We start from the raw sequence: 72089 nt of genomic DNA on the forward strand, positions 1-72089 counted from the left end.
GCTGGTCTACTCATGGGTAGTGGTGGCGTAGCGTGGTAGCAAACAGGGATCCCTCCTCTTGACAGTGACACAGGGAGATGAGAGTTTCGACTCCCCTATTTAGTTAGGGTAGGAGGATAGGTATACTTCGACGACATCCTGTCCACTCTGTCACTTAGGAGTAGTGATGGCACAGTGCATAGTTGTCATAGCCCTACCCACTCGAGCTCACCATCGCATGTGAGGTGGTTGACTGGCGTCAGAGGTGACCATGTCATTTGCATCATAAGCACGGATTGCATTTATTGCTTGTGATTGCTGCATTTTGGATGCTGCATTTTGGTAGTTGCATATGATTGACATGCATATAGGAGACATTATGTATTTGGTCTGACGACCCTGCACCTGTTGGTATAGTTCACACCCTTATGTTCGAATAGGGGGTCCTGGTGAGTATAGTTCCTTCTGTTGTTCAGTTTTGCATTACCTGTTATTGTTTAGGAGACTGTACTGCATGATTATTACTAATAGTTATATCTTACTATGCATGTCTGATCGATACCCACTGAGTTCTTGAACTCACTCAGTTGATTTATTCATATTTCAGGTTGAAGCCGTCAGGAGATTCTAGTTGCTAGTCCCCACTCCATGTCGAGATGATTTTCTATTTTCGGACTTTGGTTCCTTGTTATGTGATCTACCGGCTTGTGATGTGTAGTTCTTGCACTCGTGCATTTTATATCAAGTTTTTGATATGCTGCCCATGTTTTTCCGCTGCGATGGTTTTCTATTGTGGGTTGTGTTTACCTCTTTGTAGTGGAGTAGGTTTTATATTAAACTGCGTTGAATGTTTACTTATTTTATCATATATGTTCCGGTCGTGTTGGCCGAGGATTGAGAAGCCCTGAGGGCTATATATTTCAAGATTCAGATGGTCACTAGTACAGGGGAGATGCTGCCAGATTTTCGTCTGGTAGGGACTCCTTTGGAGGTGACAATTGAAAACCCAAAGCTTGGCTTTATATATATATATATATATATATATATATATATATATATATATATAGAGAGAGAGAGAGAGAGAGAGAGAGAGATTTGATATGCTGGGCGACGCTTTGTGCGCGACCGTGAGCGACGCGCAGACGTGGCATTGCCAGTTCGATTTCTCTATAAATAAAATATTCCTACTATTCTCTCTCTCCGGTGGGCATCTTGTCACTCCCCGATCTCTCTCTCCCCCTCGCTTCTGCTGTCTCCCTCCCCGCTCTCCCTCGCTCCCTAAATAAAATATAATATATATATATTCACATGCTCGACTAAGTGTGTGGGGCGTTCGAAAGTGATCCGAGCTCTCAGATATATATGAGAGTCGCGGACGTGAGTCAAACACCATATCATTACTATATATATATAGTTTTAATATGTTGCTCACCTTACATTGCGCACCCAGTGTGTACCTCAAAAAAATTTTTAGTTTGCAAATTTACTCAATACTATAACTCAACCCCTAAAACTTAAAGGCAAAATTTTATTGCCATAACCGAGAGCTTCAAAAAATCATCAAAAAAAATACATTGCACATAGTCGAGCGTAAGGTGCGCAGGGTAATTTTATTTTATATATATAGAGAGAAAGGATATCCTACACTCTCTTATGTAAGCGAGCGTGAGTGACATTCGATGTGGGCACCTGATATGGCCAAAATCTATTTTTTTAATCTCTCTCTCATCTACATGCAATAATATTTTGTTGGGACCTTGATGCCCAGCTAAAGGGGGGTGAATAGCCGATCACCCACGTCGTTCGCTTCCTACACTGGATAGCGCAGCGGAAATACAAAATAGCAAATATGAAAGCTAAAGACTATGAAGAAATACAAACAAACTGTTGACACGTTCGTTTACGTAGTTCGTAGATTAGAGCTCCTACTCCACGACTGCCCATAAGGTGGATGATCATGATCCATCGATGGATGACTCCCCAAAAAATCTCGGCTAGCTCAAGCAGCTCCTTATGGGTGGAGAAACCTCACCGCAACCTTGCACAAGGACGCTTGATCACACGAGAGCTTGGAAGACTCTAATATACTTTACCAAGTCTATTTTGTCAACCATGGTCGCCCACTCGATCTCTATTTAATAGAGCTCGGGAGAAAACATAAGTTGTGTTTCCCACCACCAATCGACTGATCAAGACACCAATTGACTGGTCGTATGTGGAATTCGACCATTACAGGCTACCGGCTCGATACCAGTCGACTGCTCCACATGGGTTGAGCGAACAAAGACATTCTATTCACTCCCCAATCGACTGACTAGTCAACTGAGCCCGTACCAGTCAATTGGTCAAACCCTAACCATAGGATTTTGACCTTCGAGTATATTCACTCAGCACTCGTCCTTGTCCGACCAACCTAGACCTAGCCTTCTAGGCTCCTCCATCAGCCTCGCATCCCTTAAATGTCTCTTCATCCATCAACTCCACCTTGGTGTTGGTCTTTAAAAATCAACATCAAATTAAAAATCAACACCACTTGGCGCTAATGTTGGTCTTTAAAGACCAGCACTAAGGTATTAAAGACCAATGTCAAGGTAGTGTTGGTCATTAAAGACCAGCACCAGGTTAAAAACTAGTACCACCTGGTGCTGGTCTTTAAAAACTAGCATAAAGATCAACACCCTTAACCAGCACTAGCACTAAGGTGTTAAAGACCAATACCAAGGTAGTCTTGGTCTTTAAAGATCAACACCAGATTAAAAACCAGCAACAAGTAGCCCCAAGGTGCTAGTCTTTAAAGACCAGCACTAGGTAGCACCAAGATGTTGATCTTTAAAAATCAGTACCGTAGCGGTGGCTAGTGTATTTAATCTATGATGCTAGTTTTTAAAAACTAGCACTATAGTGATTGTTGTCTTCAATCAAAGGAGAGAGAAGAGGAAATTTTATTTTAATTTAAGATGAAAGATAGAAAAATTATTACATGCAGATGAGAGAAGAAGCCAAGTCAGATCACCCAAGTCGGATGTTGCCCATGGTCACTCACCTAAGGGTGTGCAAGCTAACATTTTCGTGCGCGTGTGCGTGTGTGTGTAGAGAGAGAGAGACAGAGATGATAGTCTGCACACCTTTATGTGAGTGGTTGTGGCGACATCCGATGTGGGCGATATGACATGGCCAAAATCAATTTTTTTTAATCTCTCTCTCATCTTCATATAACTCTCTTCTCTTTTCTGCATTCAAGGTGGTGTTGATGTTGGATAGATTCACCATTGCTGGAGAAGGAGCCAAGCTACTTGCCGTAGAGGTAACGAAATCTATAGGTTATGGATTTTAAATGCTAGATTCTGTTTAGGGTTCTAATTCATGTAAGAATATGAAATATGGAAGGGAAAGTGGTGACGAATGGGTTTGATTAATTTCGAATAGCTTGGTAGATCCATTTGCATGTTAGATGAATTGTTTCAGTTCAAGGGTTCCCTAGATTGTTAGTTCATTGGAGCTTGTGAAATATGAAGGAAGAATTAGATCTGGCTAGGTTGAATTGAAGGATGTGCTCATGATCAGTCTATATTTAGTTTTTGGATTTTAGCTATAATATGTATCCCGTGATGCAGGACACGAATACGAGACTAGTACTTCAACATGGGATTGTCTAGCACAATCGATAGATAAAGACGGGTACTTCTTACCTTCTTCTTTAGTACTTTGACCTTAGTACATGAGCTAGATATTCAGATAGTTGTTGTATTTACCTTAACTTCACTCATACTTTTCCTGAGCTTGATACTTACCTGTTTGATCTTTAAGTTGATCGGATCCATATCTATACAGTATTTCATTGTCATCCATAATATTTAGCAAATATTAGATACCATATTTACTCGCTTGGATTGTTATGTACCTTATTGAGTATGCTGGTTTTATTGTAACATAACTAATTTCTATGTTATATGTGATGATTGTTGCATCTTGCTCATCATATCATTGCATGCATACCAACGACTATGTCTCTCTTGTGGTTGAGTGAGTTGTTGGTCAGCGTCGCACACTCGACCACTCATGGATAGTGGTAGCTGGAGCAGATACCGCTTATTCTTATTGGAACACTTCGGAGCTAGAGGGGAGGGGGGTGAATACCTTCTCGCATTTCGTCGATGATAATGTGCAGTGGATAAAACTCGACGCAAAAGCTCCCCAATGCTAATAAGAGGATTTACTTAGTATCCACCTCAAGAAGAGGTGACTAATCCAAGGATCCAACCCTCACTCACACATCCACTAAGAATATACTCCTTCTCGGAAACACTCCGGTGGTGGAGAAAACTCGTACAAGACTCTCAATACAACAAAAGAAAGAAGCAAATACAAGAAAAATCTTACAGGATTTACACAAATGAAATCCTAGCTAGCTTCTTCTCTTGTAATTGGGAACGTCTTTTGACCTTGGAAGTGCAACAACACTTGTCTCCAAGAAGCTTCAAGAACTGGTGAGCTCGATGAAGAGAGTGGAGAAGAAAACTTGTGAGTGATCTCTTGGAACAGTGCACGCGAAAGCCTTTTATCAGACACACAATCACTAGTTTTTCAATCGTAATCGATTAGCCTAATCGATTATGCATGTTTCTGAATCGCTTACCAAACTCTCTCTCCATTCGCGAAATTCGGGCTTAATCGATTGCCATAATTGATTAAGCATTCGTAATCGATTGACCTAATCGATTACGAACCTCTCTGTGCACTTCACAAAACCTTTTTAATCGATTACCTTAATTGATTCAGCTTCATTAATCGACTAACCTAGTCGACTGCCAAGCCCTAACTTCTAAATCTAAGTCTAAGGATCCTTTATCCAACATCTGGTCAACCGTGACCTATTAGAACTCCTCATTACCTAGCATCCGGTCAACCTTGACCTGTTGGACTTCTTCACCAAGTGTCCAGTCAAACCTTTAACTTACTTGGACTTCCAATTTTCATGTGTCTGGTTAACCTTGACCCACCTGGATTATCACTGTCTAGCTTCACTCATCAGGACTTACTCACTGTCTAGTTTCACTCACTAGGGCTTTTCACCTGACTTCACTCACCAAGATTTTTCTTCTGTCTAGCTTCACTCACTAGGGCTTTCCATCTGGCTTCACTCACCAGTATTTCCTTCTACCTAGCTTCACTCACTAGGATTTTCCACCTTGCTTCACTCATCAGGATTTTCCTCATTGCTATGTAGCTAGTTAACTACTACATAAACTGCCCACTCGGTCACTCGAGGTAGTGGCAGCTGGAGTGTTGTACAGCTATCATTGTCCCAACCTCTCGACCATACAGGAGTCATGGTGGGTGGGAGTGACCATGTTGTGCATACGTTTATGTTATTTTTATTGTATCCATATGACTGTGATATGCTTATATATGAGTTATATACCTCATGCATGTGCTTTGACACTAGCTTACTTATTGGTAGTATGTATATACCTCACATGTTACCCTTGTAGTTATGTGCAATACTATTGTAGATCCTCACTACTCTTGACTTTCTATTACTTAGTATATGGGTTCAAGTATGGACATCTAGTATAATATCACTGTAGTTCATGTTATATTCCCTATGAGGGCATCCATAATGCTAAATCGTTATAACATCCACCACCTCATCAAAAAACATGGGGTCCACTGCCTCATACTCATTATAACAACATCGTTCTTTCAGTCACATTCCTTTTAACATTAATACTCATTATTTATGGGTCTTACAATTCACTCAATTATCTTAAAATTATATCATATTAAATAAATACATTTTAAAATATTTATTTATTATTATTTTTAATAATAATCTTACTTTTAAAAATATAATTTTATTATTTTTCAAAAATAATATTATTTTTTAAATATATTTATTAAATAAAATAGATGTTTGTGAGAAAATAAAATTACAAAGTTGGGAAAACGAAATTACAACTAAGCGGCTAAAATTACAAAGTTGAGAAAATGAAATTATAACTGAACGACTAAAATTACAAAGTTGGAAAAATAAAATTTATTTTAAATTACCATGTAATTATGAAATTGAAATGCAACAATAACTTAAATAAACTACACTATAATGAAATTAAAAATAATATATGAAATACTAATTCACTTATTGCTGTTGTATTGCCCCCAAATATACTCAACTAAGTCGGTGCGAAGTTGGTGATGAACTTAAGTGTCACGTAGCTCAGAATTTATTCAAAGATAATCCTGAGATCCTTGGTTTGAGCCATGAACAGGTTGTGCGAATATATTATTTTTCTTATGCAATGGCTAATTTGTAACACCTAGTTTACAACGCCTAGTTTGCAACAACTTGTTTCCAATGACTAGTTTACAACAACTATTTTTAAAATTATAATAATTAAAAATCACATTAATCGAAATGAGAAATACAATAATTAAAAATTATAATCACTCGAAAATACAATAATACTAGAAAATGAACGTTGAGTAAACAATTTAGATATTCCATCTCGACCTAATATCTTGGCATAGACATTCATATATGATAAACTGCTCCTTTGTCATATGTGAGATGTCTTTGCTCAATATTTCGTACTCCTTCAACTTCAAGTGATGATTCTTAGATTCAGATTTGGACAAGGCAGCTTTTGCCTTAATCTCCTCTACTTCGAGTTGTTTTTGTTTCAGATCGACTTCGGACTTCTTCACGCTTGTGTACTCAGTGAACTTTGAGAAAATATTGTTGTAGTTTAGTGTTAGATCCTCCATGGTCGATTTTATTTTATCTTTTCCCTTTCTTTTTACTGCTTTCTGTGTGTATCTTTATCATCCAGGTCTATACTCACATCTTGGTTGGAGGAGGTGTTACTTGCTCCCGACTCTGAGGCCCTCATCTTCTTTGTGGCCATAAAGTGATCAGGGGAATGTGGAGTAAACATTGGACGGTCTTTGACAATTCTCCACACATGCTCAAGATTGAATGCAACGCCATTGTTTTCGGATCAATATTTTTCGTACGCAAACCTCAATATATCTTCGTCACTGTGACCACTTCAATATGAACTGTAAACACTATTGTAATTTGTGTTGAATCGATATACCTTCTTTTGGATTGTATTATGCCAATGTGATCGTATAATATTTGCACTTCTGGTGTTTGAACCTCGGGGATGATTCTCATTGTAGTAGCTTGCAACACATCCCCAAAAAGTATCCACCTTTTGATCATTGCCGATTATTGGATCATCACTAATAGTGACAAAACTTCTCGCTAAGACCTCGTCTTCAACCTTTGTTCAACTTGAACGCTTTCTTGTACCCTCTGTATTTGAAACTGTGTTTTCAAAATTGATCGCCTCAATTGGGGATTCACGGTCGAAAAGTTGAGTCTTCGAGACAAAAGTCAAAGTTGCAGGTTCATTCAACATCGGAGGAGTACAAAACATACCAGTTGTGTGTGGGGTACTATATCCATGAACAACCAGGGACATGAAATACGGATGACTCATGTTTTGCCAATATTCAACTGGAAGCGGTTGATATGGACTTCAAGGGGCATAATTCGGATGATTTATAGAATTTCCAAGACCTTAGAAATTTTGAAGATTTTGTGGAAAAAATGATATATTTGGAAATGGATTGGGTATTGATAATTTGGTGGAATTTGTGGATTTTGGGAAGATGAATATTCTTGCGGGTTGTTTGTAGAATTTAAGAAATTTGTTAAAAAAAACTCTATTATTTTCATCCATTTTGGGTAGAAAATAAGATTGTAGGAACTTAAAAAATGGATGGAGAGAATACTAGATAGTGGAATTGGAGGGTCTAGTAAGTTGGAATGAAAATATGTATACACATTGGTGGATATTTATAGATGAAATTTCAAACTAGCCGTTAAAAAATAACAGTTAAAAACTAATAGTTTTATTCAATTTTTTATTTTAAAATTTATAATTTTTATTCATTTTTTTAATAAATAAAATTTAAAAACTAAAAAAATATACACATGGGTTGGCAAACCCCACGTTTGCTTGAATGCGTTCAAGATAACACCCCCTTCCCAATGCTTTTAATAGCAAGGGGGTTGTTATAACACCCTTTAACATCTACATTGCAGATGCTCTGAGATTCTATACCTTTAAATCTCTAGATATATTATTTTCATGTACTATTTGTCTATTACCCGCTGAGTCACCAACACTCACCACTCATTGAACTAGTTTTTCTTTCGCTAGGGAGCAGGTAGAGAATTTATGAAGTCGCTTGGAGATCGTATCTGTCAGTCCCATGTCACATCGAGCGACTTTTTTCATTATGGCTTCCACTCGCATTATTGGTTTTGTACTTATACTTGTAATATGTATCTTCTATGTGGATTTTGAACTTGTGGTGTCTTTTTATTTAGTTATGTATTTGTTATGTTAAGTCAAGTCGGCTCGGAGTCAGTTAATTGTTTTGTAGTTTTACATTCGTTATTTTGTAACTTCCACTGTGTTTTGTTTCAGCTGTGTGAGTTGTTTATCAATTGCGTGGTTGTATTTACTTCCATCTGTGTGGCTGTTTATCAACTGCGTTGTTGTATTTACATCTAGCTGTGTGAGTTGTTAATAGCTTGTGAGTAGCTTTGTGACATTGTATACAGGTTTCATTTGTCACTGCTACAGGGGAGGTGATGTCCAATTTGTGTTGGACAACCTTACCCTCGAAGCGTGACAGTTGATTTTTACAAATCAGTACCAAGGTAGGGCTGATCTTTAAAGACTAGCTCCAACATGATGGCATTACCAAATCAGCACCATCTACTTTGGTGCTGATTTGTAGAAACTAGCACCAACTTGTTAGCGTTGGTTTGTGCAAACCAACACCACCTTAATGTTGGTTTTTACATACCAGCACTAACACGTTGGTGCTGGTCTTTAAATACTAGCATCAATACATTGGTGTCGGTCTTTAAAGACAAACACATTGGAGCTGGTCTTTAAAGACCACACCACCTTGGTGCTGGTTTGTAAAATTAGCACCATCTTGGTGTTGATTTATACAAACCAGCACCACCTTTGATGGTGCTAATTTGGTGATGTCAGCACCAGTATGTTGAAGTTGATTTTTAAATGCAACTTTATCTTGATATTGATTTATAGAAATTAGCACCACCTTGATATTGATTTTTATAAACCAACACCTAGTCTTTAAAAATCAACGTTGCAGTTGGTTTTAACAAACCAACACCAACATTGGAATTGGTTTGATGTACTAGTGCTGATCTTCAAAGATCAGCACATTAGAGATGGTCTTTAAAAACCACCACCTTATATGCAGAAAAGAGAGAGTTACATGTAGATAAAAAGATTAAAATTTTTTAATTTTAACCGTGTCAGATCATCCATACCAGATATCACCCATAGTCATTTCCGCAAGCTATCATTCTTTTATATTATTGACATGTGAAATAAATGCTCCAAATTAACTTATCCAACTGTAGAAAATTTTATTTTTGATATCTCTGTAATTTGTTGGATCGAGACGCGCTAGAGGGGGGGGGGGGGTGAATAGCGCTCGTGGCTAAAATCGTTCTATTATCGGAATCGTAAAAACTATCGGAGAAGTAACGCAGCGGAAAGTAAACAAACACACAGAAAGACAAGAGAATTTACTTCGTTCGGAGCCTGTGACGACTCCTACTCGAAGGCCCGCGATTCTTGATCGCTTTCCGTGGGCAACAACTATAAGCTCGACAAGAGTACAAGTATTACAGTTAAGTATAATGAAAAAGTACAGTTATACCGACGACAATATCGTAATCTGAAGATTTCGGAGCTCCGGGTCGTCGGTGTCTCGTAGCAGCACTTCGGGATCGTCTCGTGAGCAGCTTGTAGCAGAAAGATCGCTTGGGAGTAGTTATTTAGAGCTGCTAGTCGAAACCCCTTATAAAGGGTGTTCAAGGCGCCTTCTACTGTTCACCAAGGCGCCTTGAACAGCCGAGTCAGCCGCGGAGATGAGGAGCGAACTGGTCGAATCTTATCGCAGACTCAAGGCGCCTTCCACTGTTCATCAAGGCGCCTTGAACAGCTTCTCGCAGCCAGCTCCAGCCTTGCATCCGAGGCGCCTCCAAGCTCCATGGAGGCGCCTTGGACACTGTTCATCCGAGGCTTTAAGTTGCTCCTTTGCACCTGCAAGATACGTTAGTCCCAAAACACTACCCTGCAGCACAAAGTTAGCACATAATACAATAACTATTATGAATGAAGTATTTAACAGTCTCCGGACTGTCCGAGTCTGACTTCAGGTTTCCTACCGGAAACCCTAGGTCGACCCGACGCCTACTGTTCCCTCTACGGGGAACGCGTCCTCACCTACTCCACTCAGGAGATTTACCTGTTGCCAGTACGATCCTCCAGATCGACTGGACTTTTGCTCGGCGCTCGACGCTTCCGGACTTTCTGCTGGACATCCGCTTCCCGGCTAGTCCAGACTTTCACCTGGTTCGCGACACCAGGACTTTTCACCTAGGGTTACCACCCCCTAGGACTTTTGCATGAAGCCATCGACCTACCAAGACTTTTCCGCATAGGGTTACCACCCCCTATGACCTAGGGTTACCACCCCCTAGGGTTTTCACCTGCCTAACCGCAGCTAGGACTTTTGCCTAAGTAACACTTAGGACTTTCCTGCAAGCTCCATGAACTTTGTTAGATAACACCACCACTTAACTTTGAGCCCTTTGCCATAATCAAAACTCAGGTTCGATCATCTGGTGCTCACTGCACCAACAATCTCCCCCTTTTTGATTATAGCAATCTTGGTTCAAAGTTAAGTAAAACATAACATTTAAATAAAGGAATAAATAATGAAAGTTAACCAGAAGCATCAATGCATAAATAAAATTTAAAGTTTATGCTCCCCCTTTCATTCTTGATTTCTTAACTTTGACTTTTCTCTCCCCCTTTGACATAAATAAAAAAGAATTAAGAAGAGAGAAATAGTCTAGTTAATTTAAGCTCCCCCTAAAGGGTAGCATAGTTAAGTACTCAGACTTAAAAAAATTAGGTGACGTACTTAGCTCAATTCATAAGGTGTTTGAAACGAATTGTTGCATAGATAATTTAAATTTTAAATTAATGCCTTAATAAATTCTTTGAGTTTAGGTGTCCAAGCATGAGTTAAATTAAATTATTTAACTTGATTGGGTATCAGAGTCCTAAAGGAATTTGTTTAGCCTTAAAGTACTAGCATGACTCTGTTCATTCCCCCTTAATTAATGCCAAATTAAATTCTTAGGGTCTTAGAGTACAAGCATAAGAAGAACTTTATATTATCCTCATTCCAGCTCATCCATTCTAGATTATCAAACATGTGCAGCTTATGAATAAGTTTGAGACATATTTGAAAATATTGAAAATTTAAGTTCCAAATGAGAAAATGCTAAACTTTTGAGAATTTATTGAAAATTAATTAGAGTTAACTTTAGCAATCAGAATTTGAGAATTAAATATTTTTAAATCCTTTTAAATTAATATTTTGACAGTAATTGAATTAATTTTAAAAGATTTTGAAAAGAATTTTCAAAGGAATTTTGAAATGAATTTTCAAAGGATTTTTAAATAAGTTTTTCAAAGATTTTTCAAATAATTTTTAAATAAGTTTTTCAAAGATTTTTCAAAGGATTTTGAAATTAAGTTTAAAATTTTCAAATAATTTTTAAATAATTTTGAAATGATTTTTAAATGAATAAAAGAATTTTACAAACAATTTTGAAATGAATTTTCAAATGACTTTTAAAAGATTTTCAAACAATTTTTAAAGGATTTTCAAATGACTTTTAAAAGAAATTTTCAAATAATTTTTAAAGGATTTTCAAATGACTTTTAAAAGAAATTTTCAAATAATTTTTAAATAATTTTGAAATGATTTTGAAATGAATAAAAGAATTTTACAAACAATTTTGAAATGAATTTTCAAATGACTTTTAAAAGATTTTCAAACAATTTTTAAAGAATTTTCAAATGACTTTTAAAAGAAAAATAATTTTTAAAGGATTTTCGAATGACTTTTAAAAGAAATTTTCAAATAATTTTTAAAGGATTTTCAAATGACTTTTAAAAGAAATTTTTAAATAATTTTTAAATAATTTTTAAATAATTTTGAAATAGATTTTTGAAATGATTTTTAAATAATTTTGAAATTGATTTTCAAATTATTTTTAAAAGATTTTCAAAATAATTTTGAAATTGAGTTTCTAAAATAATTTTGAAATTGATTTTCAAAAAGATTTTTGAAATGATTTTTAAATAATTTTGAAAAGATTTTTGAAATGATTTTTAAATAATTTTGAAATTGATTTTCAAATAGATTTTTGAAATGATTTTTAAATAATTTTTTCAAATAGATTTTTGAAATGATTTTTAAATAATTTTTTCAAATAGATTTTTGAAATGATTTTTAAATAATTTTGAAATTGATTTTCAAATAGATTTTTGAAATGATTTTTAAATAATTTTGAAAATGTTTTATAATTTTGAAATTGATTTTCAAATTATTTTTAAATTGATTTTTAAAATAATTTTTAAAAGATTTTCAAATAATTTTTAAAAGATTTTCAAAATAATTTTGAAATTGAGTTTCTAAAATAATTTTGAAATTAAGTTTTAAAATAGTTTTGAAATTATGTTTTTTTTTTTTTTTTGAAGTAACTTGATTTAAGTTAGTTTTAATTTCTTAGTCATCTCACCCGATCTAAATTTTCAATCAGGTAATCCTATAATTGTTGTGAGATGAATTGTGGTTCAGTTTAAGGGGTTGGTTTAACTTTGTGTTAGATTCAGGTTTAGCTTTGGGTTCAACAAGTAAGCATTCTTTGGATAAACTTCTGGGCTATGGTGAGTCACAAGGTACTCATTAAAGTAACCATGCCTTCGAGGTTTTCCAAATAGTCCTACCCATTGAACTTAATACTAAAACTTGGTCTAACTAGTTAGGATCCATTTAAGGGTAGCTTCGGTCAGTTCCACTTGGCCAAATGCACCAGGTCGAAGCCATATCTTCCTAGACATGCGATGCCCAAGCTTCCCTAACGTACTATCATCCAAAAACTTCACCAGTACTGTTAGTAAAGTTAAACCTAGCCCATTTTATCTAACCTTAATTACCCTGCCGGGTAGTCTACTCTTATTTACCCATTTCGGGTAGATTAAGTTCGGTTACCCAGTCGGGTAATTTAGTTGGGGGTGCCAGCTATTCTGGATCCTCCTTCTATTGAATTTTAAATTTCAAATTTTGAATTTAATTTTGAATTTGAATTTGTAATTTGAATTTTGAATTTTTTAATTTTAATTTAATTTCGAATTTTGAATTTGTAATTTGAATTTTGAATTTTAATTTAATTTTGAATTTTAATTTAATTGTGAATTTTAGATTTATGAATTTTGAATTTAATTTATTAAAATTGTTTTCCTTCTTGCTCCCCCTGGATCGTAGCCTCGATATGGTCTATCGAGGTAGTGGACCTGATCCTTGGGGACCCAATATTGTCCAAGTCCAACTTGATTAACGAGGTTGGACTTGGGGACCCATGCTTGAATTATGTTCCTTTTATTTCTATTTACCAACGACAGATATGATCTATATTTAGTTTTGGGCTTGAATCCAAGTCCGGATTTGTTGTAAACGGCACGCTGTTTTCCAAGAATCAGATCCAAATTCTTGGAACCCAACGTGAAACGTTCTAACGTATCCTTGAGTTCTTTAATTTGAGTTTTCAAATTGGAATTTTCTTCCTCAAGTTGTTGGACTTGAGTTGAACTTCCAACTTGAACTGACTCAGTTAAAGAACTCGAGTCAGTCGCTTCCTTAAGGGCTATTACTTCCTTTTGGAGCGACTTAACCCGGATGTTGGATTTAGCCAATTTTTTAAGCAAATAAGGAACTAAATTTCTTAAGTCATCTATTTGAGTTTCGGCGAGAAAAGAACTTACAGTGGGGATCGGGCCTTCGGAAACGGATGCGGATCCGTGGCTTCGCGACTCGTTCTCGGCTGCGGACTCGAGTTCGGACTCGACTTCGTCAATTATGTTAGCCTGCGCCGGTAACGCGAGAAAGCTCGTTGGTTCTTCTTCCTTGTCAGTCTCGGATTCGTCTGACGACTCGGACCAGGTTGCTTTCAATGCCTTTCTTCTTTTCTTCTTGTTTGGGCAATCTGGCTTGTAGTGACCTTTTTGGTTACAGCCGTAGCAGGTGACATCTGATCTGTCCTTTGTGTTCATTTGAGTTGCCTTCTTTGACTTGCACATCTTCCGTACGAGTTTTATCAACTTGGAAATAACTTCGTCTTCGTCTTCTGCGTCTGATTCATCGTCTTCGTCCTCTGTTATTTTGGATTTGCGCCTTGACGTCGGTTCACGCGTTCTGCTAGTACCTGCAACCAAAGCAACACCTTTCTCGACCGGGCGTGCATTAGTCTGCTCATGCAATTCTAATTCAGAAAACAATTCATCTAGTTTTATTGAGGATAAATCCTTGGAAACTTTGTAAGCATCAACCATGGATGCCCACAAAGTGTTCCTCGGAAAAGCACTTAGCGCGTACCTTATTACGTCGCGGTTTTCCACCTTTTGGCCGATCGCATGAAGCCCGTTGAGTAGGTCCCGGATGCGTGCGTGAAGCTGGTTCGCCGTCTCACCTTCCTGCATTTTAATATTATATAATTTATTTAAAATTAAATCACGCTTACTTACTTTAGCGTCTGACGTGCCCTCGTGCAGCTCGATTAGTTTGTTCAACAGCTCCTTCGCACTTGAAAATGGTCCGACTCTATTCAGTTCTTCTTTTGTCAACCCGCATTGCAGCATACAGGTTGCTTTGGCATCAGCTTCGACCTTCTTTCTTATGCTGGTATCCCAGTTAGTGCATGAAACGAGTTCTCCAGCGTCGTCAAGTGGTAGCTCGAGACCGGTCTGGATGATGATCCACATCTCGACTTGCGTCTTGAGATGGTAGATCATCCGGTTCTTCCAATAGACAAAGTCTTCGCCGGAGAAGAGCGGGGGGCGAGAAGTGCTAAAGCCTTCTTGGAGGGCCATTCAAAAGAACCTTGCCCACAAAAATAGCAAAAAAAAAATATACCAGGACTTGATCCTGGATTAGCAGTGCGGTATGGAAAGATAGAAATAGAAGTTCACCAGTTTCGAAAAAAAATAATAAAATATTATTAAAAAAATATTTTAAAAAAATATTATTTCAAATTTTGCCAAATTCAATATTTTATCAATACTAATAAACCGTGAAAGGATGAAAATGAATTTTTTCAAAAATAATTTTGGAGGGAAAAAAATGAAAGGCGTAAGGTTTTATTTTTACCCTATACAAACGACAAAGCCACGAAAAATGCTTGAATGGTGGTTGCACCAGTTCAAAGCGACCCCGCTCTGATACCAATTGTTGGATCGAGACGCGCTAGAGGGGGGGGGTGAATAGCGCTCGTGGCTAAAATCGTTCTATTATCGGAATCGTAAAAACTATCGGAGAAGTAACGCAGCGGAAAGTAAACAAACACACAGAAAGACAAGAGAATTTACTTCGTTCGGAGCCTGTGACGACTCCTACTCGAAGGCCCGCGATCCTTGATCGCTTTCCGTGGGCAACAACTATAAGCTCGACAAGAGTACAAGTATTACAGTTAAGTATAATGAAAAAGTACAGTTATACCGACGACAATATCGTAATCTGAAGATTTCGGAGCTCCGGGTCGTCGGTGTCTCGTAGCAGCACTTCGGGATCGTCTCGTGAGCAGCTTGTAGCAGAAAGATCGCTTGGGAGTAGTTATTTAGAGCTGCTAGTCGAAACCCCTTATAAAGGGTGTTCAAGGCGCCTTCTACTGTTCACCAAGGCGCCTTGAACAGCCGAGTCAGCCGCGGAGATGAGGAGCGAACTGGTCGAATCTTATCGCAGACTCAAGGCGCCTTCCACTGTTCACAGGGCGCCTTCATCTGTTCAAGGCGCCTTCCACTTATAACAGCTTCTCGCAGCCAGCTCCAGCCTTGCATCCGAGGCGCCTCCAAGCTCCATGGAGGCGCCTTGGACACTGTTCATCCGAGGCTTTAAGTTGCTCCTTTGCACCTGCAAGATACGTTAGTCCCAAAACACTACCCTGCAGCACAAAGTTAGCACATAATACAATAACTATTATGAATGAAGTATTTAACAGTCTCCGGACTGTCCGAGTCTGACTTCAGGTTTCCTACCGGAAACCCTAGGTCGACCCGACGCCTACTGTTCCCTCTACGAGGAACGCGTTCTCACCTACTCCACTCAGGAGATTTACCTGTTGCCAGTACGATCCTCCAGATCGACTGGACTTTTGCTCGGCGCTCGACGCTTCCGGACTTTCTGCTGGACATCCGCTTCCCGGCTAGTCCAGACTTTCACCTGGTTCGCGACACCAGGACTTTTCACCTAGGGTTACCACCCCCTAGGACTTTTGTCTGAAGCCATCGACCTGCCAAGACTTTTCCGCATAGGGTTACCACCCCCTATGACCTAGGGTTACCACCCCCTAGGGTTTTCACCTGCCTAACCGCAGTTAGGACTTTTACCTAAGTAACACTTAGGACTTTCCTGCAAGCTCCATGAACTTTGTTAGATAACACCACCACTTAACTTTGAACCCTTTGCCATAATCAAAACTCAGATTCGATCATCTGATACTCACTGCACCAACATAATTATGTCTTCTAATTCTATTCAACTATAAGTATACTACTTGGGGATTGTACTACTGTCTTCTTCTATCTAACCTCAAGTTGTCTTGTTCAACCTCGAATTAATTATTTCTTTTTTCACTTATTGTTGAATCTTTTCCTCCATCAAGACGAAACCTTTGGTTGTTCTTCATGTCAACAACCAATAAAATTAGTAGTTTATCGTTATTGATTTCGATACTTTTTTCTTCCCTTTCTCACCTGTCTTATACTTTATACTACTCCATGCACCCACTGTGGCACAAACATCAGCTCTTTGGGTTGCAGTTTCTCATTGATCTGAGCTCCCTAGATGGCTCAACGAAATAATAATTTAAAACCTTCACGAAGAGGAGATGAAAGAGAAACAAATAGCAGTAGTTATTATGCCCATTACACATATTTTACTCCAGGATCAACATAAAGTATCAAAAAGAAATCCTCCTCTTCTATAGGCATACTACATATGAGTTTCTTCTACCAAATCAAAAATGAAAGAACTGATTTTATTTTTCTAGAAAAGACTCTTGAACACAAGTTAATCATAGCCTTTTCACATGGACAGGATTTCCTTGTTTCATGCTTGATTCAAGCATGGCTTCCAGCACAGCAACATCGCGTGCCCCTTCGATATATGAACTACGAGCTTCGGGGTTATGGCCAGATGAACCCTCCTGAGAAAGAATGAGAGGTGATAAAACTAACCGGCAATACTGAAAAAAAAAATGACAGACTTGAAGCACAAGAGCACATTTGCAAGTAATTTAAGGTTGCACTGATGCTATGAGTTTGGTAGCAAGGTAAAATTGATAGCAAGATAAAATAGGAAAAGAAAACGTTTCTCAATCAGAACTAATGAACTTCAAAAAGCATAAAGTGTAAAAAGTTTACTAAGTCGACCTTCAGATGGTATTCAATTGCACTAGTTCTGCCTTGAGATTGAAGCAATCATTTTAGGCACAAACTTTTGCAGCGTATAAGATTTATGAGTAATAAATGCAGGGAAACAGCCAAAAAAGGATATGGAAGTTCCTAAATAGTTCTTATAGATCAACTTGGAATATGAGGGAGGAAAAGCTACATTTCTTAAGTGATAAATAAAAAAAGGACCCCCTACTTTGTTATTGGTTTGTAAAACATCCGAAATAAATGCCTTCAATTCCTCATTTACGCCAGAGAAAGGATAAAAAGTACTTTGGCAATGGCCACCTGCTGTGTAAAAGCGTACCTGCAGATGACAGTTAGTAATTAATATTAGTTGACATTATGTAGAACTTACCAAATTCAGTTCTTTTTCACAATAAAAATGGGCATGCGAAGGGAAAATATCTAAGTTGATTCAAGATGAGAATGTTGGAGCAAAGACCCAACATCTATAAATAGCAAGCATAGGGAGAGGGCACGAAACTAAGAAACAGTTTAAGACATGGATGTCTCTTCCAAAATTGAGAGTAGAGCAAGTAATCGAAGTAGAAAACAAGAAATTCCATGGGAGCATTTGCTAGGCTACATTTGGGAGCATATGGACTCTTAATCCAATTAACTGTATGCTCCATGCTTTCTACTCTTTTTTACAGGAATAATAAAATTTCCTTTTACAGGACTAACAAAGGAATACACTTGACTGCCTAAACCTTGCAGACAAGTTGAGGTCTAAAATAAAACTCCTAAAGTTGCAAATATAATAAAATAAATTTGCATGCTAAAAAAACAATAAAATAAGAATAATAATAGAAAGAAAAAAAATAAGCAAGAACTACTATGAATTACCACCTAAAATAGAGAGTTCTTCTAAGTATATCACGTGTCAAGAAGCATAAGCATTTTACATCCTCAATGAATTGGTAAGAGATACAAATGAGTCTTATTTCCATTGTTATACCATATAGCCATGACGACCATTGTCAATATCACGCTCAATTTGCAATGCTCCTTTAGAACCATCAATACGCCAATATATCTATGAACACAGAAAACAGGGCAGTTAGATGAGTTTAAAATAAAAGTTGTCCCTTAAGAACATAAGATAACGTGCATTATGCAGTATTTCTGCAACATTGTTACACAAGCACTTCTACCTCATGATACATATTTGTCAAGAAATTTAGAAGTGATTGCTCTACTTACCTTTGGAGAGCTTGAGTTCACTGCCATTACAAATACCCCCGCACACCCATTTTCCAATTGGCTACATGCGCAAATATTAAGAATAAAGACGGTGACTATATTTTTGAAACTTAATTGAAATTTGAAGCAGCATAAACTCACAAGAGAGAGCATATATTATCAGGTGGAGGCAGAGTCACATCCACATGACGAGTAATGGCAGATACCATGTTGATCTCACACCCAACAATCTATAAAGCAAAATGCTGAAATGATTCTTAGAATTACAAGACTTATCATTTATTTAACAGAAGTTACCCATCATAAATATAATAAAGGGCAGCCCAGTGCACGAAGCTCCCGCTATGCAGGGTCCCGGGGAAGGATCCATTGTACACAGTCTTACCCTGCTTTTTGCAAGAGGCTGTTTCCAGGATTCGAACCCGTGACCTTTTGGTCACAAAACAACAACTTTACCGTTGCGCCAAGGCTCCCCTTCTCCCATCATAAATACAATAATAAAAAAAAATTAAAACTGCATCATAGAACAACTTAGCAATCTCAAAGTGAGTTTCAGAGAAAATTTCTATTAGGTTGGTCAATCCACAAGCAAACACCAATTCTGATAATGGATTGGATGGTATCTAATAGTAAACCAAATGCGACTGAGTTGTACTAAATGGTATGCCTAGAAAATATTTAGATTTTTTTTTGTTTTTCTCAACTGTATTGTACTAGTATGTTATCACCGATAGATTGGGTTTGGTGTGGTATCCGAATCAATATTCAAAGGCCAGGCAACAGCTGTCTTGGCTTGTAAGTTGCAGTAAAATTGAGTCCAAACATAAAATTGTCAAAATTTATTATAACAGAATTGACCTCACCATTCTCAATCCTGCAATAAAGTGTACGCCCATATCCAGAATGAAGCCTCCCTGTAAGTGTGAGAAAAGTAAAAGATGAAGCTATGACATTCCAATATCTATGATTTTTATCATCACTTAACCTTCCGAGTACACATGGCTTGGTTTAACTAAAACATAGTTTAAGAGATACAAAACACAGAAATGAGTAACTTGTTTCTGATGTATGACTATTGTACCATCCTGTCATAAGCCATAACTCGATTTATCATACCAAGTTCCCATTCAAACCAAAAAAAAAAGGATTCAGATTATCGTACCTTCATTGACTTATCCTACTTTTTTAGTTATGTAGTCTGACTAGTACCGTACCATTTTGCAATGCTCCAACTACCCACTTCTGGAACTAGTAGGATCAAAATGAGTCTTGTTTTGTGGTATTTATAACAAAAATAAATAGCAGAAACACAATATTGAGTGTAATCAGTAGGACCAAAATCACATTGCTAGTGAGTGTCAGCAGGATGCTTTAAACCATGTGTTTACAGTCCAGTTTCATGGCTATCCCAGTTAACTCCACTTACAGTAAAATTTCGCCGCCAGGAACTTGAGAAGTATGGATTTTTACTGTTCATTGATCCTTCAATGCTGACTTGGACGTGCATCATATCACCAATGCTATTCAACAATTTTCTGGACTGTACAACTAAGGTTAGAATGTGTTTAATTAGGCCTTATAAAGAAGGCAGTAATTTCAAAAAGTGGGTACCTCAACAAATGCAGGTTCAAAGCGATAATTCTCAGCCAGAGCCCAAACAGGTTGGCGAGGGAGGTCATTGCAAAAAGAATTGTAGGATGATAGTGCTGCCTCTGCCTCACTAACAGCTGAAGATTCAAATAATTGTTTAAATGACAAATGAATGTCGTCTCTAAAGAAGCTAAGAGAGTATGGCAGAACAGGAGACTGAAAAGAACATTCTTGCCAAAACATCAAGGTTCTTTCATAATGTATGAAATGTTTTGGCAGGTCTATAACTTTTCATGTGAAGTGAATAATGAGTTGCGATAGAAGCACGAAATAAATTGATTCTGCTATATCGTAACTTATTACTGCAGGTGCTGGCCACTTTCTATGAGATATCATATGCTATATTGGTTAGAAATTATTCTTTCTTGGTGATTGCTAGACATAGGTAAAAAAGAGAGGGAAAAGAGAATAAATAAAGTCCACATTAACTGAAAAATAAAATGAAATGTATTAGGATCACATTAACTGAAAAATAAAATAAAATGTATTACTGGAATGTGCAAAATAAAATGCCTTAAATTTACAAGCACTAAGATTTAAACTTTATTTTATTGCTTTATAATTCAGAAAAAGGTATGATTTATCCTGAACAAGGACAAGTTGGAACACTAAAGAGGAGAATAACTTCTTAGACATTCAGAAGCAGGATGAAGTAAAAAACTTATTTAGTCTAAAACAGGATGAAGTAACTAATTTATCATAACTACAATTTGATGGAAACACATATCGTAAGAGAATACAGGATTGTTAGTCAAGGGAGTATAGTGCAACATTGGTACTTGTAGACTTAACATTGGAAATACAAATTTGGATACATGATACAGGATTGAGGATACCAGGTACTTACATCCAGCAGCAGGTTTCTCTTTGCCCACCAAGTTGTAAGCCACAGAACACAGGAGAAATTGAAAAGTATTAGGTAAAAACTAGTCTCAAATACTAAAGAAGAAAAGTGAAAGTTGATGGATACCGAGCACATATAAGTTGAAATGTTCTTAAATTGAGCCTTTCAAGTAAGAGGCTTTGGGTTTTCTTTTTAATTGGCAAGATAAAGCAAACTTTTAGTACCTTGAATAACATGCTTTCCTGCTCTCAACATCTTTAGGGAAACTTCAATCTGCAAGTTTTGTTATCATAACTTTACTATAAGTGATTATTTTTGGATGATAAATAATCCACTAATATAAATAAGCTTCAAGTTAATTGTATAGAATACAGAAAGATAGATCTAAAGAGGGAATTGAAGAGCATTAACCATCCATGATGAGAACAATAATGGAATTGACACATCATATAAGAATGCACAATATATATAAAGGGTTAATTATGTAAGTTGTTCTATTGTTGCTGTAGATCAGATTGCCATTCTTTATAGATTCAAGGCTAAGAAATGTTTTACCAATTAGTAGTTTCAGTTTGGTCCCTGGAGTTCCAAGTCTGACAATTTAGCACCTGCTTTAATCAACCAAAACATTCTATATTACAAAAATTCTAGATGATGGTTTAGGATGCTTTGGAAGAAAAATGTGAAATGATGCACTGAAGTCTAACTCTAAATTGATATATTTGAAACTTTGAGGGGCAAAACTAGATAAAATAATCTTCAGTAACAAACTGAAATTAATCCTAAAATGTTCAAGAGCCGTTCATTTTAGGCTTAGTCAATAGAACCATATATTCTTTCACTATTTAGGAAATATTTCCAACTTTATGTGGCCTCTGGTCAATCATTTGATGATAACTATATGTATTTGCATGATCATTGAATGATTTCTTCAGGTCTACAGTGTATTGGATTCTCTTGCAACTTTGCATCATGCTATTACTATGCAAACACAGGTCCACTATAATCCTGGTATTTAGAATATAAATAGATAATAAGGAACATTTTTTTGACATTACTGAAGCTTAATCAAATCATTAACATGATATAGCACATGTCATGTGTTCTAGATCCCTTGGTAAAATCTCCTTGCTATTTCCTTATTTATTTTCCCTTGATGCCTTGCCCCAGCCTAGCCATTAAACCAATTATCTTATCTTTGTTGCTCCATTTGAAGTAAACTCGTGGATTAGTTCTAGACTATAGTTCATAGGCAATTAAGCAGAATGAAGCTTAATATGGCTTAATTGTTTAGGAAGTTTATACTACTACAGCACCCAAAGCAAACCTACAATAAAGAAATTTCAAATACCATAACCATGATATTCTGTTTCGAATCCCAATGCAGATTCTTAAAATAGTGAATCCTGTTGAACGGCTGTGAACAATGACAGCTGTGAGCACGTAGTAGGAAATCAAGGGATGTAGTTAGAAAGATATTAATTTCCTATGTACAAAATAATTAGTTTCCTATTCGCTATTAGTTTCCTATTCTCTCTTCTATTGTAATTGTGTATATAATGGGTATTCCCATTCTGAATGTAATACAATTGGAGACATTAATTCTTTCCACATGGTATCAGAACATTATGCTTTCATTGCTAATTCTCTACTTCTGCATTTATCATCATGGCCGATTCTGCATTTTTGCATTTCCTAAGCGGATTCAACAATATAGAATTGAGAAACTTTGAGGATTGTTGGGTTCTCTTGATAAATCGCCTGGTGCGTGCTCTTTGAGGTATCTCCTCACTCCCTTTTTGTATGAATACCTCAAACAGTTTTTTTGATAACTCATGAATAATAGACTCTGGTGCCACATACCGCATGACTCCCAATTCTCAAAATTTCCACACTTATAACCCTATAGACCAAGTAACAAAAAAATTGTTGTTTTTTGATAACTCATGGATAATAAACTCCGGTGCCACATACCACATGACTCTCAATTCTCAAAATTTCCACACTTATAACCCTAGTCCAAGTAAAAAAAAAAATTGTAGTAGCCAATGGATCCTTAGCTATTTTGCTAGTTTTAGAAATGTTCACCTTACCCCTAGCCTTATCCTTAAAAACATCCTCCATGTACCAAAATTGTCTTCCAACCTGGCTTCTGTTCAAAAATTAATTATTGAACTTCACTATCATGCCATTGTTTCCCCTTCTTATTGTGCTTTCCAAGATCAGAACTCGAGGAGAAGGATTGGACTTGCTAAGGAACATAGTGACCTTTACTACCTTGAATTAATTTGTCTTTGTCCTTTCACAGTTCTTCTAATAAAGATAACATTTGGTTATATCACAAACGTCTTGGTCATCACACTTTTAGAATTTTAAAGGTCATGTTTCCTCATCTTTATTAAGGATTGGATGTTTTTGAATTTCAGTGTGATGTTTGCGAATTGGCAAAGCATTCTAAAAAAGAAGTTCTACTCCCTTTCGTTTAATTCATAGTGACATATGGGGTTCTAATATTCCCAATGTTTATGGGATTTGATGGTTTGTCTTCTTAATTGATAATTACGCTCAGATTACATGGTTGTTTCTCCTTAAACAAAAAACTAATGTCAACATTATTATTCCTAATTTCCACTCAATAATTCAAAATCAATTTGGCATGAAAATCAAAAGTTTTAGGACCGATAACGCAAAAGATTACTTCAACCAAACATTGTCCTCCTACTTCCAAGGGATTATTCATGGATTATTCATGATTCGTCTAATGTTCATACACCCTAACAGAATGAAATAACATGAAGGAAAATGAGCATTTACTCAACACTACTCGTGCAATTCTTTTTCACAACAATATCCCTAAATCCTATTGGGGAGAGGCTATCCTTAATGCCACATATATAATAAATAGACTTCTCTCACGTGTCTTAGATAACAAGAGTCTCATAAAACTCCTCAACGATTTTTATCCTCATTTCCAAACCACAAATGGACTTACTCCTAGGATTTTTAGGTGCACTACTTTTGTCCATATCCATGGTTCACTACGAGGTAAAATAGGCCCTCGTGCCATCAAATATGTCTTCCTTAGATACTCATCCACTCAAAAAGAGTACAAGTGTTACCACCCTTCATCTCAAAAGTATTATATCTCTGTTGATATTACCTTCTTTGAATATACTATAAGGAACTAGATGCGCAAAACACGCAAATGCGCAACGGAAAAACACTAGTTCCTCCAGAAGATCCATGCGAAGGGAAAGAGAAATTCCTACATATACTAAGTTTTCTAACATAGCATGAGTGATTATACCTTTGGTGCGTGCTCACGACTCCCGACAGCTTGGATCACAGCACTATTTCACGTTCGCGCCTCTACGGTATCCATACGAATAAGCATTCGTTTGTCTCACAAACTCACAAGATGGAGAAAGGTTGTGCTAGCAACCTATGGAGTGGATTTCGGCCAAGAGAGGAGAGGAGCAATAAGAATGAAGATATACCCAAAATGAAGAGAAAATTACTTAAGTATTTTCATCCAAGGAAAACACTTAATTAGCATTAATGGCCTTAATGACTATTTACACTCCATTAAGGATCACACTTGTAACTCCTCATTTCAAATGAGTATAACTCCTCATTTCAAATTCAATTTCGAAAATTGAATGAAATGAATAATTAAATTTTGAAATTCAATAATTATCTCTATTAATCCTCACTTAAGTCTAACTCAAGTCTCCTCACTTGAGTCTAACTCAAGTCTAATTCACTTGAGTCTAACTCAAGTCTAATTCAATCGAGTCTTACTCAATTAATCCTCATGCAATTCAAATTCAATGAATCACTATTTCATTAATTCAAATTGACTCTTGAGTCTAATTTGAATTGGACTTAATCCAACAATTAGATCCAATTGAGTCCAACTCAATAAGTCCAATTCGGATTAGACTTAATCCAATGATTCATCATATGAACTCATCTCCAAATCTACTTGTTCTTTGTGTGTGACCCAATAGGTTCTCGTAACGTTGGCAATGTACCCAAATCAACATTTAGATACATAAGCAATGAGTGGCATCTAGCAAGGCATCATTGCTACCCAAGTGACGAGAAGGTCGAGATCCGACCTAACCTGTCCGTGACTATTATCTTGTATGACTTGGTCCCTCTATCCTTGATATCTAGACTGATTAATGAAGCATAGACCGTGTTATCCTCTTATCAACCTTTGTGTTTCTTGATCTCTAAGTAGACACACTCAATCAAATAAGCTCAATATCTCATATTGACTCATTTGCGCATAGCCATGCTTTCTTATGTCCTACTAATCAAGGGGCCCACAGATATCGCTTCCGTCATATGGAAGGGATAGATCTCATCTACATCACTCACATCCCTTCGCATAATTCATTGCATACCCAGTGATCGACTTTATTGTCCACCTTGTTACAGGTGACGTTTGTCGATACCAAAGTACACAACTCCTTATGTAGGGAACTGTAGCGACTTCAGGTCTAAGGACTATTCATACCAATAGTCACATGAAAATGTTTATGACACTTATATAACGATCCATGAAACATTCTCATGACGGGTCATTCAGTATATATTTTCTAATATATACCCATGTGTCAACCTGATATCTCATATTCATGACTTGTGAGATCAAGTTATCCATTGACCTACATGCTAGTCTCAACGCATTAATATTGTCCTTGCATATTAATGTTCGACTAGGAACAGTTAAGAGTAGTGTTCTCTACAATATCTCACTATCAATTCAACCAATTGATATACTGTAGATAAGAACCTACTATCCAAGGACATTATTATACTTATTCAATTGGCACTGAACTGAAATAAATATAATAACCAACTTTGTCTTTTATTAATAATGATATATGATACAAAATGAATCATGTTACAATCATCTCATAATTGGTACTAGGGTTAATACTAACATATACCACATTCTTCTCCAAGCCCTATCCTCAGGAGGAGATTTCAATGACAGAAGATAGCACTTCTGAGTCATTTGAACACATTAATGCTCTTGATCTTCCTCCTACTCAAGTCAGTACCGAATCACCTTCTATTCCAATTCCATCTAGAAAGTCATCTCCATCTTCTTTTCCATCCCGTGTTTTTTGTGATACTCCAAGTATTCCTCAAGTGTATTCAAGGAGAAAGCTCTAGATACAAATCCAAGAACCTCAACCACAAACCTCCGACCCTGATACTGAGATCATGGTAAGATCTGACCTACCTTTACAACCTACTGAATAGATAGCTTTGACCTTCCCATTGTGGTTAGAAAAGGTACTAGACAATGCACCAAACACCCTTTCTACCCTCTATCTCACTATCTTTCTCTTAAACATCTATCATCAACCCACACAACATTCATTATGCGTCTAAATACCATGACTATGCCCAACACTGTTTCTAAGACATTGTCAATAAGGGAATGGAGGGATGTTATGAGGAAGAAAATGGATGCATTAGAAAAGAATAAGACATGGGAGGTTCTTGGGAAGCCAAAGGGGAAGAACTTTGTTAATTGTAAGTGGATTTTTATACTAAAAAACAAAGCAAATGGGTCTAAAATGCTAGATTGGTGGTAAAAAGTTATATTTAGACTTATGGGGTAAATTATCAGGAGACCTTTGCTCCAGTTGCAAAAATGAATACTGCCAAAGTTTTACTATCTTTGGCTGCAACTCCTACAGTATGATGTGAAGAATGCATTTCTCCATGGAGATTATGATGAAGAAATTTATACGAACCTCCCAATAGGATTTATAGGAGATCCTGGTAATAGATTATGTAAATTGAGAAAGACTCTTTATGGTCTAAAACAATCTCCTATGACATGTTTTGGAAGTTTGCAAAAGTCATGAAGAAGTCTGGGTATAACCAAAGCCAAGGGACCATACTCTCTTTGTTAAGCACTCAACTACAGGGAAGGTGACGACTCTTCTAGTTTATGTAGATGATATCATTGTAATTGGAAATGATGAAAAGGAAAAACATGATCTAAAGCAGAAATTGATAGAGGAGTTTGAAATAAAGGAACTGGACAAATTGAAGTACTTCCTTGGTATTGAGGTAGCATACTCTACTAAAGGAATTTTTAATTCATGACTGATCTGTTAGCTAAACAAGGAAGATTGGGTGTAAGCCGATTTCTAGTATAATGGGTCCAAATCACAAGAAAGGAGAAGCTAAGGAAGAACCAACTATGGACAAAAGGATGTATCAAAGGTTGGTTGGTAGATTCATATACCTTGCTCACACTCGTACGGACATAGCATTGTTGTGAGTGTAATAAGCCAATTTATGCATGATCCAAGAGAATCTCACCTTCAAGCTACTTACCAAATATTACATTACTTGAAAGGCACTTCGGGAAAGAGAATTTTGTGTTGGGGGATCGGTGGCCGGCTAGAAGGGGGGTTGAATGGATGGCACCCCCAAATACTCGCTTCCTACGTATTCGTTAGTGCGCAAGCGGAAATACAAATACTAATAACGAATACAAAAGCTAATGACAAAGAAAAGAACAAGCAAACCAATGCACGTCGATGTAACGTGGTTCGGAAATGATGCTCCTACTCCACGGCTGTCCGTAAGGTGGACGATCCCGATCCTTCGGTGGATTAGCCCCCGGCAAACTCCGGCTACTCAAGCAACTCCTTGTGGGTGGAGAAACCTCACCACAACACCAACCAAGAACACTTGGACACAAGAGACCTTGAGCACTTTGGTGACTACTAATTAGGCTTTAACCAAGTCTAATTTCGTCACCTTGGCCGGCCATACCAAGCTCCTTCTTATAGAGCTTGGAACAAATCTGAACCTGATTTGCCCGTTACCAGTCGACTGGTCCTTGCACCAGTCGACTGATGCCAGCCCAACGGCTCTCTCAACGGCTATCTGCTACAGTGCATCAGTCAACTGGTCCATACACCAGTCGACTGCTACAGTACGCTACAGTAACTACTACAGTGCGCTACAGTGCCGCTACAGTGCCGCTACAGTAAAACCCTAAAACTAGGATTTTACTCCGAGTACAATCTCTCATGCACTCGTACCCTCACGACTCATTTGACTCTTCTTTGCAGCCTTGACCTCTTGCCTTCAAGCCTACTTCCTTTGGCTCTCGTCCCTCGGATGCATCCAAGCCCGCGGCTTGTCTCCAATGCCATCCTTCACGTATGCCTCGAAGTCGCTTCCCTCGGCCATTGTCCTTGCTGCCTTGTCCATGGTCCCTCGGATGCTCCATCCTTCACCGGACCCGAAGCCGTCAACCTGAGTCACATGTGTTACCTGCAGTCCTGCACAACTCAAGTACACATATCAAATAACAAGGGTAAACCTAACTTAAACCCTTTGCCCAAACACCAAAACACATGGTCCCACGAACCATTGGGATTGCTCCAACATTTTGTTCCAGAAAAATAAGATGCTAGCTTTAGATGCTTACATAAAATCATAAATGTAGACTATGCAGGTTCTCTAGTGGAAAAAAGATTAACTACAAGATATTGTAATTTCCTGGGTGGTAATTTGGTGACATGGAGGAGTAGGAAGAAAAATGTGGTGACAAGATCATATGCAGAATCAGAATTTATGGCCATTGCTTAAGGATTATGTGAACGGCTATGGTTGAAGATTATTCTAGATGATTTGAAAATTAAATGGGAATATCCCATAAAACTCTATTGTGACAATAAGTCAGCTATCAATATTGCTTATAATCTTATTCAACATGATCAGACTAAGCATATTGAAATTGATAAACATTTCATCAAGGAAAAATTGAAGGAAGGATTAGTGTGTGATCCTGTCTGAAGGCGATAAGATGGCGCGCTGGCTTTGGCGACTGAGGAATGGCAAGCTTCTCAAGATCTGAAGGAACTCCTTAATTACCCTACGCACTCTCCGACGATCCAACAAAACGTTAGTGACCTAAGACCGGGGTGGGAATCCCTAGCTAGGCCCTCCGACGCTCAAGTCAGTTCCTCGCTCGAATCTGGAAGAAGAAGAAAAAGAACAGTAACGGAAAATGGTAGGAAGTCTAGTTTCATATGCAAATGCTTGTATCTGCGTACCTTGCCAGCGGAGAGGATTCTCTTTTTTATGCCACCTCACATAATCTCCGCAATCGTGAGGTGGTCCCCGGTTTGTTAGAGTTTGTTAGAAAATGAGAAAAGTACAACTTGGACTTCGTGCAATAATCCTCTGAGAATTTTTTTTTACCCCAAATATACCCTCTTTGTCGTTTATGACTTGAATCGTTGATATGATGACATATGCAAAATCGTATATCGTTGTAACCATTTAAAGAACAAAGAAGTTTCGAGAGAATATTTCCCGACAAGTTTGTCGGGCTATCATAAAGTTGTTAATTGCTTGTCTGTTTAGATATATACCAACCAATTATTAAGCCTAGATATATACCAGCCGTTCATTAAGCCTGTCATATCTTGAGAATGCCCCCTTCTTCTTCTGTTGAATATATCTCAGTCGGTCATGCATTAAGAGTACCTTTTGCTGAATATATATCGGTCGGTCATGCATTAAGAATACCTTCTCAGCCGGTCATGCATTAAGAATACCTTCTGTTGAATATATCTCATCCGATCATGCATTAAGACTACCTTTGGTTGAATAATCGGTCGGTCATGCATTAAAAATACCTTCTCCTAAATATATCTTGGTCGGTCATGCATTAAGAATGTCTTCTGTTGAATATATCTCGACCGGTCGTGCATTAAGAGTCTCTTCTGTTGAATATATCTCAGCCGTTGTTTGCCTACTTGAGCATATATAAAGAACATTATGTTTAATTGGCCCTTATCTTGCCGATCGTATTTTAGAATCCTGGCAGGGTTAAGCCTCTTTAAGCCCGACTGACCTTTTCCGACCGAGCGAATACACTAAACCTAGTATCTTGTGTTCAGTCAGTCTTCATCCGACCTTTCGTATGATATGGACTTGATAAGGCTAAATGTCTTTAGGTTCGACCGGACTTATGTCCGCTTGGGCACATACATAGAACCTTGTATTCAATCGGCCTTCACGCGGTCATTCATATATTGAAGGCTCGAAAAGGTTAAATGTCTTTAGGCCCGACCGAACTTATATCCGTCTGCGCATATGCATGGAGGCCTTCATTCGGTCGGCCTTTGCCTTACTGATCATATATCTTAGACTAAATAAGGCTAAATACCTTTGAGCCTGGTCGGACTTATATCCGTCCGGGCATATGCATGGAAGCCTTGGTCGGCCTTTGCCTTACTGATCATATATCATAGACTAAACAAGGCTTAATACCTTTAAGCCCGGCTGGACTTATATCCATCCAGGCATATGCATGGAAGTCTTCATTCGATCGGCCTTTGCCTGACCATTTACATATTGAAGGCTTGATATAGTTAAGCTCCTCTAGGCCCGGCCAGTACTTTTCGCCTAGGCATATACAGAGAAACTTATATTTGATCAACCATTGCCTGGCCAATCGTATGCTATATCTTAGATAAGGCTAAGTATCTTGGCACCCAGCTGGTCCGTCCCGTCCGGGTATACACATAACCTTATGCTCGACCTGGTCTAGGCACCATCACCTCTTCTTGGCTTTAACTGCCACGTCACCCGAAAGACTCGCTCATCATAACTTGTATCAGTGTGTATGTCATATGTCCCTTCAGAATTACAATTGGTTAATGTGCTAACAAAGGGATTGAACAGTTCTAGATTTCATGATCTTATAATCAAGCTGGAAATGGAAAACATCTATTCCTCAACTTGAGGGGGAGTGTCAAATAGCTGTGAATGGTAACAACTATGAGCACAAAGTAGAAAATCAAGGAATGTAGTTAGAAAAATATTAATTTTCTATGTACATAATAATTAGTTTTCTATTCGCTATTAGTTTCCTATTCTGTCTTCTAGTGTAATTTTGTATATAATGGGTATTCCCATTCCGAATGTAATACAATTGGAGACATCAATTCTTTCCACAAATCCCATATATATTGGTGATATCTAGGTCAGCTTTAGAGCTCACTCCAATGTCCCTAACCTTATATTGGCTACATATCTTAGAAGGGCAATGAATTTTCCTAGAGATTTTGTTTTAATCATGGAAAAAATGTCAAAATATTGTACCAAGGCACCAACTTTGAACTCAAACCTGAACTTGGGCGGCAAGAACTACAGCAACGGCAGTAATGGAACTGTCCTGAATAATCTCTTCGATCCCAGAATCGCCCCATTTGTATTCAATGTTCGGTGCAAAATCTCGGGCAAGTTCTGAAGCAGCTTTAGCAGATTCCTACATAGGATGCCCTATAGTGTAAGGAAGATGGCGACTCAAAACTAACAACAAAAAAAATGCTTTGAAGATAAATCAGTTCGCATACCTCACTGCGGCTCCAAATTGATTTAACAATCACGCGATCGGCTATTTCCTTCAGCCTAGGGATATACTGCGTGCGAACAAAGATGCCCGCACCTAATATCGCAATCTGCGGGAGCGCTACATCTGGATCAACCATTTTCCCTGGATGCATCATTGTAAAACCTTCTTTAGCCTAATGCTCGAGTAAGGATCGGCGCAAAAGGCGAAGTATCACGAGCATACCAGATGGATGAGGCAGCAAGAAATCGCCGACGGCAGAGGGAGCGTCTCAGATGCGAAGGCAGTGTCCTTCGACGGCAGATCTGGCCGGCCGGAAATGGAGCGGACGAAGAGCAGGCAATGGATTCGGGTTTACGATCTCAGATCTCATACGTAGGTCCGGCCGTATAATTGACAGCATAATAAAAGTTCGAGGACAAATAATAATATAAAGAAATACGAGGGTAAAATTGAGAATTAGCAAAATACAAGGGCTCAACGACAAAAACGTCTTCTTCCACGCCTCACTCGCCGCGGAACGTGGTTTCTGCCGTTCCCGAATGAGCTACTGGAGCGTCCAGCAACTCATCGACTTCCTTGGGGAAATTCGCTGTGATTTCTCCAAACGTTGGATTAGATCGAGCTCAAGTTTGTTCAAATAAACTAATGTATATAGATGATTGCTTCTCAGATTTTGGAATATTCGCCATGAATGTCCATATCGCAAGAACAGTTTAAACACACGAATTGAGTTAATCTGACAACTTAATTGAGTTAAAAATCAATTAGGTTAAAAATTAATTAAATTGCTGAAAAATTAATTTAAGTTAAAAATTAATTAAGTTAAAAATTAATTAAGTTAAAAATTTATTTAAGTTATTTAAAAATTAATTAAATTAAGAAATTAATTTAAATTAAAATTTTATTTAAGTTATTTAAAAATTAATTAAATTAAGAAATTAATTTAAAATTAAAATTAATTAATTTGACTATTAATTAAGTTGTTTAAAGATTAATTTAAGTTAAGAAATTAATTTAAGTTAAAAATTAATTAAGTTGAAAATTTTATTTAAGTTAAAAATTAATTAAGTTATTTAAAAATAAAAAATAAAAAAAAAAATTTAGTTTAAAAATATTCATCTAAAATTTGTTCTTAAATGTCTAACATTTAGTTACTAAATAACTACAAGAAGATTGTTGGTGCAACATCTCTCAGGTCAAGGTTGACCAAGCTTGAGTCTTGGTTTGAGTTTCGATGTTTGACAATACAAGGTTGATTGAAGAAGAGTCAAGTAGGTCAAGGATGACCGGATACTTGACTGGGAAGTCCTAACTGGGATGTTAGGCAGAAGGAAAGACTTAGTGAGTGAAGCTAGGCAGTGAGGAAAATCCTAGTAAGTGAAGCTAGGTGAAAGTCCTGGTGAGTGAAGCCAGGCAGAAGAAAGTCCTAGTGAGTGAAGCCAGACAGAAGAAAATCCTGGTGAGTGAAGCCAGGTGAAAATCCTAGTGAGTGAAGCTAGGTGAAAGACCTGGTGAGTGAAGCCAGGCACGGGGAAATCCAGATGGGTCAAGGTTGACCAGACATCTGGTGAAAAGTCCAAGTAGGTCAAAGGATTGACTGGATACTTGGCACGGAGAAATTCAGATGGGTCAAGGTTGACCAGACATCTGATGAAAGTCCAAGTAGGTCAAAGGAGTGACCGGATGCTTTGCATGATGAAGAAAAATCCAAGTGGGTCTAAGAGGTTGACCGGACACTTGGTGAGAGAGTCCTAGCAGGTCAAGGGTGATCGGATGCTAGGCATGATGAACCAACAGGTCAAGTTTGACCAGATGTTGGTTTGGGAGGTTTGGGACTTGGTTTTGGGCAAAAACCAGTAGTCGGATCGATCAGCCGATCGATTGGCTGGAGCCCAATCGATCGGCCGATTGATTGGTGTGTCCCTGCGACAAGCCTTCGTCCCAATCAATCAGTGGATCGATTGGGAGGCAGTCGCGAGAACACAGTAGCCTTCTGGATCGATCAGTGGATCGATCCAGAGGTCCCAATCGATCAGTGGATCGATTGGGAAGGTGCTGTATGTCGCGATAAGCCCTGGATCGATCAGCCGATCGATCCAGGCTAATTTCCAGAGCACAGAGGCACTCTGGATCGATCCGTGGATCGATCCAAAGCCTCCCCGATCGATTGGGAGCAATCCAATCGATCGGGATCTGACCGTTGGCGCAGATAAAGGCCGTTGGCGTGCGTCTTCTTCGGCAGAACTTCACCGATTCATCTCAGATCACTTCAGCGCTTTCACAGCTTCTCCACAAAGATCAGATCGCCAGTTCTTGAAGGTTCTTGGAGGTTTTCCAAGTCAAGAGGCGGATCTACAGCTAAAGAAGAAAGCTAGGATTAGGGTTTCTATACTCATTGTAAGTTTTTGCTTGTATTTGTGTATCCTTTCCCTTTCTTCTTATAGTGTGAACTTGTAGGGCTTCTCTGCCTTCGGTAGTTACCGAAAAGGAGTGTTTATTAGTGGAGGTGTGTGTGTGTCCGTGGATTCTTGGACTAGTCACCTCTTATGAGGTGGATACCAAGTAAAATCCTAAGTGTTAGCGTTGTATGTTTTTGTTTCTTGTATTTCCGCTGCATATCCTTGAAGAAATAAGCAACGACGAGCACCTAGCACGCGACGAGCTATTCACCCCCCCCCCCTCTAGCTACTTTCGGTCCTAACAAGTGGTATCAGAGCGAGGCCGCTCTTCACCAGAATCATCGCCGGAAGGGGCAAACAAAACAAGCAAAGCTAGAGGGTGAAGAAGTTGAAGAAATCCTACAAGTCGAATACTTCATCAAAAGGCTCAACTTCAAGATGCAATTCCAAGATGGACTTTGATTTGACACGAGGGTGGCTCCACCGTACACATCTACAAGCTTCGATTCTTGGAGATCAAGAATCGAAAATTTCTTGATGATGGAGATAGAGCAATGGTTTGCTCTTATGGAAGGCTTCGAAGCTCCAACAAACTCCAAGGGCAAGCCTCTCAAGAAAAGCAAATGGAGTAAAGAGCATATTCAAATGAGCGAGGCAAATGATAAAGTGACCAAGCTTTTGGTCAACTTATTGCCTAGCCACATTTTGGCTCAAGTTGGAGAATTCAAGGATGCCAAGGAGCTTTGGAGCAAGTTGGCATCAATTCATGAGATCCCCTCCACTATACCAAATCAAGAGGAATCCAAAGAGGGTGACTCATTGGAGGAAGAGAAAGAGGACTCCGAAGTTGAGAGATGCTCAACTTCCGAAGAAGAAGTCCAAGAAGAAGATTCATCCTCAAAGGAGAGCAATCAAAAGAGCAAGGAAGGAGTATATTCCTTGTTTCATGTACAAGAGGATGAAGATGAAGGTGAAGCCTCCACCTCTAGGATTGAGGGGGAGCAATCTTCATTGACACCGGATCAAGAGCAAGAAGAATCCTCCACATCCGGGTCAAGAGAAGAAGAGGATGAAGAAGCTTCTGTAGGACCGTTAGATTCGATAGAGGGGGGGTGAATATCGATTCGAAAATGACGAGTATAAACGCAGCGGAAAAAGATAAAGTAGACACAAATATTTTTACTTCGTTCGGAGCCTGTGACGACTCCTACTCGAAGGCCCGTGGTCCTTGACCACTTTCGTTGGGCAATCACTAGCAAGTCGAAATGTGATTACAAAAAAGGTACAGGAGATGCTAGTAATAATAAAGCAATACCGACAAAGAGAAAATTAAGCAAAAAAACGGAAGAGCACTTTTGTCGGAGCGTTGTTGACGTCGCACTTGAACGTCGAGCAGCAAGATCAGCAGAAGAGTTCTCAGTCAAAGTTAATTGTGAAGCTCCTGTTTGGGGCTTCTTTTATATGCTGTTCCGGGCGCCTGGATCCCTTCCGGGCACCTGGAGTGTGACGTAACTGCTCAAATCAAGATGCTCCGTAGCGACGAGTTGTCTGGATAAAATTCGCCTTCCGGGCGCCCGGATCCCCTCCGGGCGCCCGGACCACCTTGTTCCAGAAAGACTCCTTTTTCCTGCAAAACAAGGTTAGTCCGAGGCAAATATATATCCTGTTAAACAAATGGTTAGCACAGTTAAAGTTCAGCAGATAGATAAAGAGAGTATGACTTAGATTCCGTCTTTCCGAGATCGGAATCTAGTCACGATCTCGACTTAGACATCCGAAATGGATCTAAGCCGGATCGACGCCTAATGTCCCCTTCCCGGGAACACGTCCTCACAGTCACTCCCTCCGGTGACTTACCTCACTTACACGCCAGACGTCCGGTCACCCGTCGACCCGTCTGGACTTCTCCAGCGTCGGTCAGCCCGTCGACCCCTTGGACTTCTCGCCACTATCCGGTCGGCCCGTCGACCTAGGGACTTCTTGCTAGCGTCCGGTCACCCATCGACCGCTTGGACTTCTCGCCAGCTATCCGGTCAGCCCGTCGACCTAGCTGGACTTTTCCTGCACACTTGATCAAAGTGTCAGACAACAACACAACTAACTTAACCTATTTGTCATTCATCAAAACCTGGGTTAGACCGTTAGTGCTACCCGCACCAACAATCTCCCCCTTTTTGATGGAATGACAACCTGGTTAAGTTAGTGAAAGCATATGTACGAAACAACATGCATTTGTGTGGTTTTAAAGTTAGTTTGTGTTTTCAAATTGGTTTAGCTAACTTAACCACCTAACCCTCCTCCCCCTTTGGCATTCATAAAAAAAAATAAGGGAAACAATCATAGTGTAGAGTTACTAAAAACAATAACACTTAATTTTAAAAAATAACTGAGTTTGGTTCAGAATTCAAGGGAAAAAAAATATAATTTTTAAATCCAAGAGAAGATCAAGTTGACTTGGGGGAGTATAAAGTTTTGAAAACTTGTATAAAGCAGTAGCTTTTAGCTTTTAGAAAAATTGCTAAGTTTTAATTTTCAAACATAAGTGTATAAAGTCTAAATTTCAAGATTAAATATTCAAAACAAGTTTCAACTTTGAAACGCTTTTTAAACATAAGTTTTCAAAACCAAAATTCCAAAACTAAGTTTGAAAAAATCTATTTTTCAAAACTAATTGAATTTTATTTTTCAACACTAAGTTTGTAAAAGATTCAATTTTCAAAATCAAGGAAAATGAGTGTGAGAAGCTTAGTTTGTAAATTTAACCTTCAAATCAACATGTCAAAATTAAGTAAAATCAAATTTTAAGAATTAGATACAGGACAATTTTCAAAGTAAAGTTAAATTAAATTTAAATCTTTACTTTCAATTTTCAAAGGAGTTTGGTAAAAGTAAGAACATAATTTTAGAATGTTTTTGTAAAATTTATTTTTCAAAATCAAATTTTCAAAGTTTAAAAGTATTAGATTCAAAACCTTTCAAACTTTCAAATTTTTGTAAAAAATTTCACAATTTTAAACAAGTTGTTTTTAAACTTTGATTTTCAAAATTAAGTTTAAAATTCAATTTGGAAAACTAAAGTTGTTTTATTTCTCCCCCTGAATTTGATACTTAACTTTAACCAGCTGTCTAACCAATTAGGTACTAACTAACTATCAAAAGATAGTAGTTTTCACTTGGTTAGTCAGATTAAGTTAATTATAATCAGTCAGTGTTTGACTTGACTAATGAACTTTAATCTGATTAATATCTGAATTGTATTTAACGTCCAGACTTATGCTGATGCACTGAAATAAGCATCTTAAGTCCAGACAGTTGGCCTATGCATCTCACCCCTTTCTATGTTTATCAAACACAAGCAAGGTAAACCTAAGGTGTTGGTGAGATGCTCAAAAGACTAGTCCTATGGGTACATGTTTTCTAAGGATGTACAACTAATCTAAGGCCAAAACTGTTTTCGAAAGTCTAAAATATGGAAAGTTTGAAAACAAACAAGTTTAGCCTATAAGTTGGTGAAATCAATTTTGAAAGTATTTTTGAAAGATCCTAGTCTATTAAGCACATCCCTAATTTTCGTCGTAAGTTGCTAAATTCACTTTCAGGGAGAGGTTTTGTAAAAATGTCAGCTAAATTTGATTTGGACTCAATGTACTTGAGTTCAATATCGCCTTTAGTAACATGATCCCTGATAAAGTGGTGTCTAATTTCAATATGTTTGGTTCTTGAATGATGCACAGGATTCTTGGTTAAGTTAATTGAACTTATATTGTCAATTAATACTTTTACATTTGTGATATTTAAGTTGAAATCTTTTAGAGTATGCATCATCCATAATATTTGTGCAACACATTCGCCTATAACTATGTATTCTGACTCAGTTGTAGACAGAGCAACACAATGTTGCTTTCTACTAAACCAGCTAACAAGTGATGAACCTAATAATTGGCATCCACCACTGGTGCTTTTGCGGTCTAATTTGCATCCAGCATAATCTGAGTCAGAATACCCTATTACTTCAAAATTACTTGTCCTAGGATACCAGATTCCTACATTTGTTGTTCCCTTAAGATATCTAAAAATTCTTTTAACCTGTGTCAAATGGGATTCCTTAGCACAAGTTTGGTATCTAGCACACATACTAACTGCAAATAAAATATCAGGTCGGCTTGCAGTTAGGTACAGTAGGCTACCTATTGCACTTCTATAATATTTTAAGTCAACTGGTTTTCCATTTGGGTCACTATCTAAGATTGTGTTTACAGCCATCGGTGTTTTTATTTCTTTTGTATTTTCCATTCCGAATTTTTTAAGTAATTCTTTGGTGTATTTATGTTGAGAGATATAGTTTCCTTCATTTGTCTGTTTGATTTGTAATCCTAAGAAATAGGTTAGTTTTCCCACTAAGCTCATTTCAAACTCTTTTTCCATTAGATTAATAAATTCTTCTAAAAATTCTGAATTTGTTGAGCCAAATATTATGTCATCCACGTATATTTGTGCAATAAATATGTTTGTATTTAATGATTTGACAAACAAGGTTGGGTCAATTTGACCTTGTTTGAATCCTTTAGATGTTAGGTAAGATGTTAGCCTCTCATACCACGCCCTGGGTGCTTGTTTAAGTCCATATAGGGCTTTCTTTAATTTAAAAACATAATCAGGGTGTTCTAAGCTTTCAAAACCAGGAGGCTGACCTACATAAACTTCTTCTCTGATTAGTCCATTAAGAAAAGCGGACTTAACATCCATTTTAAATCCCTTATGGGCTGCATAACTGAGTAACATTCTAATGGATTCTAATCTGGCTACTGGGGCATATGTTTCGTCATAGTCAAGTCCTTCAACTTGACTAAATCCTTTGGCAACCAGTCTAGCCTTATTTCTAGTAATTTCCCCAGTTTCACTTAATTTGTTTCTGAATACCCATTTTGTTTCTATTATTTTCTTATTCTTAGGTGGTGGGACTAAGTCCCAGACCTCATTACGCTCAAATTGGGCTAGTTCTTCTTGCATAGCTATAATCCAATCTGGATCTAGTAGGGATTCATCCACAGTTTTAGGTTCAATTTTTGAAATTAATGAGATTTGACTTAGGTTTCTAAAGGATGATCTGGTTTGAACTCTTAAGTCTGGGTCACCAATTATTTGATCAGTTGGATGATTTGGGTTTACCCTTATTGTTTTAGGAGGTTGATTCTCTTGATGTTGTTCCTCGTCTTCATGATTTAGAGTTTGGTTGGTTTCTGGAACAAACTCTGGGGGTTGTGTAGGTTCTATGTCTTGTTTAGTTTCTTTAAATTTTACATTAGTAGTTTCTTCAATTTTTAAGGTAACTTTATTATAAATTCTGTAGCCTCTACTATTTAGGGAATATCCTACAAAAATTCCATTTTCAATTTTAGAGGTGAATTTTCCTAAGTGTTCTCTTGTATTTAAGATAAAAACTGGGCACCCAAATACCTTAAAGTATTTTATGTTTGGTTGTTTATTATAAAATATTTCGAAGAAAGTTTTGTTATGAGTTTTATTTATTGTTGTTCTGTTCTGTACATAGCAGGCTGTACTAACAGCTTCTGCCCAAAAGTATTTAGGTAGGTTATACTCATTTAACATTGTTCTAGAAGCTTCAAGTAAGGTTCTATTTTTTCTTTCTACAATTCCATTTTGTTGGGGGGTTTTAGGGCATGAGAACTCATGATGGTAACCGTTTTCTAGACAAAAACTGTTAAAGTTATGATTTTTAAATTCTCCCCCATTGTCACTCCTAATTCTTTTAATTTTAATATCTTTTTCGTTTTCAATCTGTTTGCAAAAATTTGTAAGAATTCCAAAAGTTTCATCTTTATGTTTTAAGAATTTTACCCAAGTAAACCTAGAGTAATCGTCTATAATTACTAAACAGTATAAGTTTCCATTAATGGATTTGACTCCATAGGAGTCAAAAAGATCTAAATGTAGAAGTTCTAAGATTGAGTTAGTTTGTGGTTGATTTGTTTGTTTGTGGGTTGATTTAGTTTGTTTTCCTTGTTGACAGGCATTATATATAGTTGAATCTAAGTTAGGTAACTTCGGTAAGCCTTTTACAAGTCCATTTAGTTTACTTATATTTCTAAAGTTGGTGTGAGACATTCTTCTATGCCATAACCAAGTTTCTTCTTTTTGTGTTAAATAGCACGTAATGGAAGAAATGGTTAAGTTGATGACATAGATGTTGTCTTTTCTAAAACCTTTTAGGTTTATGGTAGGATTATCTAGGTGTTTGATTGAGCATTCTGTAGATAGAAACTTGACCTTATACCTAGTATCACACAATTGACTTATACTTAGAAGATTATATTGAAAGTTTTCAACCAGTAAGACATTTGTAATTATAAAATCTAATTTTAATTCAATATTACCTATACCAATTACCTTGAGCTTGTCGTTGTTTCCAAAGGCAACTGTTCCTAGGCTTTTGTAAGTGAGTTGAGTGAACTTGGTGTGATCTCCAGTCATATGTTTGGAGCAACCACTGTCCAAAATCCACTTGGTTTCCTACAGTAAGTAGGATTTAAAGTTAGTCTTTTGAGCATGTATTAATTTAAGTTTAAAATTAATCTAAGTTTTTTTTTTTAAGTTTAAAATTAAATTTTGAAATTAATTTTTTAAGTTTAAAATTAAATTTTGAAATTAATTTAAGTTTTAAACATTAAAATTTTGAAGTTAATTTTTTAAGTTTAAAAATTAATTTTTTTAAGTTTAAAATTAAATTTTGAAATTAATTTAAGTTTTAAACATTAAAATTTTGAAGTTAATTTTTTAAGTTTAAAATTAAATTTTTTAAAATTAATTTTTTAAGCCTTATTCATCTCACCCGATCTATATTATCAATCAGGGAATCCTATGGTTTTGTGAGATGAAATTGGTTTAATTACAGAGTTTTGGTTTAACTAGTGTTAGATTCAGACTTAGCTTTGGTTTCCACAAATAGGCATTCTTCGGATAAACTTCTAAGCTTGGTGAGTCACAAGGACATCATTAGAAGTAACCAACCTTTCGAGGTTTTCCGAATAGTCCTATCCACGGAACTTAGTACTAAATCTTGGTCTAACTTGTTAGGATTCGTTTAAGGGTAGCTTCGGTCAGTTCCACTTGGTCAAATGCACCAGATCGAAACCATATCTTTCTAGACATGCGATGCCCAAGTTTCCCTAACGTACTATCATCCAAAAATTTCACCAATACCATGTTTCAAGTTAAACTTGGTCTCTTTTTAACTAATCCTAATTACCCTGCCGGGTTGGTAAATTTTGGGTTACCCTATCGGGTAAGTTAGTTTTGGAGGTGCCAGCTATTCTGGAGCCTCCCCCTGAATTATTGGCCATTAATTTAAGTTTTGATTTTAGGCTTGTGTCGATTCTTTTTATAGTTATAGTTAACTTGGTGATAATTCTGTTTATATTTTGAATTTGATTTAGGTTTGTATTTTGGATTTTGGTTTGGTTTATTTAATTTTATATAATGTATTTTTTCTTTAGGTATATAATATTGACTAAGTCCTACTTGCGTGGTCAGACACGCTTTCGGAACCCAAGCTAGATTGGTTGACTTGTATTGGGTTATTAATGATTTGAAGGTTTTATTTGAATTCGACTTATATCCTAGTCCGGTTTTATTATAACATGCTTTTTGATTATTTAGGATTAAATCTAAATTTTTTGATCTTGTTGTAAATTTTTCTAACATCTCTTTTAAGTTGTTTATTTCATTTTTTAATGATAAATTCTCCTCCTCAAGTGTTAGATCTTGAGTTGGATTTGAGTTCTTTAATTGTTCCTTGAGGTTTTGATTTTCCTCAAGAAGTGATTTGTTTTCATTTTCTAATTTAGTTAATTTACTATTTAGACAGGAAATAATTCTAAAAATTTTTTTGTTTAAATTAAAGTATACCTCATTCGGGCCTTCGGAAACGAGTACGGACTCGTGGCTTGTTTCGGGTTCAGACCCGTCGTCATCTTCCGACTCGTTATCTGTTTCGGCTTCGCGGGCCATCAGTGCGAGGTGGCTTTGATGTTTCTGCTCTTCTTCCTCCGATTCGTCCGAGGAGTCGTCCCACGTTGCTTTGAGTGCCTTCTTTTTGGTTGGCTTTGGTTTGTCGAACTTTAGTTTTGGACATTCGTTCTTGTAATGTCCCTTTTTGTTGCAGCCGTAGCAAGTCACGTTCTTTTGTTCTGAGGGAGAGCTGATCTTTTGAAGATCCTTTTTGCTGAAGCTCCTCTTTTTCCTGGTGAACATTTTTCTTACCAAGTTCACCAGGTGTTCTTCGTCTTCGGAGTCTTCTTCAAGTTCAAGCTTGCCTTTCTTTTCTTTGGAGGAACCTGCAAATAGTGCTATACCTTTCTCGGCTCCGGCATTAGTTTGTTCGTGTAATTCTAATTCACAAAACAGCTCGTCTAATTTTAAGTTAGAAAGATTCTTAGAAATTTTGTAGGCATCCACTATTGATGCCCACAAACTATTACGTGGAAAAGCGTTTAAAGCGTACCTTATTAGGTCTCTGTTCTCCATTTGGTGGCCTATTGCATGAAGCCCGTTGAGGATGTCCTTGATCCTCGCGTGTAGTTGATTCGCTGTTTCTCCTTCCTGCATTTTATATTAAAGATTTTGTTTAGAAGCAGGTCTCGTTTTGTTACCTTAGCGTCGCTCGTTCCCTCGTGCAGTTCGATCAGCTTGTCCCATAGCTCTTTAGCGTTTTTGTGTGGACCGACTCTGTTCAGTTCTTCTCTTGTCAATCCACACTGTAGAGTGTTGATCGCTTTATTTTCTGTTGATGCTTTTTTCTTGAGATCTGCTGTCCAGTCTTCAGGATCCACTAGATTCCCGGCGTTGTCCACTGGAATTTTGTAAGGTTTCGTAATACTCATCCACTGGTCGAAGTCTGTTTTGAGGTAGACCTCCATGCGCTTCTTCCAGTAAGGGAAGTCGTCCCCGTTGAAGAGTGGAGGTCGCACTGTGCTGAATCCTTCTTGTTGGGACATTCTGTGCACAGGTAAATAACCAAAAAATATCCCAAGACTTGGTCTTGGATTAGTAGTGCGGGAAGAAAAAGATAGAAAAAGAAATCTAAATTCGTGTTGAACTAATTTAAATTGATTAGTGAAATATTAAGTTAACGAAACACCAGTTTTTAAAATTAATTAAAAAAAAATAATTCACCCCCTGTCTGATTGGTGGTTGCACCAAATCAGAGCGGTACCTGCTCTGATACCACTTGTAGGACCGTTAGATTCGATAGAGGGGGGGTGAATATCGATTCGAAAAAGACGAGTATAAACGCAGCGGAAAAAGATAAAGTAGACACAAATATTTTTACTTCGTCCTGTGGCGACTCCTACTCGAAGGCCCATGGTCCTTGACCACTTCGTTGGGCAATCACTAGCAAGTCGAAATGTGATTACGGAAAAGGTACGGAGATGCTAGTAATAATAAAGCAATACCGACAAAGAGAAAATTAAGCAAAAGCGGAAGAGCACTTTTGTCGGGCGTTGTTGACGTCGCACTTGAGCCGGCAGCAAGATCGCAGAAGAGTTCTCAAGTTAATTGTGAAGCTCTGTGGGCTTCTTTTATATCTTGGGCTCCTGGATCCCTTAGGCGCACAGGTGTGAATCTTGCTCAAATCAAGATGCTCCACGTGGCGACGAGTTATGCGGATAAAATTAGCCTTGGCGCCGGATCCCTTCCGGCGCTCGGATCCTCCGCCGGACCACCTTGTTCGAGAAGACTCCTTTTTCCCGCAAAACAAGGTTAGTCCGAGGCAAATAGATATCCTGCTAAACAAATGGTTAGCACGGTTAAAGTTCAGCAGATAGAGAAAGAGAGTATGACTTAGATTCCGTCTTTCCGTCACCTGAATCGAGTCACGATCTCGACTTAGACATCCGAAATGGATCTAAGCCGGATCGACGCCTAATGTCCCCTTCCCTGGAACGGGTCCTCACATTCACTCCCCTCACTTACCTGCCAGACGTCCGGTCAGCCCGTCGACCCGTCTGGACTTCTCGCTAAGCGTCCCGTCAGCCCGTCGACCCGCTTGGACTTCTCGCCAGCTATCCGGTCAGCCCGTCGACCTAGCTGGACTTCTTGCCAAGCGTCCGGTCAGCCCGTCGACCCGCTTGGACTTCTCGCCAGCTATCCGGTCAGCCCGTCGACCTAGCTGGACTTTTCCTGCACACTTGATCAAAGTGTCAGACAACGACACAACTAACTTAACCTATTTGTCATTCATCAAAACCTGGGTTAGACCGTTAGTGCTACCCGCACCAACAGCTTCCACCTCCATGAATCAAGTCAAATCTATTGGAGGAGTATCATCTTCGGATCAAGAGGAAGCTTCTACCTCCGGATCAAAAGGAGAAGATGCCACCCCTATAAGTAAAGGTATAACAATTTCAATTACAAATAAAAATCATATTATATGCTTTGAATGTAGGGAAAAAGGGCATTACAAAAGTAAATGCCCTAAATTGGCCAAGAAAAAGGGTCAAGTGGCACCCAAGGGCAAGGAGAAGCCCAAGGAGACCATCCCCACAATAAAGAAGAGCAAGGAGCACATTATGTGCTTCTTGTGTAATAAAAAGGGACATTACCGGAGTCAATGTCCCAAGGGGAAGAATGTGGTCAAGACTCAAGGAGGAAGCTCAATTCAAGGGGGAGCCTCCAAGGTAAAAAGGAAGGTAACCTTTATTGAGCCTACCCCTTTAAATTATGGTAAAAAGCATGTTAGTTCCAATTTATACCATTTTAATGCCATTTACCATGAAAATAGGAAGCATGATAGCGTTAAGGAAAAACATATAGCTTTTCATGCTAAAACCACTACACCTAGGGCTAGGAATGTAGGTAAAAGTCAGGCAAGAACTCTAAGGATTTTAGCTACAAGCCTAGAAACAAAAATGCTCATGGACTTAGTGATAAATCAAAAACTAAGGACTTATGGAAAGAAAATCAAGTCTTGAGATCAAGACTTGATAAAATGGAAAAGACCCTAAAAAGGATGGAAAATATCCTAATAGGGCAAGATGAGCAAAATCTAGGTTTAGGACAACAAGGGTCATCCAAGGGCCATAGAGGTTTGGGATACAAACCAAAAATCAAAAAGGATGTACCTACTTACCATAGGGTTCCATATAGCTATGGAACCAACCCTAAGTCTAGAAGTCAAGTCAAGGATACAAGGGAAGTCATCCCTAGAAGTATCTTTGCAACAACAAATGTGACTAAGACTTCTAAGAAGTCTAAGAAAGTCACTAACAAGGTCACAAGGGAGGCTATCCCTAGAGTTGACCTAGAAAAAGTGACCAAGGCTTCTAAGAAGCCAAACAAGGTCACTAGGAATGTATCTAGGGAAGTTATCCCTAGTGAATACCTAGAGCATCCAAGGAGCACCAATAGGTTTTGGGTTCCTAGGAGCATCTTCTCTACCCCATAGATGGGTTAGAGAGTGTCAACTCTAAGAAAAGGGTAGTTAACCCAACTTTGAAGAAATTGACACTCAAGGAGCATTTTCAAAGTTATTATTAACCTTTGAAAATGAAATGGATTTATGTTTACTCTTGGGAAGAGTAAAATGTGTCACAATTTGATAAATTGGATGATATTTTAAGTGACACAAATTGGGAAAATCATAAGAACTACTAAGTTGGGATTTTGGTATGTTCTTAGGAAATTTAAGGTCAATCTAAGCCTTAATTTAAAATGCTACTCTTGTGGAAGAACGAAATTTGCCAACATTTGAGGAATAAGCTTAATTTCAATTGGCATAAGTTAATCAAGAGAACTAGAAATGCCAATTTAGGCTTTGGCATTTTCTTGGAGCATTTAGAGGGCAATCTAGGGTTAAGTTTTAACTTAGCTAAGGTTTAAGGACACTTAGATAGGTAATCTAGGTATTTTATTTATGCTAAACCTTGCCATGATTGTTTGCTCACTATATGCCATGACATCATATTTAGTTTTGTATTTTGCACTCATGCCTTATTATGAAAACACAAAAATATCATGTCATGACATATATACATCATGTAGTTATAGAAATCTTTCTTTTGAAAACTATTTCATTTTGATGTATGCCATAACATTATCATGCATTATTTTTAATTCCTTAAAATTAAGGACAAATGATATTTACCAAGTGTATCAACAAGTGACATCCTAGGTGGATGTCCAATATCTACAAAATGCCTAGATAAATATGCATGATCCCTAGATTAGGGCAAAATCAAATTTTACATCTCACAAAGACCTATAAGATGACTTGTATGTGTTAGTACACATTAGATACAAGTGAGATTTTAGGATGATGAACAAAACTCAAGATGTTGATTTAGTGCATTCTTTTGAGTTTTAAGTTCATCAAAATACATAGTTATGTGTTTTCCCATCATTGGGAAAGCTAATGTACAAGTCATGTGCATTAAGCCCAAGGAATATGGTGGGATATTGGTTTTGAAAATGTTTTTAAAAAATAATTTTGGAAAACCTTGGTGAAGGCTATCTTTTGAGAGTAATCACCATTGAATAGTTAGACACAAACTTGAAGAAAACACTAAAGTTTTTGCAAGGTTTCAAGTTTGTGTCAATCTTTGAAAATATGATGTATTTTCATAGAAAACTATTTTTCCTTGATAGTATATACCCTAAATAATGTCTACACAAATTTTCACGATTTTTGGATTTTTGTAGAATTTTCTAGGGGTTTCTGAAGTTGACTGAAATGGAATTTCAACCACTATCAGAACTCCAATCGATCAGTGGATCGATTGGAGTGCCTCAATCGATCAACCGATCGATTGAGAAGGCATTTCTCGCGAGCAGAAGCTCTCTGGATCGATTAGTGGATCGATCCAAGAAGACTGAATCGATCAATGGATCGATTCAGCAAGGTTCAATCGATTGGAACCCAACTCCAATCGATCCAAGTTGCTGATTTTGGCTGGGAATGCCTGATTTCAGCATCTTTGAACCTATTTTAGTCTAGGTAACCATTCCAAACCCCTGAAAATACATTTGTATACATAAAAAGGGTGTTTTCATGTGGAAAACAAGGATGGATTGGTTAAGAAAGGCTAAGTTGAAGTTTAGGTTGAGGTTTGTTTCAAATTTTGAATATTTGAACTTCAAAATTTCTAAAATTGGGTTTCCTAAAGTTTTAGGGATTCCAAGTCATTGTTGGTGCAATGACAGAAGTTACCACCATGTTTTTAGGGGGAGGGAATCTTTAAAGACATGAAAATTATTTTTCATGAACCTTGGAAGGTGGTTAACCTTCCGTTAAGAACATGCTCAAGGTTGAGCGTTTGAACTTTAATGGGGAGTGGATATTCTCATTGTTCAAGTGATTTCAAGTGGATAATGCTCAAGGATGGGTATTTGCCTACATTGGGGGAGAATGTAGGGTTAAGGATAATGAAGGGTATGGGACCTTCATTATCGTATTGATCACAACGAGTGAAGTTGTGAACAACGATGAGCAACTCTTCAGGGGGAGAGTTTTCAACAAGTGAATTTGTTGATGTGTGCCCAAAAATGAGGCATGGTTTGATGTGTGCCAATAGGGGGAGAATGAAAGGGAGTAAGTTAGGCTTTCATTACCTAGAGGGAGTTTGCCCTCTTAGGGGGAGAATGAAGGGCTTAACTTATGTATTCATTACCTAGTGACATGAAGAAGGTTTAGGCTATGGGATTAGCCTAACTTACATGTGGTATTGTAAGTGATAGTGTTGGTATTGTCAAACATCAAAAAGGGGGAGATTGTTGGTGCAACATCCCTCAGGTCAAGGTTGACCAAGCTTGAGTCTTGGTTTGGGTTTCGATGTTTGACAATACAAGGTTGATTGAAGAAGAGTCAAGTAGGTCAAGGATGACCGGATACTTGACTGGGAAGTCCTAACTGGGATGTTAGGCAGAAGGAAAGACCTAGTGAGTGAAGCTAGGCAGTGAGGAAAATCCTAGTAAGTGAAGCTAGGTGAAAGTTCTGGTGAGTGAAGCCAGGCAGAAGAAAGTCCTAGTGAGTGAAGCCAGGCAGAAGAAAATCCTGGTGAGTGAAGCCAGGTGAAAATCCTAGTGAGTGAAGCTAGGTGAAAGACCTGGTGAGTGAAGCTAGGCAGATTGGAAGTCCTGGTGAGTGAAGCCAGGCACGGGGAAATCCAGATGGGTCAAGGTTGACCAGACATCTGGTGAAAAGTCCAAGTAGGTCAAAGGATTGACTGGATACTTGGCACGGAGAAATTCAGATGGGTCAAGGTTGACCAGACATCTGGTGAAAGTCCAAGTAGGTCAAAGGAGTGACCGGATGCTTGCCATGATGAAGAAAAGTCCAAGTGGGTCTAAGAGGTTGACCGGACACTTGGTGAGAGAGTCCTAGCAGGTCAAGGGTGATCGGATGCTAGGCATGATGAACCAACAGGTCAAGTTTGACCAGATGTTGGTTTGGGAGGTTTGGGACTTGGTTTTGGGCAAAAACCAGTAGCCGGATCGATCAGCCGATCGATTGGCTGGAGCCCAATCGATCGGCCGATCGATTGGTGTGTCCCTGCGACAAGCCTTCGTCCCAATCGATCAGTGGATCGATTGGGAGGCAGTCGCGAGAACACAGTAGCCTTCTGGATCGATCAGTGGATCGATCCAGAGGTCCCAATCGATCAGTGGATCGATTGGGAAGGTGCTGTATGTCGCAATAAGCCCTGGATCGATCAGCCGATCGATCCAGGCTAATTTCCAGAGCATAGAGGCGCTCTGGATCGATCCGTGGATCGATCCAAAGCCTCCCCGATCGATTGGGAGCAATCCAATCGATCGGGATCTGATCGTTGGCGCAGATAAAGGTCGTTGGCGTGCGTCTTCTTCGGCAGAACTTCACTGATTCATCTCAGATCACTTCAGCGCTTTCACAGCTTCTCCACAAAGATCAGATCGCCAGTTCTTGAAGGTTCTTGGAGGTTTTCCAAGTTAAGAGGTGGATCTACAGCTAAAGAAGAAAGCTAGGGTTAGGGTTTCTATACTCATTGTAAGCTTTTGCTTGTATTTGTGTATCCTTTCCCTTTCTTCTTGTAGTGTGAACTTGTAGGGCTTCTCCGCCTTCGGTAGTTACCGAAAAGGAGTGTTTATTAGTGGAGGTGTGTGTGTGTGCGTGGATCCTTGGACTAGTCACCTCTTGTGAGGTGGATACCAAGTAAAATCCTAAGTGTTAGCGTTGTATGTTTTTGTTTCTTGTATTTCCGCTGCATATCCTTGAAGAAACAAGCAACGACGAGCACCTAGCACGCGACGAGCTATTCACCCCCCCCCCCCTCTAGCTACTTTCGGTCCTAACAAAGATAACTGTGTTACCTGGTTAGTCAAGTTAAATATTAATATCTAGTTAGAAATTTACTTAAAAATGACTACTTAACTTGATTAATGTATTATTATATTTTTTGCCCAAACTTATGTTGATGCACTAATATAAGCATATGAAGTTCGGGCAAAATGCTTATGCATCTCACATCATTCTATGTTTTTGAATACACAATCAAGATAAACCTAGTGTGTTTATGAGATGCTCGACTTCTAGATCTATATGATCATATTTTCTATGGGTTCGATCTAGGCTAAGGCCAAAAAAAAAAAAATTTGAAGTACTGAGAAAATGAAAATTTTTAGAAAACATAAGTAAATAATTTTCCTAGAATTTGATAATTATCCGAATAAATATCCACCCCTTAATATAAGGTCTTAGTTTTTAGGTAAAAATAATATATTCATAATTATTTACAAATGTGATAGATTAATAAGTTGAAAGGACTTAATCATTGAATTTCAAATTGATTAATCATAATTTAATTTTATTTAATTTATTTTGAATTAATTTAATCTTATTTATCTCACCAGTCTAAATTTTTAGACAAATGGATCCTGTGATTTTGTGAGATAAGTTAAGTTGAATTTCAAGATTTGGTTTAACTTGTGTTAGATTCAAGTTTAGCTTTGGGTTCAACAAACAGACATTCTTTAGATAAACTTCTAAGTTGTGGTGAATCACCTGGACATTATTAGAGTAACCACGCATTTGAAAATTTTCAAATAGTCCTATCAGCTAAACTTAGTACAAAACCTTGATCTAACCAGTTCGGTTTAGTAAAGGATAACTTGAGTTAGTTCTACTAAGCCAAATACACCAGGTTGAAGTCATATCTTTCTAGATATACATAAACAGAGTTTCTCTAACCTACTATCATCCAAAACTTCTCCAGTGTTATTTTGTCAAGTTAAACTTTTATCCCTTTTTAACTTAGTCCTAATTATCTAGCTGGATAAACTATTATTTTAGAGGTACCAACTAATTTGATGTCTCTTCTTGAATTATTATATTTTGTGTTAAGATTTTAGATTTCTGCTGATTTACTTTATAGTTATAATAGATTTTGTTATAATTTAAGTTTAGATTAATTTTGTATTTATTTAATTTAGATTTAGTTTTTGAATCTATAGGTTTAGTTGAATTTGGTTTTAGGTAATAAATTTTATTTTTAGCTACATAAAATTGATTGAGTTCTACTTACATGGTTAGGCGCACTTTCGAAACCTAGACTTTAGTTAGTTTCTTATTTTTGGTTTATGAGTGATATAAATATTTTGTTTATTAAGCTGGACTTATATCCGATCCTAAATTTATTATACATAGTTTGTTGAGATCCAAGTATCATGTCCAGGTACTTAGATCTAGTTGTAAATTTTTCTAATAATTCTCTTAAATTAGTTATTTCAGTTTTCAATTTAGCATTTTCTTCCTCAAGTCTTTCGACTTGAATTTGGTTAGAGGTTTTTCTTTGGGAGTTAAATTGTTCCTTAAGGAGTGTGTTATTTTATTTTTCAGATTTTATTAATTTTTATTAAGACATGTGAATATTTTTAAAAAACTTAGCAGTTAAGATAGACATACCTCGTTCGAGCATTCTGAAACGAGTGCGGACTCATGACTTGATTCATAATCAAACTCGTCATCTTGCTCCGCTTCACTTTCTAATTTCAGTCAGGATGCTATCAACGCAAGGTAGTTGTGATGCTTCTAATCTTCGACGTCCGATTCTTCAAAAGACAACTCGTCCCATGTCATTTTGAGTGTCTTCTTTTTTCTGGTTGTCTTAGGTTTGCCCTCTTTCATTTTTAGACACTTGTGCTTGTAGTGTCCTTTCTTGTTGCACCCATAGCATGTGATCTTTGCCTTTGCGTCATTTGATTTGATCACCTTTTGTAGATATTTCTTCGTAAAGTTGTTCTTCCTTCTAGTAAACATTTTTCTGACCATGTTCACTAGTTGTTCTTCGTCGGCTTCTGAGTCAGATTCAGATTCTGACTCCGATTTATTCTTGTTCTTGACTTCTTTTGAGGAACCTGCAAAAAGTTCAATACCTTTCTTGATCTGCTTTGAGTTAGCGTGTTCGTGGAGTTCAAGTTCACAAGATAGCTCATCTAATTTTAATTTATTTAAGTTTCTCAAAACTTTATAGGTATCTACTATAGATGCTCACAGTGCGTTTCAAGGAAAAGAGTTCAAGGCATATCTTATTACATCTCTGTTCTCTAGTTGGTGACCGATTAGGTGGAGCCCGTTCAGAATTATCCTTGATTCTTGTGTGTAGCTGAGTAGTTGTTTCTCCATCCTACATTTTAATGTTAAATAAATTATTTAATAATAAGTCACGCTTCATTACCTTTACATCACTTGTACCTTCATATAGTTCGATCAGTTTATCCCATAGCTCCTTAGCGTTCTCGAATGGGCTGATGTAGTTCAGTTCTTCCTTAGTAAGTCCGTATTAGATTGTGTTTGTTGCCTTTGAGTCGATCTAGGCCTTTTTCTTATCTTCCGGATTGCATCTTTCTGGGTCAATCGATACTTTTATTGCTTCGTCTACCAGCGCACTGTGTCCTTGTCAAATGGTGAACCATTGATCGATGTCGATCTTTAGGTATACTTCTATCCACTTCTTCCAATATGGGAAGTCATCCCCGTTGAAGAGTGGGGGATGAACGATGTTGTATCCTTTGGTTTGGGGCATTTAGAGATAGAATCTTCCACACAAAGAAGAGGAAAAAAGAAATCTCAAGACTAGGTCTTGGATTAGCAGTGTGGGAGATAATAAAAGTATTAAAACTATTGGTGTTACGTTGCACTAATTCAGAGTATTTTGCAATAGAAAAAATTTTCCAAAAAGGTAATTATATCAATTTGGATTATATCGAAAAGCTCAAAAATCAAAAAAGAAATATTAAAAGAAAGTTTGAAAATCACCCTCTTGCCTGATTGGTGGTTGCACCAATTCAGAGTCAACTTGGCTCTGATACCACTTATTGGATCGAAAAGACGCTAGAGGAGGGGTGAATAGCGTTCTTCACCTTTTTTAGAAATTTGAGAATACGCAACGGAATAAAGGAAACAAAAATAATACTAACAAAGTCAAGTTTTATTTGGTTCGGAGCCTGTGATGACTCCTACTCCAAGGCCCGCAATCGTCAATCACTTTCGTTAGGCAATCACTATCAATTCAAATATCTGAATTATAAAGTTTTAGTACACAAATTGAAAAATGAAAAGTTACCGACAAGAAGAAAGAATGAATCGAGTTCCTTAATCGTCGGACATCGGAGCAGCTTTTTAGGATCATCAAAACCTTCTCGGAGCAGTGCTCAAGAACTAAAGTTGTAACAGATGATGTTTTGAAGCTGCTGGTCAAAAGCCTTTATATAAGCCCATTCTAGGCACCTAGAACTGTAAAGTCCAGTTCTTTAAAAAAAAGGAGAGAAAATTCAAAGGGGGGATTATAATAAATTTTCTTTAACAATAAGTTGGAATTTAAAGAGCTAAATCATTATTAGACAACTAATGGACTTATGGGTTCAGCCCAATTGATAATGAATGGGTTTAGCCCTAGGATTTGATTTCTTATAAGAGAGGGGGGACTTGAAGGGGGACGGCGGAAAGAAAAGAGGGAGAGGTCTTGGCGGTAAGCAAGAAGAGGCGAGGAGACTCCAACCTTGGAAGGAAAAACGAGGCCAAAAGACTTTCCCATTGTTGCCTTCGTCATCACCGCACCAACTTCAAGCTTTCGAGCACAAGGGCACCTCCTATACCCTTTTCTTTCTATGCCTTTAAATCTGCATAGGTAGCAAGTTTTCAATGGGGAATTGAGGGTTGAAAGCAAGAGGTTTTGAGGGATATTTGGAGTATACGCGGCAAGTTTTCAAGGGGAGAATTAAGGCTTGAAATCAGCAGGTTTTGAGGAATATCTAGAGTATATGCAACAGGTTTTCGATGGGAGAATTGAGGACTACAAGCAACAGATTTATTTTGAGAGTTGTCTGGGGTATGTGCAACAACTTTTTGAGGGAGAAATGAGGGTTGAAGGCAACAAGCTTTGAGGGATATTTGAGGTATACGCAACAAGATTCGAGGGGGAAATGAGGACTACAAGCAACGGAGGTTTGGAGGATTGCTTGGGCTATTTGCAGCAGGATTTGAGAGATGTAGAAGGGGGTGTGGGGGTGTAGCAGATTTTGACAAAGGTTTAGTCACTCGATGATCAAGGAGATTTAGGTGTAGGGATGTTTATGTGGCTAAAAATATTCATGTTTATTTAGCTTCATATAGTTAATATGCAAGTTTGTTTGAGGTTAATGTAGATTAATGGATGAATGCTTATTTAGATTTGTGTAGTTAATGGTATCTATGCTTCAAGAGCTACACATAGTTAATGATATGTATATTGGTTGAGATTAATGTAGATTAATAATATGAATATTTATTTAAATTCATGTAGTTAATGATTCCCATGCTTCAAGAGCTACATGTAGTTAATGGCATGCATGTTTGTTTGAACTTAGTGTGGATTAACGGTAGGAATGCTTATTTAGGGTTATATAGTTAATAATATCCATGCTTAAAGAGCTACACATAGTTAATGATATGCATGTTTATTTGAGCCTATATAGGTTAATGATATGAATGTTTAATTGGGCTTTATGTGGTCTAATAGAATATATTAAGGTCATTGTGCATGGTTGCCTTAACAAAAATTATAAATAATAATAATAATAATGAGAATTAGTGGAAATTCTATGAGGGTCAAGGTCCCAGAGGGATCCCGTTTATGGGATAAAGCCCTAGAGGAACCTCAATATCAGATTCTCATATTTGGCCACGACTCAATGACGAGAATTACTGACGCCCCGCCGCTTGGTACCATGGTTATACAAATTGATCAATCGAATCAAGGATAAAGGATATATGATATACCTCTCCATCCATGAATGATATATGATAAATACGAAAGGATATTGCTCAATAACAGAATGGATTTAAAGAACACATGAAATGTTGTATGATGCTCAAGGTTTAATATTTATGGTAGATGCTTACTCTCCTGTTTATTTGTTCTTTGATGATAAATTTCATGTAGAGGTAAATTTAATGATACATACGACTATTTATGTAATTCTTGCTATGATGGTTTGGAGGTGCTAAGTTAGCCTCACTAGGTTGGGTTTGTGACAGGTGAAAGAACTGATAATGTTGGAGGCTCGGATCCTTGATCAGACTGGGCTAGACAGTACACTCCCGAAGGCCTTACAATTCCATAAATAAATAGTATTTATGATTTAGAGAGAATAAAATAGTTTTACATTCAGACTTTCGGAATGTTTGACTAGTTTAAACTTTCCTTTCTTTTTGGTATCAATGATGGGTTGAATGTAGAGGTGTTGTTTATTATTTGCATTCAACTTCATTTTATTTCATTGGAATGTTATATGATGTGTAGGATTCAAAAAAACCTTAGGGTTGTTTCAGGAACCCCTCCGGGCATCTAGATCGTTGCTGACGTGGCAATCTCTCGTCGAAACTTGATCCGTCAAGTTTATCTACTTTCAAGCGCTCGGACCCCCTCTAGGCGCCTAGAACGCTGACATGGGTTCGTCCAGTCATCGCGCTCCAACTCAACTTCTGAATGAAATTTCTAGTCTGGGCGCCTAGACCAACCCCGGGCGCCCAGACCGCCGGGTGCCTGGCAGGCCACCTGGGCGAAGCTAGTCCAGGCGCCTGGACTCCCTTTTTTTTGCAGCTCCTTCCCTGCAATAAAAAATATGTTTATCCTGCAAAACAAAGTTAATATGATACAGCAAGATAATAGCAGTAATTAGATCCTGTCTCCCCAAGACCAGGATCTAGCTAAGGTATTAACTAAGGTTTTCTAAATAGATCTAAGTTGGATCGACGCCTATAGTTACCTCAACCGGGAACGAGTCCTCACCGAATCTCTCCTCTAGTTGCTTACTTTTTAATTACCCACTATATTCGTTTGATTTATCTTTGACCCACCAAGTCGTCCCACTAGTTGTCAGGTCTCGCGAACCCAACTGGAGTTCATCTGGTTGTCAGGTCTCGCGGATCCAACCGGACTTCCTACCAGATATTGAATCTTGTGAACCTAACTGAATTTCAGTTTGGTGTCAGGTTCTTCAGACATGTCAACTCCTGCATATTTGGTAAAATAATTAGACTATAAACACTCTAACTTTAATCTACTTATCATTTATCAAAATCTGAGTTAGATCATTAGTGCAAATTACACCAATAGGAACCCCGCTTATAACTTGGCCACTTAGGGGATAATCCTTCGGTTGTAGTTTTGTCACATCCTCTGACGGTACACCAAGAGCCAAGCGGCTACTTTTTCTTAGTTCTCGCTGATCGGGTTCAACTCCATGAGGCACCAGCTGGTGTTATCTCCATTATATAATCTTGGCCATTCAAACTCTTGACCCACTTCCACGGGGACCACCGCCTCTCTCCCATAAAAAAGATGAAAATAGGTTATCTCTATACTCTCACGGGGAGTAGTGCAGTAAGCCCAGAGCACACTGGACAACTCATCTACCCAACTTTCTCTTACGTGATCCAACCTGACTTTAGACCTCTGATGATCTCCCGATTGGTGGCCTTCGCATGGCCATTACTTTGAGGATACGCTATGGAGGTAAAAGCTTATGTAATCTCATAACTAGAACATCATTCTCGGATCTTTTGTCCCTGTAACTGTTTCTCGTTATCTGAAATAATTTTGTAAGGGATCCCATATTGGCATAATATATTCTACCGCGGGAATTTGATGATCATCTTCTCTGTAATTTTGTTTAGAGCTTCTATTTCTACCCGCTTAGAGAAATAATCCACAACAACTAGCAAAAACTCTTTTTGTGCGGAGTCATTGGGAAGGGGCATACAATGTTCATTCCCACTAATTGAATGAGCATAAAATGATTGAGGTCTTCAAAAGTTTTGTAGGCCAGTGAGGGATATTCTGATGTTTCTAAAATGATAAATAGGTAGCTACCAGCTTTGTTGAGTTGGCTTGTAGGGTGGGCTAAAAATATCGGCCAACAAAATCTTCCTCGCGAGTGATCGACCACCTGAATGGCTTTCACAGGAGCCCTAATGGACTTCTTGTAGAATATATTACACATCCCTCAGTCCCAAGCACTTAAGTAAAGGGTAAGAAAAAATTTTCTTGTACAAGCGATCTCCTATCATGGTGAACCGATCGAACCTCTTCTTGAGCATTTGTGCTTGTTCCGGCTCAACTACTAAAATTCCCTGCTGGAGGAAGGAAATCAACGGGGCACTCCAATCATCTTGTAGCTCTAAATTTGGTTGCTGCTCGATGTGAGCTACCAATAATGTATGTTCTACGAGCTTATCCAGCATGTAAGGAACAAGGGAGCTCGTCAACTTGGCTAACTCATCAGCCTTTTAATTCTTTGCACGAGGAATCTTCTATTGTGTTACCTCCTGAAATCCTGCCTTCAATCTTTCAAAGGTCTCTATGTATAATTTCAGTCGTTTGTTGTTAAGTACAAAATTACTAGCTAACTATTGAGCCACTAACTCGGAGTTCAAGTATATCAACACACAAGAGGCTCCCATGTGCTTGGCAACCTGTAACCCGATTATCAGCGCTTCATACTCCTCTTCATTATTTGTAGCTTGGTAATCTAGTTAAACGAATAGTTGCATTCTATCTTCGCGGGGCGATATCATGAGTATTCCTACTTCGCTATATTTCTGAGTGGATGATCCGTCCATGTAAATCCTCAAAGTTTCATCGGGCTCCAAGTTTTGCACCTCTGTTACAAAGTCAGCTAAGGCTTGGCTTGGGCTTTGATGTACATCTGGAGCTTATATTGTATATTATATTCACTCAACTCCATGATCCACTTGATAAACCTTCCCGATGCCTCTGGTTAATAAGCACTATACTGAGGGTACTATTAATTAACATGATGATAGGATAAGAAAGAAAATAAGGACGTAGCCTCCGAATAGCTAATACAAGCTTGAACGCTAATTTTTCAAGAGTGGTGTAGTGATATTTAGTATCTTTCAATAAATGACTTAAAAAGCATATTGGTTATTGCTCACCACCTTCTTGCCTCACTAAAACTGACCCCGTACCCCTTCCATAGTGGACAAGTATACTCATAGTGACTTGTCAGCTATGGGCTTAGTGAGGATAAGTAGATTAGACAAGTAGCCCTTGAGCTCCTCTAGTGCTTTGTCATACTATGCATCCCACTAAAACTTAGTGGCTAAGCGAAGTATCTTGAAGAAAGGTAATTTCCAATCGAACGATCTTGAGATAAATCAGAATAAATTAATGATCTGCCAGGTTATCCACCCACTTCTTTCAAATTTCATAGGGAAGCCTTGTTCCGAAGGGCTTGCACCTTGCTCAAATTGGCTTTGATCCCCTGCTCGAGCACCATGTAGCTGAGAAAGCGTCCACTTTTGACACCAAGCAAGGACTTGTTAGGGTTGAGCTTGAGTTCATAGGCCCGCAGGGTATTACAAGTCTCATTAATATCTGTAAATAAATTTACAGCTCAGAGAGATTTGATCAAGATATCATCCATATACAACTCCATGTTTCTTCCAATATGGTCTCGGAATACTATATTAATAAGACGTTGATAAGTGGCACATGCATTCCTCAATTTGAACAGTACAACTTTATGACAGTAAGTCTCATCGGTAGTAATAAAACTAACATTTTCTTGTTCCTTCTCGGCCAGTGGCACTTGATGATATCATTGATATGCATCCATCATGCATATTAGTTCGCATCCTGATGTTGAGTCCATCACTTGATCAATGCGCGACAAGGAATAATAATCCTTTGGACATATTTTGTTCAAATCTCGGAAGTCGATACAAACAAGCCATTTATTTTCCGGCTTGGACATCAGTACCATATTAGCTAACCATGTCAAAAATTGTACTTCCCTAATGTAGCCAGCTTCCAGCAGTTATCGACCTCCACACGGATGATTTTATTTTGATCTACACCGAAGTCCCTTTTCTTTTGCTTCGTTGGCCGAGCATTTTGAGAAGATATGGAGTCAATGCTCTATAACAGTTGGGGATATGCCTATAACTTCTTGGGGTGTCTAAGCGAATACATTTCGGTTACGTATCAAGCATGCAGCCAACTCCATTTTAAACTTAGGAGGCAAGTTGACGGCTATCCGAGTGGTGGCCTCGAGTTGGCCGAGGTAAATCTGTATTTCTTCTTTCTCTTCACTGAGCAGTACTGGGGGGCTCATGTATTGCATTTATCCCTAATGGTTGCACTTTGAGTGTTGGGTTCTTCGAGCCGCGAAAACCGCTTTTTCGCGTCGCGGAAACCCCGAAGGACCCAAAGCCGTAGATCCGTGCAAAGATTCGTATACAAAATTCGAAAAACTATTTCTTGTACGAGTTCAAAAACTGATCTACTACTTAGATCTACGAGGAGAAAGTGTTTACCCTTGATGCGCGCCCTACGCGAATCCCGCTCTTCCAAGGTGTTGCCGGATCTCAAGACCGTCAAGCGCCGGTCCTCTAGAAGTATCCACACGGACAACTTAGGTGGAGAAAACCTCACACAAAGGTGTGCTAGCACCTTGGTAAGGTTCGGCCAAGTAAGGAGGAGAGGGAGAGGGAGAGCTTGAGAGGAAGGAGGAAGAAGATGCACCACTTGAATGAAAAATCAAATTCTCCTTCTTTCACCCAAAGTGGCCGGCCACTCTCCATGGTAAAACCACCAAATTAATTGCATTAATTGCAATTAATATGAAACCATTAAGAGTTGTAACCCCCATGAGGTGGCACTCTAGGATGATGTGGATCAACACCATTGGTCCACATATTGCCACCTCACTAAATGACATGGCAACATGTGTAACCTCCTCATTTAAATGCTATGGAGGCTTGTAACCTCCATGAGGTGGCACACATTGATGATGTGGAGCAATCCTATTGGTCCACGTCTTGCCAACTCACTAGTGATGTGGCAAAAAGTCAAGTCAAACATGACTTTTTCTCTTCCTCTCAAATCAAGTCAAACTTGATCAAATCTCTCTCATGGTTGATCTAATCCAACCATATGATTCAAGCCAACTTAATATAATGAATCTAATTCATTAAATTAAGTTGATTTAAACATGAATCAACTTGAGTCCAACTCAATTAGCCCAATTTGGATTACTCTTAATCCAATATGATTCATCAAATGAATCTAATCCTCTTGGTTCATCATATGAACCAAATCTCCATCTAATTGTCCTAAGTGTGTGACCCTATAGGTTCTTGTAACGTTGGCAATGCCCTAAACCCATTTAGGAGCATAAGTAATGAGCGGTATCTAGCAACACATCATTACTACCCAAGTTACAAGAATGTTGAGATCCAACATCACCTTGTGACTACTAATTGTGACTCCTCACAATATGTGACAAATGTCCTTCTATCCTAGACATCTAGATTGATTAATGTGAGGCATAGACCGTGTCATCCTCTAATCAATCTAAATCTTGAACTCCAAGTAGACGCACTCGATCAAATGAGCTCAACATCTAATGTTGACTCATTTGGGCATGGCCATGCACTTAGTGGTCTCACTCTATCAAGAATAGCGATGTCGCTCCCGTCATATGGGAGGGATAGATCCCATCTACATCACTCACATCCCTCTGCATAATTCGTTACATACCCAGTAATCGCCTTTATAGTCCACCCAGTTACGGGTAACGTTTGACGAAACTAAAGTACATAACTCCTTATGTAGGGATCCATGGTGACTTCAGGTCTAAGGACTAATAGTCATACTAATAGCCACATGAGAAAGTATATGACACTCATATAACGATCCATGATACTTTCTCATGGCGGGTCATTCAGTATACATTCTCCAATGCATACCCATGTGTCAACTTGATATCTCCATATCCATGACTTGTGAGATCAAGTCATCGAGCTAACCTACATGCTAGTCTTATTGCATTAACATTGTCCCTGAATGTTAATACTCGACTAGGAATGATTTAGAGTAGTGTTCCCTATATCATCTCACTATCGATTCAACTAATCGATTGATATAGGTGTGAACCTTCTACTCAAGGACGCTATTATACTTAGTCTATTTGACACTAATACAATTAAGTATAATAACCAAACAAATGCCTTTATTAATATACAAGAATATGATATACATGAGTCCATACAATCATCAAATGATTGGCTCTAGGGCTCTAACTAACATTGAGAGCCTTGTGGTCCTCAGTTTTGATGACATCCATATAGAACTTGTGCTCCACTAGCTTATCTTCCTTTGCTTCACCCACTAAGTCATCGACTGGAAACTTAATTTTCTAGCAAAAAATTAAGACGATGGCTCAGAATTTATTTAAAGTCGGTTGGCCTAAGAATACATTATATGCTGAGGACGTGTCTACCACTATAAAAGTGGACCATCGAGTCCTCATTAGAGGTTCCTCCCCGAGAGAGATGACCAACTTAGTCTATCCATGCGGCTGCATTTCATTCCTAGTGAACCCGTATAGGAGAGTCATCACGGGTTGAAGTTCGCCTCTCCCGATTTGTAATTAATCGAACTCCTTTTTGAAGATAGCATTCACAAAGCTTCCTGTGTCCATAAAAGTCTTATGCACATTATAGTTAGGTATTACTACCTTGATAATCAGGGCATCATCATGGGGTACTTCAATCCCCTCGAGGTCCCTAGGACCGAAACTAGTTTCTAGTCTCCGCGCTTCCTCTCGGTTGCACCCAACCGCGTGGATCTCCAATCGACATACATGCAACTTCCTAGCTCTATTGGAGTTCCCGTCAGTCGGGTCACCAATTATCATGTCCATGTCTCCCCAAGTGGCGTTATTGTAATTCTCTTCTTGTCCAGTTTGGAGGTCTCTTCTCGGATAGGACGGGAATCAGGGCCGGTTGTTTTGCTGTTGGGGCCTTTGTTAAGGTTGATCAACATTCATAGGGCCTCTTCTTGGAGGTCCGTCTGGTTGTTGGTAGCGTATATTGTCTTGAGATGATGGTCAATGTTGAACCCCCCTGATTACCCACTCGGCGCATCTTCTGGTTGTAATGATAACAATCTTAAGTATTAAGAGTTCCCGATTGGTGGTAGGTACAGAAAATGGGGACCCACTGGTGGGGCTCAGCAAATGAAGTCCGAACGACTTCAACATGCTAGACTATTTTAGGTCTCTGATCTTGAGGATGAGGGCCCATTCTGGGTCCCTTGTGATGGCGGCGAAGGAGGAAGAGCCTTGCGCTTTGAGGCTGGAATTGGAGCCGGCGCAACCACCTCCTTCTTTTGAGCTATTTGAGCCTCTTCAACATTGATATACTTGGCTGCTCTCCCTAACAAATAGTCAAAATCCCTAGGAGGCTTCTTGATTAAGGATAGAAAAAAGTTCTTGTCTATGAGCTCTTGAGAGAAAGAGCTCACAAAAATTTCTGGAGCGACAGAAGGGACATCCATGGTTATCTAGTTGAACTGCTTGATATACGCCATCAGTGCCTCCTTGGGTCCCTATTTAAGGGAAAATAAACTAAGGGTAATCTTATGGTATCACTTGGGGGTTATGAGTCTGACATAGATTTTGAAAATAATTAAGTTTTAAAAATATCTTTAGAAATTTATATATATATATATATATATATATATATATATATATATATATATATATTGAAAATATTTTCCTTGAAACGACTTTTGCAAAGTTAAACATTGAAAATTCATTTAAAAAACTGTTTACAAGATTTATATACCAAATTTTTAATACTTATTTGTAAATTTTTAACATATTTGTAACACTATATATTACACTCAACTCTTCTATTGGTTTTCTGAATGTGACACTTCAACTTTACTTTAATTCTTTTTGATATATGACAAAGGGGGAGAGTAAGAATAATGGTTAAAGTTAAAAAAATCAAATTACATATTTCTTAGACTTAACACATCATCTTTTACTTAGGGTTTAGGACTTAATGCATATTTTTTGGACTTAATGCATAGTCTTTTAACTTAGCCAAAAAGGGCTTTATTTTCCTAACTTTAATCTAGGTTGTCATTACATAAAAAAGAGATAGATTGTTAGTTCAGATTACACTAATGATTAAACTCAGATTTTAATATATAATAAAAAGTTAAAGTTAGATTATGTTGTGATATAATTCTTTTACCAAGTATGAAGGATATGAATTTGATGGGTTTAGAGGACTGAAACACCAAGCTGAAGTCCAACTAGGTTAATAGCTGGCACAAAGTCCAGATTGGTTGAGATTTGGCAAGAAGAAGTCCAGTTGGATTGACAACTAGCTGAAGTTCATATTGGTTGAGATCTGGAAGGAAGTTTTGATGGGTCAAGGGACCTGACCTTAAGGAAATTTACGATTAGTAAGTGGAGGTAAGCAACTGGAGGAGAGATCCAATGACAACGCGTTCCTAGCTGAGAGAACAGTAAGCGTCAATCCAACCTAAGGTTTTAAAGAAACTCAAAGTCAGGACTCAATAGTCTAGAGATTGTCAAATATATTGCTCATTTTCATATTATTGCTTGTTATACTAACATTATGATACAGGAAATCAAAAGGCTGAAAAAAAGGTTCCAAACACCTGGACTTTGTCTAGGCGCTTGGAGGTCTGGGTGCTCCGAGGTGGTCCAGGCGCCCGGGCAAGGGGTGAAGTCAGCAAGCGACCAACTGATATGGTAGACACTGAGTGGGCAACACACGTCAAGGTCCAAGCGCATGGACCGGTCCAAGCGCCTAAAGATGGATGAAATTTAAGAGATTAAGTTTTGTCGAGGCGCAGCCACGTCGTCAGCAGTCCAAGCACCTAGGGGTGGTCCAAGCATCCCGAGTTGGCTATAAAAGAAGCTTCAAAAAGCAACCTCGATATATCATTCACTCTAACTTTCAGACTCACATGCTGCTCCGATAAGACTCCGATAACAACGAAAGGCTACTCCGACAATCAACACACAAGAAATTTCTTCTTCTGTTGTTGGTATTTTTAAATTTAATAGCTCTTCTACATAAACTTTGTAAAAAAATTCGAACTGATAGTGATTGCCCAACAAAAGCACTTCACGAGTGTGAGACTTGGAGTAAGAGTTGTTGAAGGCTTCGAAGCAAGTTAAAAAGAGTCATGTTAGTGATTCTCTTTGTGTTTTTCTTTTCTTCGTTTATCTTTCGCTGTGTATTCTTGTGATATTTAAAAAAGGGACAAACGCTATTCACACCCCCCCTCTAGTGTAATTTTTGATCCTACAAACTCTCAGATTATAGTTTTTCTTTATCCATTGATGGTACGTTATTAGGCGAGCTGCTACTTTGTCTCTGACCTCGTCCACCAGATCAAACTCCATGAGGCATCTACCGACATTGTCTTTGTCGTACAATTGCCTCCGTTCAGAATCCACGACAACCTCCACCGGGACGACTACTTCTCTACCATAAACCAAATGAAAAGGAGTTACACATATAGCCTCTCGAGACATAGTGTGATAAGCCAATAATACACTAGGCAGCTCATCCACCCAACTTCCTCCAATATGGTCTAGCTTGGTTTTGAGTCCTCTAAGGATTTCCTGATTGGTGACTTTCGCCTAACCGTTACTCTAAGGATGAGCCACGGAGGTAAAAACTTGTAAGATGTCATAACTTGGGCACAACTTCCTAATTTTTTTAGCCTTAGAATAGCCTTCTATTATATGAGATGAGCTTGTAGGAAATTCCTAACTGACATATGATGTTCTACCATAGGAACTTGATGGCCTTTTATTTGGTTATCTTTCCTAATGCATCCTCTTCCACCAACTTGGAAAAATAATCCACGACCACTAAGATGAATTTTTTCTGAGCGGGTGCCATCGGAAAGGGTTCTACAATATCCATACCCAATTGCTCGAACGGGCATGAAACAATCTAGGTCTTTAACAATTATATGGGGTGGTGTAAAATATTCTAGTACTTCTGACACGATAAGCAAGTTACTACCAGCCGAACCAAGTTAGCCTACAGAGTGGGTCAAAAATATCTGGCTAACAAAATCTTCCAAGCGAGCGATCGATCACCTGCATGACTCCCACAAGAGCCTTGGTGAACTTCTTATAGAATATACTATATATCCTTTGGACCTACACACTTAAGGAAGAGGATAGGCAAATCCCTCTTGTACAAGTGATCTCCTACTAGGGATGGCAATTTTCCCCGCGGGTTTGGGGCCCCGCGGGGAAAACCCGAAATGGGGATGGGGATCCCCGATTTTTCGGGGATGGGGCGGGTTTGGGGCGGGTATGGGAATACTATCTCCATCCCCGAACCCGCCCCAATATTATTATTATTAATATTAATAAATAATAATATGATTTTTTTAAAAAATATTAATAATAGTGTTAATATTAATATTAAAATTTTTGAAAATATTATTATTAATAATATTATTAATATTGATATTAATATTAATATTATCATTAATAATTATTATTAAATATAATAATAATAATATAAATTAATTTAGAAATGGGGCGGGGATGGGGAATCCCCGAACCCGTGGGTTCGGGTTCGGGGATTCCCCGAACCCGAAAAAATGAAAATAGGGCGGGGATGGGAATGGCAAACCCGCCCCCGCCCCGCCCTGCCCCGTTGCCATCCCTATCTCCTACTAAGGTGAACTGACTGGCTCTCTTCTTGATCATATGTGTTTACTATCGCTCGGAGGGTAAAATTCCTTGCTAGAGGAAAGAAATTAACGGTGCTCTCCAGTCACACTGTAGTTTTAGCTTGGCTTGTCACTCAATGTGGGATACTAAAATGGTTTTCTCCACCGACCGGTCTAGTGCCCGGAGTGTTGGGGATCTTATGGCGGGCTAGAAGGGGGATTGAATAGGCTAAATCACCCCCAACTTGATTTCTTCTCTACAAGGTTAGTGAGCAAGCGGAAATACAACTAACTAATGAAAACAATAAAAGCAATGTAGAGAAAGAATATCAAATGCTAACACAATTCTTTTTACGTGGTTCAGAGATTACTTGCTCCTACTCCATGGCTTGTCCTTGAGACTCTTAATCCTTTAGTGGATTAGTCCCCGACAATCTCCGACTAAAGCTTACTCCTTCTCAATGGAGTACAACCTCTCACAAGGCACTCTTCTTCTTTACAAGATTGAGAATAAGAATTGGAAGAAGAGTGTTAGGCTTTGGAAGCTTGGAGGCCAAGACTAGGAGTGTATCAACAAGATCAATAAACTCCTTCAATGCCCCAAGCTTTCAATATATAGAGAGAAAAAAGTTGATCATAAGACAACCCATTTCCTGCGCACCAGTCGACTAGCATTTCCATTAGTCGACTGGTACTACCGTTGGATGTAGCCAACGGCTACCTCGCAGCATGCCAACGATCACAAACGGCCACTTACCAGTCGACTGGTCGCTGCTAGCTGAGCGAACAGAATGCTTCTGTTAGCTTCCAGTCGACTGCAACTTTCATTAGTCGACTGGTCCCGATAACACACTCACACTCATCATTTCTGGAGTCACCCTTGAAGCCCCTCTTTCTCGGCCTTCGTCCCTCAGATGCACCCAAGCTCGCGGCTCCTCTCTGTGCCATCTTTCACGTTGCCTTGAAGTCTGTTTCCCTCGGCTCCACTCCATTGCTCCTCCTTTGGCGGTCCCTCAGATGTCTTCCACACCATCCTTCATCGACTCAAAGATCTGAGCCCTTGGATGAGCTTCCCAAACTTGGTCGCACCAAGTTCCTCATGTGTTTCACTAAGTCCTGCAAGACTCAAACACATATTAAACCAATATGAAAATCTAACTTAAATTCTTTGACACACACATCAAAATCATGATCGTACCGATCAAACTTAGCTCGATTGCACCAACATAAAGGACCAAGGCCCTTGCTAACTTGGCCAGTTCAGCTGTCGAGGGATTTTCTGTAAGATCACTTATTGAAATCCCACTTTTAAATTCTCAAAGGCCTCTGTATACAACTTTAGCTGCTCACTGTTGATCTTGAAGTTACCTGATAATTGCTGAGCTGCCATCTTGGAATCTGAGTAGATTAAGACTCGGGCGGCTCCCACTTACTTCATGGCTTGTAGAAAGACTATCAATGCTTCGTATTCGGCTTCGTTATTAGTAGTCTGGTAATCTAACTGAAAGGACAATTGCATCTTGTCTTCATGAGGTGATATCATAAGAATCCAGACTCCATTGCCTTGTAGAGTGGATGACCTGTCCATGAAATTTTCTAAGTTTCTTCTAGCTCCGAATTATGTATCTCGGTCACAAAATCGGCTAAGACCTGAACTTTGATTGTCACTCGAGGTTGATATTGTATATCATATTCGCTCAATTTCGTGGTCTATTTGATCAATCTTTCTGAATCCTCTAGATTGACGAGCACTTAGCCTAGGGTGCTATTAGTCAATATAATTATTGAATGAGAAAGAAAGTAGGGACGTAAACTCCAAACGACTAAGACTAGCTCATATGCTAACTTCTCAAGAGAAATGTACCAACATTCAATATCTTTTAATAAATGACTTAAAAAAATACACTAGTTGTTGTTCCTTGCCCTCCTGCTATACTAACACTGACATGATGGTACTTTCAATGGCAAATAAGTATATCCACAGTGGCTCATCGGCTATGGGTTTAGCAAGTACAGACAAAATAAATAAATAATTTTTGAATTCTTCTAGCACCTTATCACACTCAACATCCCATTGGAACTTGATAGTTTGATGGAGTATTTTGAAGAATAGTAGACTCTGATCGGACGATGTTGAGATGAACTGAGACAGAGTTGTGATTCGCTCGATCAAATGATATGCTTCTTTCAGATTGTGTGGAGGCCGGAGGGGTCATGTCTAGGAGAGCTTGCACCTTGCTTGGATTGTCCTCGATCTCCTACTCTGTTTCTATGTAACCAAGGAAGCGCTCACTTTTGGCTCCGAATAGGCATTTGCTGGGGTTGAGCTTGAATCCATATTTCCTCAAGGTTCGACACGTCTCCTCTATGTATGCACATAGATCAGTCGCTCAAAGGAACTTAATCAAGATGTCATTCACGTGCACCTCCATGTTCCTTCTAATATGTTTCTGAAACACTTTGTTCATAAGCCTTTGGTAAATTGCTCCTGTATTTTTTAGTCTGAACGGTATAACATTATAGCAATAAGTCTCCTCTATAATAATAAAACTAACGTTCTCTTGGTCTTCCTTGGCTAAAGGGACCTGATACTAGCCCTGATATGCGTCTAACATGCATATCAACTCGCAGCCAAAAGTCAAGTCCACCACCTGATCGATGTGAAGCAAGGGATAATAATTCTTCGGGCATGCTTTATTCAGATCCCTGAAGTCCACACAAATGGGTCCTTTGTTCCCGGGTTTAGATACTAGGACTACGTTGGTCAACCAACTCAGGAACTGCACCTCCCAAATATATCCAGCCTAAGCAGTTTGTCTACTTCCGCTCGGATGATCTTGTTCTGCTCCGCTCCAAAATCTCTCTTCCTTTCCTTAACAGATTGAGCATCCTGGAGCATATGAAGTATATGTTCCATAACACTTGGTGAGATGCCCGTAATCTTCTGAGATGTCCAGGTGAACACACCATTATTGCATGTTAGACATGCAACTAAATTAGCCTTGAACTCTAAGGGCAGGTCGGCGGCTATCTGGGTGATGATCTCCGCTTGGCTTGAATGGATCTGCACATCCTCCTTCTCTTTATAAACTAGCGTTGGGGGTGCTTCATGAATAGCATTGACCTCCACCCACTAAGTCTTCTGAGCCATGCGAGTTTCAGTCTTAATCACATCTACGTAGCACTTGCGTGCAACCAGCTGATCCCCCTTCACTTCTCTCACCGAGTCGTTGACCGAGAACTTGATCTTTTGACAGAAAATGGAGATAATGACTCAAAATTCATTCAATGTTGGTTGACTCAAAATCACGTTGTAGGCTGAGATCACGCTCACTACAATAAAGGTTGATCGACGGGCTCTCATCAGGGGATTCTCCCCCAGAGAGATAATCAATCGAATTTGTCCGATCGATCGTACTTCATTGCTAGTAAATCTATACAGGGGCATTGTCATGGGTTGGAGCTTGCTCTTCTCTATCTACAGTTGCTCAAATGCCTTCTTAAATATGATATTGGCATAACTCCCGGTGTTAATAAAAGTCTGGTGGATGTTGTAATTAGCTATGGCAGCTTCGATGATCAGAGTGTCATCATGGGGCACTTCTAACCCCTCCAAGTCCTTGGGGATGAAATTGATCTCTGGCCCCCATGTACCTGCTCTCGGCTATGCCTGACTACATGAATCTTTAGTCGGCAGACGTGTAATTTTCTGGCCCAATTAGAATCACCGTCGATCAGGCCGCCCGCTATCATGCCGATGTCATCTCGAGCGGTGTTATCATGGTTTTCTTCTTCTCAAATCAATCGACACTATGACTCGGCGGGGACCTGAACTAGGATTAGGTTGTTCCACTGATGGGGTAGTTGTTGGTTCCGGTCGACATTCCTAGGGCCTCTCGAGCGATCCACTCGGTCATTGATAAAGTCGATTATTGGGAGACGATGAACGCTAGCAAAACCCTTGGTTGGTTGCTCGACGCATCTCCTGGTTATACTAGTAACAGTCTTCAATATTATGGGTTTCCGACCAATGGTAAGTGTCGAATGGCAGAGTCCATCGGCAGGGCTCAGGGAATCACATCCACTCGGCTTCCACGTGTTGAACTGCGTTCGGCCTCTACTCGTGGGGATGTGATGGATGACCTTATCGGGATCCTTTGTGTTATAGAGGAGGGAGTGGGGTTCATCGCACGGGGGCAGAGACAGGAGAAGGTGCGATCAACTCCTTTTGAGCAGACTGTGCCTCCTTTACATTGATGTAATTGGTTGCCCTTCCTAGCAAATAGTCAAAATCCCTAGGTGGCTTCTTGATCAGCGATCGAAAAAAGTCTCCATCCGTAAGCCCTTGGGCACTAGAATCTCTAGGGTAGCTGAAGGGACGTCCGTGACCATTTAGTTGAATCGTTTAATGTACGTCCTCAGTGCCTCTTTGGACCCTTATTTAAGGGAGAATAGGCTCAGCGTAGTCTTGTGGTATCATCGGCTACTAGCGAAGCGGTGGAGGAATGCCTTGCGGAAATCCTTGAAGTAACAAATGGAGTCAGCTGAAAGCCGATTGAACCATCTCTGCGTCAGACCCGAGAGAGTAATTAGGAATACTCGGCACTTAATGTCATCCGTATATTGATGAAGGATAGCAGCATTCTCAAACTTGAGAAAATAGTCTTCCAGATCAGTCGTTCCTCCGTATTCCAATTGCTAAGGTCGAAAATGGTTTGGCAATTTGTCCTCCAATGTTTTCCGGGAGAATGATATGCTTATCTGCTCGAGAAAGCCATTAGGGACTAGAGTCTTCACCTTCATGGATCTCGAATAGGCGTATCTCCTGAGGATGATCCTTGGGGCCTTTCTGCGCAACCCATGTCATCAAGGGACGTACGGAACAACACTCAGTGGTATGCAATTAGAGATTGTGGCACAGGAGAAAATTCACTCGGCTGTACAGGTACCTGATTGAAACCAGCCTGCGGAGGGACCGAGGAAAATTCCGTTGGTCCTTTTGCCCTAGTCCTCATCTCGGTGTGAGGTCCTGTTACTGAGAATGTCGGGTCGTTCCATAAAGGATGTCCAACAACTTGTTGTTGTTGTTGTAACAACCTTTGTACTCGTGTGGCCATGAGCAACTCCAGGTCCTCTTGTGACAAAGTAACAGTTGTAAATTGTCCAGCTTCTTCCATTTTCGCGCTCTAGATTCAGGCGAAGTTCTCATAAACGGCGTAAAATTTGATCCAGTATGGAATTAGGGAAGATGGAGCATTTGGCTACGAGGTGTCTATGTTGACAGTGAGGAGAGTCCAAGAAACAGTGACCTAGCACAGCTATCGGACCTGCTTACCATAGACAAGAACTAGAGGCAAAAAATGTTAGTCACTGGGCCAGGGAGGGGTCCCCGACACAAGTATTCCGACCCTCAAGTCAAGCCAACAGTAGTGGAAAAGATGAAGAAGAATGAACTTTGCTAATGAAGTCTCGCGTATATGCGCCTATAGATGGAAATCCTCTTATGTAATATTAGTTTTCCTCTCTACATGAATCTAGGTTCATTACCAAATAGAACCAACCATTATGACATTCTGACACTTTTCCTAGAATAAGCTTGCAATTCTTGCGCTATGAAGGGTAAAAACTTCCTGTGTACAACTTACATGGGGAATATTCCCTTGATTATTTGGCAACAGTTACGCAAGATGCCAAAAAGAAATATTAGACCATTAATATGAGGGCCGCCCTTAGTGAACTTTATTGTTAGGTTAGTAGAGTTCCCTTTAACGTCTATTTGAGTCTTGTTCTCAAATGGGGTCCGGTCAGGTAATCAGTGCTAATCATCTCGTGGACTCCGTTCGGGATTCCGTCAAGCTGGCCGAAGTCAAGATCTGATCAAGAAAATGGTTCAATTGATGGCTGTTATGAGGACTCGGCTCAGGATTCCGTCGAGCCGGGCGGACTCACGATCCGATCAGGAAAAAGGTGTGATCTGTGACTCTTCTGAGGACTCTGCTCTGGATTCCATCAAGCCGGGTAGACTTGGGATCGGCTGGAATATTCAGCCGAGCTGTATACCCATACCAACCTTGAGTATTGATCCCTCCTTAACTTTGACAGTCACCTCAGCCAGTTTTATTAACTTCGATCCTGATCTTGAGGGCCTACCTCCTTAGCCGCATCAATCATTAACCATTATCATTGACTAATTACCGACTGAGAGATTGAATTAGTGCGTTTTCCCGTGTAATCTAATCTAGATGAAGAAAGAGCATCGAACATTTATAGGTTTCATCGTACAGTATGAGCAGTTGAACTAAGATAACTAAGGGGCAATCTAATAGATCAGAAAGTCGATTGTCAAGCTCAGGAGAAGAACTGGTAGCTCTCGGCACTCAGAATGATCGACCTCAAGCCTCCAATAGGCGCCAAGACCGTCAGCAACACTCCCAGAACAATGCAGATCTGCAAAACCATCGAAAAAATGAGTCTTTTGCCTGTGTTTTTCAAGTAATTAAAGAAGCGAGAACTCACCCAGTTTGCCGTCCAAGATAAGCTGAACCTTTTGGGCTTGTAGACAGTCAGCCACATGATGCAGGGGATCTGTTAATGTTCAACACTTTTCAGGTGAGGTTCGTTTGAACGCACGAGATGAATGCACAGTTTCAGTTACTTACGTAATAAGTTGTCGGGGCGAATGCAAAGCCTCCGAAGAATCCAAGCAAGCCGCCGAAGAAGGGAACGGCAATGGCGACGAACATTGTGAACGCTGCAAGTGTGTTTCAGTGAGAAACAGATCAAACCGAATGAGCTAGAAAAATTAATGCAGCGATAACTAGCGGCTCACCGACGTAGAGACTCCGAGCAACCAGGCGA

At 38.7% G+C, this 72089-nt stretch overlaps 2 protein-coding genes across 3 annotated transcripts in view; both read right to left on the bottom strand.

The window, feature by feature from the left end:
- Positions 1-17063: 17063 nt before the first annotated feature.
- LOC121970923 (scyllo-inositol 2-dehydrogenase (NADP(+)) IolW-like) lies at positions 17064-32266 on the bottom strand. 2 transcript variants are annotated; one of them, XM_042521935.1, is made up of 13 exons: positions 31970-32266; positions 31749-31888; positions 31520-31660; positions 21552-21600; positions 21331-21348; positions 20445-20560; positions 20260-20373; positions 19697-19747; positions 18975-19063; positions 18834-18894; positions 18589-18666; positions 17824-17934; positions 17064-17380 (listed from the first exon to the last, which is right to left on the bottom strand). In XM_042521935.1, exons 2-13 carry the CDS (start codon positions 31881-31883, stop codon positions 17249-17251), a joined length of 1095 nt encoding a protein of 364 aa, XP_042377869.1. In that variant the 5' UTR covers positions 31884-31888; positions 31970-32266; the 3' UTR covers positions 17064-17248. The 2 variants fall into 2 exon arrangements, with proteins under 2 accessions (XP_042377869.1, XP_042377867.1); XM_042521933.1 differs by lacking the exon at positions 31970-32266 and having other exon boundaries at positions 31749-31963.
- A 39313-nt stretch (positions 32267-71579) lies between these two features.
- The window catches only part of LOC121970924 (lysine histidine transporter 2-like), a 13139-nt gene continuing 12629 nt past the window's right edge, over positions 71580-72089 (bottom strand). Inside the window, exons 4-7 of the mRNA XM_042521936.1 lie at positions 72061-72089; positions 71891-71982; positions 71748-71816; positions 71580-71678 (exon numbers count right to left, since the gene is read on the bottom strand). The exon at positions 72061-72089 is cut by the window's right edge and continues 77 nt beyond it. Coding sequence (XP_042377870.1) covers positions 71580-71678; positions 71748-71816; positions 71891-71982; positions 72061-72089 — 289 coding nt within the window. The remainder of the gene's footprint in view (positions 71679-71747; positions 71817-71890; positions 71983-72060) is intronic.

The sequence above is a fragment of the Zingiber officinale genome, chromosome 4A, assembly GCF_018446385.1.
Source record: "Zingiber officinale cultivar Zhangliang chromosome 4A, Zo_v1.1, whole genome shotgun sequence".
Classification (NCBI taxonomy): domain Eukaryota; kingdom Viridiplantae; phylum Streptophyta; class Magnoliopsida; order Zingiberales; family Zingiberaceae; genus Zingiber; species Zingiber officinale.

What these genes read in the sequence shown, in the direction of transcription:
- LOC121970923 (XM_042521933.1), bottom strand. Translation starts at nt 31,901, where the DNA reads ATGATGCATCCAGGGAAAATGGTTGATCCAGATGTAGCGCTCCCGCAG. An exon ending in TTGAACCTGCATTTGTTGAG is followed by an intron (nt 20,374 to 20,444) that starts GTACCCACTTTT and finishes TTAGTTGTACAG; the next exon opens with TCCAGAAAATTGTTGAATAG. An exon ending in ATGGTCGTCATGGCTATATG is followed by an intron (nt 17,935 to 18,588) that starts GTATAACAATGG and finishes TGTCATCTGCAG; the next exon opens with GTACGCTTTTACACAGCAGG.